Raw genomic sequence first — 72,089 nt, 5'->3', positions numbered from 1 at the left:
GTGAGCCACTTTGGACTGACGATTGGATCAACAACGAGCGGGTACCTTCCCAGGTGTGGGATGGCATCCGGATGGTCGGTCTAGTCGAAGGTTATGGCGGATTCCAACCACCGGAGAAAAGCTGGCGTGGCCGATCCGACGGTATAGACCTCACGACGTGCGACCTTCTGGCGGCGCCTAGAGTCCTAGGCTGTTGATCCTCCAAAGATCATGAGAGTGCCGGTTGGCATTGGAAAGGTGTCGTCCTTCTCCTCTATGTCGTCAGTGGTGGGGATAGGCTCCTTCCCCTGCTCCCCCTTGTTAAGTCCCCCGGCCAAGTATTTGCGCATAAGGCCGCAATCTTTGTATAGATGCTTGGCTGGGAAGGCGTGGTTCGGACATGGCCCCTCGAGCATTTTCTCGAAGTGGTTCGGAGTGCCCTCCGCGGGCTTTTGGCCACCTTTGCGGTCGGCAGCGGCCGCGAGCGAGTTGTTGCGCCATTGCTTCTTATTTTTCCCTTTGGCGGGACGGTTGGAGGCGCCTTCGCCGATGTCCTCGTTCCGCCTTGTCTTTCTGTCGGAGCGATCAAAGATGGCTCCGATCGCCTCCTCTCCAGAGGTGTGACTGGTGGTGATGTCTAGGAGTTCCTTGGTAGTCCACGGGCCCCTGCATCCTAGCTTGTGGACCAGGGATTCGTAGGTTGTCCTAGACAGAAAGGCTCCTATCACGTCGGCGTCGGCGACGTTCGGGAGCTCATTGCACTATCGAGAGAAACGCCGGATGTACCCGCGGAGGGTTTCATCGGCCTTCTGGTGGCAGTTCTTGAGGTCCCATGGGTTTCCAGGGCATTTGTACGTGCCCTGGAAGTTACCCACGAAGATCTCCATCAGATCCGCCCAACTTTGAATAGCATTGGACGGCAGGTGCTCCAGCCATGCTCGCGCTGAATCGGCTAAGAACAGCGGGAGATTGCGAATAATGAAGTTGTCATCACTCACATCACTGGCCTGACATGCAAGCTGATAATCTTCGAGCCAAAGCCTAGGATTTGTTTCACCAGAATATTTAGGAATGTTGGTAGGCGGTCGATACCTTAGGGGGAACACAGCGTTGAGGATGTGTCGACTGAAGGCCTGAGGGCCTGGTAGGCTGGGGCTCGGGCTTTGGTCCTCATTGCTGTCATAGCGTCCGCCACGTCGGGGATGGTAGCCGCGGCATGCTGCTTCTCCATTGTCGCCATGGGCGTGTCTCCGAGCATTGATGATGCTGTGTACGTCACGGTCACGGCCGAGGCGTTGATGCACTGGGACGGTAGAGGGCTGCCTGCCACCTAGCGGTGTTTGGTGGACGGATGCATCTTTGGTGGGACGTACTAAGGGCGCGCGCTGGCTGGTGTCAAGTTCACGTCGTCGGGACAACAAACTTTCCGCCTGCTGCGCCGCCGCCCGTTCGAGCAACGTGCGAATTTCTCGGCGGGCGCGGCGATCCTCAGACATCGTGGCCTCTGGAAGGCCATGCAGCAAGGTGGTTGCTGCGGCGATGTTCTGACTGTCTCGGGCGAAGTGAGGAAGGGCCCCATCATCGGTGAGGATCCTTTGGTGTATGGTGCGGGCCGTGGCGCGTGCGCGCCCCCTGTCTCTGCGGTGTTCAATCTCGTGATTGATGTCCGTGTACTCCCGGACGAGCCCTTGCCCGGCCTCATCGATCTCTTGCTAACGGGCCCTCAGCTGCTCCATCCTTAGGTGAGATGGGGCTGCCGTCTCATCCCTGGATCCACCGTCAGGGTTGTTTGTGGGGGTGACCTCTTCCCCGGAGACACTTTCGACGTGACCCTCGGGGGTCTATGTCATGAAGCATTCCCGAGAAGGGTGGTGGCTCCCCCTACTGGAATCCAAGCTAGATAATGATCCTGGTTCCTCGTTGAGGAGCCCATAGAGGGTTTCCGTATCCTGCTCAATCGCCCCCACAAACTCGATATCCGTGGGTGCTTGAACCATACGTAGCGCCAGAAGGCAGCCAGCAGTTGCCGTAGCATTGCAGAGACCGAATGGAAATGCTGTCGAGGTGCTCTGTACGGACCCTTCCGAACACAGGGTGGCATTGTGAGAGGCCTCCCTTGGTGACGGCTGTAACAGAACCTATCAATTTATAAGAGCACAAGTACAAAAGCAATCACCGGAGTGATCAAACCGTCATACTTGAACCCATATAAACCCGATAGTCAACTGAAACCACGAAGGATTTCAAACCAACTTGTATACAACCAAGATCACAGTAATTCAACATAACAAGCCACATGTTACATCCATTTCACAAGTAGTTCATAAGTACCACATACATCAGAGTACACATAGTTATTACAAAACGAGTTCACAAATAGCGGAAGCAAAGTAGTTTAACACCATCACACACACTTAGTTCAAATACAAGCCAGTACCATAGTTATATCCAGCAAAAGCAGTAAGATAAGATAACATAGATGATCATGCCCATGATCTAGTCTTCATCCCCCGTAGGGTGGAGACAATACTTGCAGAAGCCGTTATAGAGCACGTCATCTGCAACAAGGAGGAAATAAACCCTGAGTATGAGAAGGTACTCAGCTAGACTTACCCATCGAAAACCAAAAATAAATGACACCAAGGATTATGCAAGGTTTTATCGGTGGATCTAGCTTGACAACCATTTTGCATAAAAGCTTTAGTGATACGAGAACATAATTTGATTTATGAGTAAGCAGCAATTTAACAATATTAACCTATCAACTAGATTAGCACCTGTACTAGAGCAAGCAATTGATTAACTCCAAACATTAGTAACCATATTCGGTATAATGTTGTATCATCATCATCATCGATTTAACCATCAAGTTCAATTAAGTACATCTACGTTGCCGCTGCTCAGTCAAGTTCTCACTATCCGGGAGAGACGATGATTCAAATCGATTCCTATCCAGCTGGAGGGGTATTCCTAACACAAACCCAGGCATACCTCGCGAAGGCAGCCTTAGGTCACCTTTGGTACATCTTAGGAATCGCGGCTCTGAGCAGCACCGCACCCTCAGGGAGTCCACTCTGCTAGGTGGTCAATCTCACCTCGGACTTACGCCAATAGCTCCCCGCACATCCTTACTACCGCGAGGGTGCGCACTTTCACTTCTCGGTCTTCCGGCCTAAGTTGAGCTACTCGGCTTTGTGGTCAGAACGAGTTATCCGGCCAACTAAGTGATAGGCATGCGTTCAACATGACATGAGGACGTACAGCGAATCGGTCCTTAACCGACACAGATGGGGATAGATCCACAACCAAGACCTCCTTGCCTTGTTGCTTCTCTATCGACCTCCCGCCCGGTCACAATTCATTATTAACACATGGTTATTCTCCACGATAGAAATTATAGCCAACCATGACTAGACATTTTTCTAATATGCAGGTGACAGGAAATCACCTGACTTTTATTGGTCTAAGCATGGCTAAGCTTTGATTTGCTCCTGGACCTAAATAGGATTTAGGGTACGTATACTGGCCAAGGAAGAGATATATATGCAACAAGTGTTCGCATCCAATTCCTATCACTTAATGCATCAATAAATAAAGATACTTAAAGTAACCATTTTGAAAACATAGGAGTCTTAGAATGCTCCGAGGCTTGCCTTTCAGAAAAGATGAAGGTTGGTGATCGGGGCACTCAAGAACTTCTTCGTTGACTCCTTCGGGGGCCTGCACCTCCTGCTCCTGAGCTTGCTGCTGCTCCTCCAGAAGCACTGACTCGAATTCCAGCAGCATAACTCCCTCCGGAACACCTATTGCATGCTGATGCACAAGATAAATATCATGGATGCATAAGGAATGACATAATGCTCATGATGAATGAATCACAGTAAGTGTTTAACGAAACATCACTGGACACTCATTTACCGATTAATAATAGCTCTATTCAAATCACTTTAAAACATGTATCTAATCTTAACTTGAAGAACAAGATCAACTTACCTAACTTGCATAACCTAAGGTAAAGCTGCTCATCTTCAGTTAAAGGCCTAACACCTAAGAACATTACCATAAACTTAGAAATAGTAACGGTATACATAATTTAACATTTAAAGCTTCGTATGCATACAAGTAGTCCCTTAATTCAATCACAACCAGAGTTCTACAATTTCGAATGACTTGTATGAGGACATTCTGGAAAGCTATGAAATTCTCTACAAAACAATTGTAAACATCACAGCATGATACTTACGTTAACTAACTCGAAATTCCGTAAACCTAGAATTTGTCCAGAATGGCAGGGTTACTAACTTATTTATTTAACGATGATGCAAAAGCCTAATTTGACCAAACCAAGCTTACTAACTTGTTGCGCATACCAGAGGAACACTAGAAAGTATAGTGCTAACTTCTAAATAAATTATTTAATATCCTTTTCCAATTTATTTAGTTAATTAGGTGATTAAAGCAATATATAGTAAAACTATTCATAAAAATCTACAAAAATTACACTAGCTATCTCATGCTTCACATAGACTACCATACAAATTTCAAAGCCATTGAGCAAGCAGAACTTGCTGTATCCAAAATAACAAGTGGTATGTCCATTTTTAGCATAATTAGGAAACCCTAATGAAAAGTGTCAAGCAACAGATTTCTCATTTTTCCTAGCATCATTCTAGCATAAGAACCTTACTCACCAAATTTTACCTACACTGGATCTATAGAAAAATTATGAAAATTCACACAAGATCCATCCATTGATAAAAAGAAATTCTATAACTCAAAAACTATATATGAACTAGCTCTGAAATTTTAACCAGAGCTTCTACTAAGCAAGCATAGATTATCCACAAAATTTCATAATTTTTGAACCACAAAAACTTAAGATAAAATTCAAACAAGTTTGCATGTATCCAAAAACACATTTCAAAGTCCTATTTAATTTATCCAGAATTTCTAAAACATGTGCTCATATAATATTTTTATTAAATACTAGACAATACTAGGAACTCAACAAAATTAGAACCAGAACATTTGGATCTATATACTAGGAAATACCTATTTTTGAATATCACACAAATCTGTGAAATAATAAAAACAAAACAAATAAGAAAACAATCTACAGCTGTTGGGCCGGCCTGAAGGACACGGTGTCCCGTGAAGCGCGTGCTAGCGCAGCCCAGCCAACGACGCGGCCCACGCTGGGCTCCCGCCTCAGCCACAGCGGCTGACAAGGAGGCCCGCGCGTCAGAGAGAAGCAGGGGAAGGAGGAAGACGATGGCAGGACTCGCCGTCGGTGGCTTCTCCAGCGAGACCAATGGTGCCTACGTGTTTGCCTCACCCTAGCGGACCTAGAGGAACCAACCATTGCAGCAATGACGCAGCAAAGGGGGGGATGGTGACTAGCACGGTGGCGCGCGACCACGGCAGGACCGGCTCCGGCGAGCTTACGGCGTCATGGCCCTAGTGGCTCACTCGACGAGCTTCGGCAGTGTTCCTATGGCCTAGCGCGAGATAGAGGAAGGAATGGGAGGATGCGAGGAGAGCTGGCCACATGGAGTGCTAACTCCGGCGAGGTCCAACAAGGCGGTGGTGGGGAAAAATCGGCGATTGGCCCTTACCGATGCACGATTGACTCGTAAGCATGGTGGAAAAGGGAGAGGGGATCACGGCGGGGCTCTGGGTGAGCTGGGCAATGCGTTTTTGCCAAGACGTGGGAGCTAGGCGAGGGCGAAGTTCCGGCGGCAATGGCAGGCGGCTTTGGTGGCTTGGCGCTGCGCTGTGGGAGGTGGAGAAATGCGAACAGGGGCGGGCGAGTGCGTCGGGCAGGCGCAGGGTGGCTTCAAGACGCAGCTGGCCGTGCCAGGGCGCCCATAGCGCATGGCCTCCACGCTCAGGCGAGCGGCGACAAGTGGCGCCACGTGGCATCAGCTTTTTGAACCGGTCGGCCATGACGGTCACTGAACATTTTCAGAAAACGGCGATTCTGGGTTCATCGATGATGACTGACAACACAGGTTTAACGGTGGTTATCTCCTAATCCGTGATGATCTAGACTATGCCATAGTTAACAAAGTTGATCATCCATATGTGAACTACAACTCTTGTTATAGGAGCTCAAGCTGGTTTGGCTCTGTTAGGGAGATACAAGGTGAAACAGTTGGGTACACGAAACTGCAAAACACAAAAAGACTTAGGAAAAATTCTAAGTACGAAATCAGCAAGAAATTCTGACTTGTGGGCCATGTTTGACCATGTTCCACACATTTTCATGAGTTGGCCATAAAACAACTTTTGTTTCTTAATAAATTAGATACAACTTTTAAGTCATGCAAGGTTTCTAAGTTGGTCTTTTGAATCAGTCAAACAGTGACACCCCAAGGGTCAATTCTGGTCAAACCTTCACTTGAGGGCATTTTGGTCATTTTGCTCTACATGAACAATGTTCCAACAAGTAACCTAAGTGTAGTTAAGGTGTAATAGACCATGATCAACCACTTTACCAAATTGGTATACCACTTCTAACGATCACATGTGATAAAGCAACTAAAACAAGCAATTCACTCATATGTTGCAATGCAATGTTTCATATGTTGCATGACTTTTGTTGCAAGCTTAACTTGCCACATTCCTACCATGGTGCCATGTTTCTAGGTATGAGAAATTAATGTTGCATTCATATGTTGCACTACTACCATTCATAAGTAAGAAAGTATGAACAAACAGAATATGCGAATGTTGCATATGCATGTTTCAGTGACAAATGGCATGATGACATAGATGATGCATATGTTTATGAAATGACATGCAATTATGTGGAAGCCAAACACCTAGGGTGTTACAATGGGACTCCCCGCGAGTTGCCCGGTGGGCCCTCAAGCCTAAGACGGCCGAGGTTGATGGAAGGGGGAGATGGGGCGGCTGAGTGAGTCAACGCCAGCTCTCCTCCTAGTGTGATGATGAAATCTAGGTCGCCGAAATGGACATGTGTGCTCGGGGCCCAGGTGATTGTGTGGGTGGACATCCGAGGCCTAATTTGGAACACGCAAGTCCCCTACCTGGCGTGCCAACTGTCGGTGTTTCGTACAAGCACCAGCAAGTAAATTTATAGTAATGCGCGTTAGGCTCAGATGGTGCGCTAAAGGACACAAGATTTATACTGGTTCGGGCCGAATGTCCCTACGTCCAGTTTGCTGCTGCTTGTGTTATTAGCACCATGAACGGTCTGTAGTAAGGGGTACGAACGATCGAGAGCGGGACTGGTCCCAAGTCTCTGATGGAAGGGTTGAAAGGAGGTCAAGAGGTTCGTAGCCGCTTGACTATGTGTATGAGTGCGTGGTCTCGTTTTGGTCTTAAGAGTCTGTCCCCTTGATGGAGGAAGCGCATCCCCTTTTATAGAGGAAGGGGGTGGCTTTTACAAGGGCCAGGGTTTAGGATGTATATTCTACTTAGTCTTGTGGCTCACGTCTACCCAATCCTCCTCCTTCATACTGGTGAGTGCGAAGGAAGATAGGCGCCTACAATACTGTTGATGTCTCTGTAGAATGTCAGGTTGATTACAGAATGCTGCCCAGCGTAGGGCGTGGGCTGTAGTACTGTGGTTTTGACTTATTGGCCTCTCCCAGCCTTGCTTCGCACGCCTTCTGGTTCCTGTGAGTCTTCATCGGAGGGATGAGGGGTCAGGGTCCGGAGCGACGACGTGGTCAAGGCCTTCTGACTTGGTAGACCTGAGGGGTTGGGAAGTGGGTGCTGCTCCCTTGGGTCCATAGTATGATGATGGAATGTCCGTCGTGCGTGGAGATATTAAGTCCTTTTCTGGAGCGTAGCGGTTGTCATATGTCTTCGTTGGGTTGCGTGTCCCAGGGCTGAAGGTGGCGCCTACAACTCTATAGGGCGAGGAGCACGCACCTATACAACCTTTCAGGCTCTGCGGCGCCCGAAAGGGTCTAAAGCACCTGTCCTGTCATCCCCTGGTAGTACTTTTCCTGCCAAGGCACAGGGTATGGTCCTTGGAACCACGGTTGACCCAAACGTCTTGTCTTGCCCTATACTTATTATCTCGAGGGAATGGGGAGAAGTTGTCAGGGAGGATGAATCCAATCTTTAGATATGGAGCAGGGTGAGACTCGTTCCTTGCCGTCGGGCGAAACGGAGACCAATTCCTATCTCTCGGGTGAGACCAACCTCACCCCTCTGGGGTCGGGCGAGGCGGAACCTATCCCTCAGCCCTCGGGTGAGACCAAGCCCGCCTTCAAGGCGTCGGGCGAGACGGAGTTTATCCCTTGGCCCTTGGGCGAGACCGAGCCTGTCTTCAAGGCGTTGGGTGAGACGGAGTTTATCCCTTGGCCCTCGGGTGAGACCGAGCCTATCCCAATGGCGTCGGGCGAGATGGAGATTAACCTTGAGCCCTCGAGCGAGACCGAGCCTGTCCCAATGGCGTTGAGCGAGATGGAGATTAACCTTGAGCCCTTGGGCGAGGCAGAGTTATCTCCCAAAGGCATTGGCCGAGGCGGAACCAAACTCCTGTTTACCCGAACGAGGGATGAAACGGCGCCCTTATGTGTCCAGAAGTTTTTCATGTTCGACGGTTATTGGTTCCACCTTTTGGGGCACCCCGGTATTAGGTCCCCGACACTACTTGCAGTAGAACGGGCGACTACTGCCGAGTGGGGACTCGATGCTGCGAAGGTTCACCTAGTGGAGACCGAGACAGCGCTCCAAAAGTCCTTGGAGGCTCTAGAGATATAGCGCAAGTCCTGGTCAGAGGCTAATCAAGAAGTGCTTACGCTCTAGGGGCAGGTGCTTGGGGCGGAGGAGTCAAATGCTCGACTGCTCGAGAAGGTGACCTAGCAAGAGGAAGGACTCTCCATCCTCAAAAGCACTCGCCTTGGTATGTATCTGTTCTACCTTTGGTTGATGCCTTGGTTTTTTCTTTCCTTTGCTTCTGAACTTGTTGTCCTTTTTCTAGAACTGGGTGGAAAAGATGATTCTCTAGAGCGAGAGCTGGAGATAGCCAAGATGGCGATCGGTCGAAGCATGGAGGTGCTAGCAATGTCCCTTGAAGAGCGATGTGCTGTCGAGGAGGAGCCAGACTAGATTCGCAACGTCGCCCAGGTGGTCATTTCCAAGGTGTTTGGGTTAGCGCCGAGCACCAGTATGCCCGCCGTCCAGCTAGCAAAGGTCCCAAATGAAGTTTGGGCGCTCATCTCTGGCAAGATATTCTATAGGACGTCAAGGGTGCTAACCTTAGTAGCGATGCACCACCTAGACCTAGACTTCACCGCCATCTACAGAGGGTACACAGAGGCCTAGAGTGTGGATGCAATCCATGTGCTTGGGGAGAGCTTGGTACCATACGCACAGATGGTTGCCATCAAGTCTCCACATAGTGGGTGATGGAGGCTCGCCATTCGAGCATGGATAAGGCATGTGCTAGGAAGACGTCGTCCAACCTGCGGATGGAGTGGAGACTAGGTTGAAAATGAGCGTTGTCCCACCTCTGACCGAGCTAAACGTCATCCCATCAGAAAGCGAGCAACCCTTATCCTCGTCGACCATGCCGTCAGCCGATGCCAATGGGCGGCCATAATAGAATTTAGAGTAGAAGCAGTCGGTATATGTAAAAGATAAATTCATGGGGGAGCCCCCGTATGAACAATTTTTTGTATTCATGAATACTTCAATTTTGTTTTGTGATGGAATCACTTCGTAAGGGGAACCTTGTCCCATCCGTTCCTTATTTTTACCCTAGCATAGCTTTGTTTTTTATCCTTTCTTTTTCGCACCTGCCCTTTTGACCCATAGACTGCAACCTTAATGTGGGGTTCATAAACCCGAGGTCCCTCACAAACCAGCTTCCTAACAAAGGCTCGGCCCAAGCAGACAAACACGCAACTCGTGGGCTGGCCCAAGTATCTGAACGATAGGCCAGAAGGGCAATCCAATCACCAACTAGAAGGTTTGGCCGAGGGGGAATGACACCCACCTTCCGACTTTGGCCCACCTCTCCGACCGGAGCACCTGTTTTAGTCTCAAGCCTACCTCCGTATGGTCTCTCCGACCAGAAGGTCTGGTAAAGCACTACCTCTGACTCCGACCTCATGTCTCTGACTGAGGTATGTAAAGACCCTGCTCACTGCCCTTCTCCGACTGGCACAACCAGAGTCGACTCGGATCAACCGACCATGGACGCCCACTCGGAAAAGACCAGGGAATGGGTGGAGAAAGCAAGGCAAGGCGCACAAGTCAAACCACAATACTAGGGACTATACCCTATACACCTACAGAAACAGTATTCTGCAACCTCCCTGACATAAATAGTGTTATAGGCACCAACATTTTTTCCTCTACGGTATTGTGGGCGCCATTAACTCCCATATGGTAAGGCCCCCCACATGCCTTTGGACATCGACAGTGTTGTAGGCGTCGGCATTTACCGTACCGAGTGAATATGGTGAAACTCCTCACATGCCTCTAGGCATCAATAGTATAGCAGGTACTGACATCTACCATACCCAAACAAAACGATGTAGCCTCCCACGTGCATCCAGTATCCAACAGTGTTACGGGCACCTATCATCATCCTGTACCCACCAGCGTGGGCAATAAGACTTAGAAGCATACGTACTCCCTCTCTCACTTGTAAGGCCATCCCCTTCTTCTATAAAAGGGGATGGGCTCTCTCCCAACAATCAAGTTCATCTAGATTCATTAGATCGACCAAGTTCACTAGTTCACAACCACAGAATCGCCCGGTTCAAACCTCAAGCACATGCTTAAACACTTAGCTCATAGTAGAACTGTGGGGGGTATGACCCTGGATACCCATGGTAGACCACATGGGCTGTGCCCCTAGGGGCATCCCAGCCCACAAGACAAAGCCTTACGGGGAACGACTCTGCTCAGCGCCTCTCGCAAGACATCTAGAAGATACCCTAAAGATACTACAAGATCTATTAGGATATGTATGATTCCGAGATTCCTGTAATCAGTTATTACTTTTTGGTTATCTTTTAGATCTAACCAACTTGTAACCCTACTCCTCGGACTATATATGGCGGGCAGGGACCCCTCCAAACTCACGCAATATTATACGATAGCTAATACAAACTAATAGACCACAGAAGTAGGGTATTACATCATACTGATGACCTAAAACTGTCTAACTCATTTGTGTCTATTGCCCTCTTGTTCTTGATCTCACGCCCCCTACCGATCAATCTACCTTCGTGGGATACCCCTCGAAGGACTGCCGATGATATTCTGTTGATAGTTAGCACGCTAGGTAGGGGCTTGCATGTTGTTTCCCTATCGAACAAGATGACTTTTTCTGTAGGCTCTTCATCCCTCCCATAGCTCGGCTAGATCTTCATGGTCGGATCGATCTCGTGGATCATCAACACCGATGGAGTCGGAGAGCTCCATGAGCCGTCACAGATTGATTCTACACCGATCAGCCTCGCACCTGTGATAGCAGATTCGATCTTAGAACCGCCTCTGAGGTCGCCTTCATCGATGACTCACCGCTCACTTCCTTGCTACCAGAGGAGGCAAATTAATAATGATGATCTGATCGCATCTATCGATCGGGTTGGTCTGAAGCTCGCCGATTGCCTCTCCATCGCTGAATCGGCTCTGGACACTCTGGTCCAGCACCAAACACCCACCGATCTAGATCTACCAAAGGCTGCTCGGAAGACTCTAGAAGTTGCGGCTCTATCCTTCGAGCTCGCCAATGCCGCCGCCACCTTCCAAGATGCCCTAAGGGGCAAATTTGCCGACTAGGTGGGAGACATCCATCCTTAAGCTGACCAGATCACTGACTAGCCTCTGCCTGCCGTCAACATGCTCCACATCAGCCGACGCTCTAGAGCGTCCCTCTAGACCATCCCAAAGGAGAATCCAGACTCTAAGTCCCAAGGCTCTATGGAGACCCTCGCCGAAACCTTCACTGAGCAACTTCCTCTCCCTCTTTTCTAGGGTGGTGCGATCTTCAACATCAGCATCGATAGCCCCCCTCAGAACGGTGAGACCAAGGAGGAACACGCCGCTCATGAGAACTAGAACATCAACCATGCATAATGCCGAGCAAACAAGAATGTCCTTGTGAGGGCTGGGCAGCAGCTTGACTCATAAGGAGTACCAATCCAACACAACCTCGACGTAGAGTTCCTCCACATTGACAGCCACGACGTCTTCAAGACTCTAAGCACCAATCTGGCAGTGGCCACCAACAAGCTCGCTCGCCTCCCATAGACGCTCGAGCTCACCAAGGTTGCCACCATGCTTAAAGCAGTGCACTGCCAGGTCAATGAGATCCACCAGGATCAGAGACCTTCATACTCCACCACTTTGATTCATCGATCAGTCGCCATAAGAACCGATCACCGCCAAAGTCGCTTCACTAACCAGCACCATGATGATAGACAACCCCTCCTGGGTAGAGCTAGGGGCAACTGCACCAAACATCATCGCCAACATGACCAGGAGGTTGACCAGGATGTTTAGGTGCACCTCAACTATCTTCAAGATGCACGACGACGTATCGATGAACGCCGCTTCGGTCACCATGAAGACAAAGTACGCTGCCACCAGGACTACGAGCAAGAGTTCGGTAACCTAGACTCAGCCCTCGAGCCACTCGCCGGTGGCAACACTGCAGATGACGGCGCTGACAACCCCGAGGGGCCCCCGGCATTCACAAGGGCGCTCCAAACACTTCAGTGGCCCCGTGGTTTCAAAATCACTAGGGTCAAGCCCTATAAGGGGAGGATGAATCCAACACAGTGGTTATAGGCTTATGCCACTGCTGTTCGCGCCACTGAAGGCAATGTTTTTGTAAACGGTAAACGGTCTTTATACGGTCGCCCTTCGTTTAGCGTTTAGGTTGTTTACACGGTGTTTAAACGAAGTTAAACGGTTTTGTACTTTAAAAAAATACATATAATTATATATGTGCATGTAAAAAATCAAGTATTCTAGCATTTATACATATTTATCCACGTAAAAATCAATTATTTTTGTATGTATATATATTTATGCATGTGAAAAGAACGAAATATAGATATTTATGCATGTAACATATCAAGTGTACACATTTATAAATGTAATAAACTTAAGTATACAAATTTATCCATATAAAACTGAACTAGATTTACCTCATGTTCGCCTAAACAGCCATTTAAATAGCTGTTTAGCCCGTTTAATGCTGTTTATCTCCGTTCCGTTTAGGCCATTTTCTCGTTTTTTGACCGTTTAAACGGTCAACCGTTTAATTTCTGTTTACCCCCTAAATAAAACAGTTTACCACCGTTTATCGTTTACTAGCTGTTTAGACGGCTGTTTAATCTATTTAGGCAAACACTGATTGAAGGAGACACCTATGTCATGGCGAACTATCTTCCCATCATGCTCACGCCAACCATCATGAACTATTTTACTAGCCTTGCCCCGGACTCCATCGGATCCTGGGAAGAGCTAAAAAAAGTCTTCACCGACAATTATATAGCTACGTCTATGCGACCGAGAACCAAGCATGATCTCAACCGCATCAACCAGAAGCCATCCGAGCTCCTTCGTAGCTACATCTGACGCTTTTCTGAGATGAGGAATTCTATTCCAAATATCACGGAAGCCGAGGTCATCACCGCCTTCATCCGAGGACTTCATCACCACGAGCTTCGCTCCAAGTTCAACCATAAGCAACCCACGGGGATCGGCGAGATGATCACAACTGCCAACCAGTACGCTGACGTCGAGGAAGCCGAGGTGCACTTCAATGAGGATGCGAACACTCATCGCCCAACATGCCGCTACGACAACCACCTCAATGACCACCGCCACAACGACCGTTGCCACAACGACTGTAGTTATCATCGTGACAGCGGTCGTGATCAGCCAGACAGACCCAAGACTGGTCAAAATCACCACCATCGCCCAGACCACATCATCGTTATCGTTAATGAACCTCGCGCCAAGCGCAACTACAATGAACAATACAAGAAGATGAAGAACTGCATCGGTTTGGCTAAGGAGTTCTAGGATAAAAAGCTAGGCGACGACGCCAACGATAGAGCCGGAGGTCACCGACCACCTAGGGGTAATGACAATGCCTTCCAAGACCATGTCAAGGTGGTTGCCACCATCTTCGAGGGCATCACCTCCACCGAGAGCAGAAGAGAATGGAAGCTCACTGCACGGCAGATGCTCGCCATCACTACAGAGGACGCCGTCACCAACCCCAGCTATCGCCCATGGTCCAAGGTCCCCATCACCTTCAGTAGGGCTGACCAGTGGGCGAACATTCCCTACATAGGGCATTTCCCTCTCGTCCTCGACGTAACCATCCAGAAGGTGCTTTTTAGAAAAGTGCTCATTGACGGTGGGGGCGCTCTAAATCTCCTCTTCATCGGAGCCCTAAAGGAGCTAGGCCTCGAATTAGCAGATCTCACACCCTTTGACTCCTCCTTTTGGGGTGTGGTACCTAGATGGGCCTCGAAACCGCTTTGAGAGATCACCCTACCAGTACAGTTCGGCACGGTATGCAACTTCCACGTCGAGCACATCAACTTCTATGTCACCGATTTCAACACCGCCTACCACGCCATACTTGGTCGACCAGCTCTGGCCAAGTTCATGGCTATACCGCACTACGCGTATCTAGTGCTAAAGATGCCTTCACCTGTAGGAGTTCTGGCCCTACGGGCCAACCTCTCCATCACCTACTCCTACAAGACAAAGAGTCTCACCCTCGCCAAAGCCACTGACCTCTCCATCTAGATGGCTAGCGTGGTCACCGAAGCCAAGACGTTGCCCGCCGATGACATGGAGATCCTAGAGTTGGAGCCTCCCCGTGCCTCCGCCAAGTCCTAGGAAATAAAGGAGGTTGGCCTCGGCCTCAACGACCTCTCCAAGACCATGAAGATTGGGGCTCACCTTGACCCCAAATAGGAAAGCATGCTCATCTCCTTCCTACGTGCTAATGCCAACGTGTTTGCTTGGAAACCTACAGACATGTCGAGGGTACCATGGGAGAAGATCGAGCACTCCTTGAATGTCTCGCTGACCGCCAAACTGATCAAGCCAAAACTCCGCCTATTCATGCCAGACAAGAAGGAGGCTATTAGGGTAGAAATAAAATGACTCTTAGCTACCAGATTTATAAAAAAAGTGTATCATCCTAAGTGGTTAGCAAACCCTATTCTCATTCGAAAAAAGAATAAAGAATGAAGAATGTGTGTTGATTACACTGATCTTAACATACACTACCCTAAAGGCCCCTTTGGTTTACCTCGGATAGACGAGGTTGTAGACTCCACCGCCGGCTATGAACTGCTCTCCTTCCTTGATTGTTACTCCCGCTATCACCAGATCTCCCTCAAGGAAGAAGACCAGATCAAGACATCGTTCGTCACGCCCTTCGGTGCGTATTGCTACACCACCATGTCCTTTGAACTCAATAACATCGAGGCGACTTATTGATGATCAATAGATTGGCCACAACATCGAAGCTTACATCGATGATGTGGTTGTCAAGTCCAAGACCATCGATGATCTTATCGCTGACCTCGAAGAAATGTTTGCCAACCTAAAAAGGTACCGATGGAAGCTGAACCCTTCAAAGTGCATCTTTGGAGTTCCATCTAGTATACTCCTAGGCTACATTGTCAGCGCACGAGGCATCAAGCCCAATCCTAACAAGGTCTCTGCCATCACCAACATGAAACGGCCAACATGCATCAAGGATATATAGAAGCTTACAGGCTGCATGGCTGCCTTAAGCCGCTTCATATCATGCCTTAGTGAAAAAGGGCTACCTTTCTTCAAACTCCTCAAGGCCTCTGAGCGCTTTTCCTGGTCGGAGGAGGCAGACACAACTTTCGAGCAACTCAAGTTGTTCTTAACAAAGACCTCGATTATGACAGTGCCATGGCCAGACAAAATCCTCCTAATCTACATCGCCGCTACTTCTCATGTCATTAGCATAGCCATTGTGGTCGAACACGAGGTGGCCGGGCACGCCTATAAGGTGCAACGTCCATTATATTTCATCAGTGAGGTTCTTAATGAGCCCAAGACTCATTATCCTCAGGTCCAGAAGCTGTTGTACACCAACCTGATCACGTCGCGCAAGGTCCGTCATTACTTCGAGTATTACAAGATCGCCGTGGTCACCGAGTTTCCTCTAGGGGAGATCCTCTGCAACAAAGAGGCCAATGGCTGGATCATCAAGTGGGCTATCGAGTTCGACACTTACTCTATTGAATTCAGAAGCAAGCCTACCATCAAGTCTCAGGCCTATCATCAAGTCTCAAGAGCCCATTGCCGCCACCTACCTTGAGCACCTGATGATGTACTTCGATGGCACCCTTAACATCAACGGTGCTGGTGCGGGCATCCTACCCATTACACCGACCAAGGATAAACTCCGATATGTTCTCTAGATACACTTTCTGGCCTCCAACAACGCCGTCGAATACGAAGCATGTCTCCACGGACTCTGTATAGCCATTGAGCTCAGTGTCAAACGCCTCATGGTATATAGGGACTTCACACTGGTCATCAACCAGCTCAACAAAGACTGGTCCTAGTCCAGTGAGAAGATGGATGCATATTGTGTCAAAATCAGGAAGCTTGAAGGGAAGTTGTATGATATCGAGTACCACCAAGTGGTACGCGATCAAAATCAACTCGCCGATCACTTGTCCAAGTTAGGCTCCTCTCGCACCACGATTCCACCGGGGGTCTTCGTTTAGGATCTTTTGGCGCCATCCATTAAGGAAGAAAAGGAAATTGAAGAAGTTCCCCTCGCCGAGCAGCTGGTATTTATGGTACCTTTGCCGGCCACCGATTGGAGGGAACAGTTCATTGAGTACCTCTCCAACGCCGAAGTACCCGCCGATAAGACTAAAACTGAATGCCAAATTTGTCGAAGCAAGCATTACATGCTGGTGGATGGCAACTTGATGAGGAAGAGTGCCAAGGAAGGGATACTACAAAAATGCATCACCCAAGAAAATGGAGTGAAGCTACTTCTCAAAATTCACTCTGGTTCCTGCGGCAACCACGCGGCCTCGAGAACATTGGTCGATAAAGCTTTCCGAGCTGGTTTCTACTGGCCCACGGCCATCTCTGATGCAGAAGACCTCGTTTGATGTTGTGAAGGATGCCAATTTTTCGCCAAGCAAATACACGTGCCAGCACAAGAGCTACAGACCATCCCAGTTTTCTAGCCCTTTGCATGCTGGGGATTGGATATGATTGGGCCTTTCAAGCTAGCGCCAGGTGGTTTTCGGTACGTATACATCGCCATTAACAAGTTCTCCATCAGGATCAAGTATAAACCGCTCGTCTTGGCTACTGCAAAGAAAGTAGTCGAGCTCTTTGAAGATATCATCCACAAATTTGGTCTCCCAAACAGCATCATCACTGACTTTGGAACTATGTTTACTGGCCATCACTTTTGGGACTTCTGTGAAGACCGATGCATCTCCGTTAAGTATGTCTCTGTTGCCCATCCTAGAGCCAACGGCCAGGTCGAACGAGCAAATGACATGATCCTTGATGCTCTCAAAAAGAGGCTATATCAGAAAGAAGAAAAGCATTTGAGCAGATGGCCCAAGGAGCTACTAGCTGTAGTCTAGGGACTGCGCACTCAAGCTAGTCGTAGCACCGGTCCGTCTCCATATTTCTTGGTCTACGGCTCAGAAGCCATACTACCAGCAGATATTGCCTTCCAAGCACCTAGGGTGGAAAATTATGATGAAGAGCGAGCCGCAGCTGTTTGGACAGAGGACATCGATAGGGCCGAGGAAGAACGCCTAATCACTTGTGTCCGCACAGCCAAATATCTAGAAGGCTTGTGGAGGTACTATAGCCGCAATATCAAAGGTCGTTCATTTGCTATTGACGACCTCGTTCTCCGTAGAAAACAAAAAACCAAAGGGGTGCACAAGCTCTCCTCCCCCTAGGAAGGGCCTTATGTCGTCAAAGAGGTTACCTGACTAGGGTCTTATCGCCTATGTGACATAGACAGAATCGATGTGCCCAACTCATGGCACATCGAACACCTCATACATTTCTATCCTTGAAACGCCCTAGATATGTACTCTCCACTTTATGATGAATAAAGTTTTGGTCTCCTTAACTTGTCTCCACTTTTTGTCCATTGTGGTTTAATCTCCGCTTACGGTTGTCGAGCTCTATACTACTCCATAACGAACTCCAATACGAAATAGCCATAATAGCGCCGAACACGTTTTCTCCAAGTTGCCGAACATGTTTTCTCCATGTCGCCGAACACAATTGCTCCAAGTTGTCGAACATGTTTTCTCTAAGTCGCCGAACACGTTTTCTCTAAGTTGTCAGACACGTTTTCTCCAAATCGCCGAACATGTTTTCTCCAAATCGCCGAACATGTTTTCTCCAAATCTTTGAACATGTTTTCTCCAAATCGCCAAACATGTTTTCTCCAAGTTGCCAAACATGTTTCTCCAAATCGCTGAACATTTTGCTCCAAATCTCTAAGATATTTTGTCGATCAGCGAGCAGCATATGTTCTTTTCTGTTCTCTTCGGAGAAGACCTAGTCTCCGATCTCTCCCTACACGTGCCACGGGCTCCGCGCTCTGTGTTATGGGTGGTTGACTATGGTTCCTTGGTTATGCCTATTCCTCCTACATGTCCACGGGTTCCAAGCTCGACGTTATAGACTATGGGCTAGCCAAGGCCAAGGGCTCAGCACAGAACTAATTGCTCGGAAGCCACTTGTATTACGTATATCTCCAAGTTATTTCAACAACCGCTGAGTAGCATATGTTCTTTTCTATTCTCTTCGGAGAAGACCTAGTCTCAAATCTCTCCCTACACGTGACATGGGCTCTGCGCTCTGCGTTATGGGTGGTGGGCTATGATTCCTTGGTCATGCGTGTCCCTCCTACACATGCACGGGCTCTGCGCTCGATGTTATAGACTATGGGCTAGCCGAGGCCATGGGGTCAGTAGCGAACCAACTGCTTGGATGCTACTTATACTATGTATAATCATGTTATGGTTAAAACAACAAAGATTTTTTCACCAAAATACAAGCAAACTACATACATATGCACCTTATAACATTTATCATATACATAAGTGTTTTTTGCGCTTTCACGCATTCTAACTACACTATCCATATATTATAGATGATAATCTCCAAGCAGATCACCGAGCTTTGCCATCGCCGCTTGTCTCACCAAACAGGTCGATGTCGCCGGCTAGCTTTTTCGTCGCGTCCTCCACCTCATCCTCTAGCTGCTGGGTCTCTGCCTCACTCAGCCCTTTGGTGAATCCGCCCCCTATCGCCTAAAGGTCAATGGATTGATAGTGGGACTGAACCATCGCGAGGGAATGAGTAATGCCGGTAACAACGACATCACGGTTGAAGCTCTTGAAGCTCTCCCATGCCATCTTGCAACTTTCTATGATGATGTTCGGGCATGGCAGCTTACAGTCGGGTTGAGGAGCCACCTCTAGGTCGACGCAGTCGAGCACTGGTTTGACTTCGACAACTATGGCATCAAACTTGTCCCTCTGGGTTTGGGCGTCCTGCTCCAGCACATCGAACTATGCTTTGACCCTTCGACGGTAGTCTGCAAGCATTACAAAGTTCCATCAAGCAAGGAAACTACTTCAGCATTAACTCCGACCAGGGAGTACTCACCGTTCAACTCCTCAGCCTGTTTATTTGCTCACCCTATCTCCTTCACCTTCTCCTCTCAGAGTTGTTCGAGGGCCTAGCGTAGCTGGCCGAGCTCCGTGTTTTGCTCTACAAGCACAACAGTCATCGCCAAAAATATGGTTGTTTAGCAATACAAAGCACATTCGCTGATATACCGTACCTACTTTCTGCTCGGATACACTTCTGAGCTGCTCAAATTTCTATTCTAGATGCATAGAGGCACTCGCTAGCTCTTCGGTATTGCACCATAGTTGCTCACATGCAGCCACCAGCTGCTTGGATAGGACCCCCTTCTGGTGTTCCAGGTCCCGCATGTTGGACTCAGCAAGGTCTCGCTCGCACTAGGCCCTCTAGATGTTTCGCTTCATCAGGTTCATCGCCTCTCCGAGTTTTTCATTCTCTTCGGTGAGGGTTCCATCCTCTTTATCAGCTGGTGCCACTGCTCGATAGTCTGAGTTATCCCCTGCAAATGCACAATTATAATGATGAACTCCGATCTCCAACGTCAAAGATGAGCACTCTAGATGTAGTACTAAGCTCGATTTGTTTCATCACTCAAGCAACGGCGGTCTTCAATCTCCTCATCTCACTGGTGGTGTCTTCCTCCTCAATAAACACCACCTCGTCGACACGCTTGCAGAGGATTCAGACAGATTAGGGTCGAGGTTCAGCGCACTCAATCTCTTCCACCTCGTCCTCTTTCGCCATAGCTCAAGGTACCACCAGGAGGCTCTATGGCCGGATAGTAGGTCCGACCATGCCCTGTGACACCTCAGGTAGCGCCATTTGCCCCTCGGGCGCCACCAACTTCACCGCCCTAGACTCCGGCGCATCGCCGACAACTCCAGCCTCTGCTCCCGAAGACCCGATGGTTCCCGCCATTGCCTCAAGCACTGCCGCTAATTCATCTGTTCTCAACGCCGCTCATTCGTCATCGCCAAGTTCGCCAGCAGTGGTGGTTGACTCCTCCTCCGGCTGCCGAGCTCTCGGGGACTCTAGGAAAGGAGCCGCTAGCGTTGCCTCCACCATGGGATCAGCCCTCGGTGGTTCGGCAGTTTGGACTGGTGGGGTCAGACCCTCCGCACACTTCGCACTACATCAGATCAGTTCATCAAGCGCCAAAAAAAGCTAAGAAATGACAACAAAATAACTCCAAGGCAAGGATACTTACGGTTTGGTCTGTCGGTACAATTTCTTGAACCGGTGACGCCTACTCGAGAACCCAGGCACGGCCATAGGGTCGACTTCTATGCTCTGGGGTGGAGGTCCTGTCTCCTCCATCGTCAGCCTCTGTTCCGCCTGCCGCTCTAGGACTTCCTCCGACTGCTGCTTGGGGACTCTGGCTTCCATCGCCTACCACACAAGGACTCCCCTAGCCGCTGCTGAAGGAATTTTTTGCCTTTCTTTGCTTGTTCCTCCACACGCATGCTGCGTGGAGGCAATTCAGTGTTCGATGGAGGAGCTACCAAAGTTTTGTTGTCATCTGACCACTTGAGCACCACGATCCTTTGCGTTTGAGTGGTCTGGTCGCCACCAAGCAAGATGCTGCCCGATTTGAGGGGACCAAGGGCCGTCGTCTTCCTCTTCTTCTAGGCTAGCTCGTCTATCGTTGCCCTCTTCCCCTAGATTTTCTTTGGCACCGAGGATGGACTCTCCAATGAGGTGCTGACTGCTCCCTCCTCAGGCCATGGTGGTGGCCAAGAATCTACGCCCTTTGGCCAATCGCTCCTCGAGACGCCCAAGAAGTACACCACTCTTTTCTATGAATGGATCTTTGTATAAGTGAATCAGTTCACTGCTCAGCAATAATCATGGACACAAAGCAGCATGAGAAAAACAATCGAGATGGTTACCTAAGGAGGTGGATTTGTACAATTGAAGGCTCTCGTTTGCCTTGGCTAGCTAAACGAGGTGTTGGGAGCGAATAGCTCTATGGCCCGCTCTAGCACATCTTTCCTCGATAGTCACTCCGTCCTCTCTCGAGTCCTGTCGTCATCACCTTTGAAATCAAAGCTTGGGTGGGCCCTTTCCTTGTAGGGCTAGACGTGATGCACTATGAAGCTTGCCACCACTAGTTTGCCGCTAATCTCCATGCCTTTAATCAAGTCACGGAGCTCCCTCATCGGCTCTTTGTCAGCGCTGTTTGGTTTCTCCGACCAGTTCTTCTGGCTCTCCGAGAAGTGGTGGACGTCATAGCAGATTGTAGGGTGACTCTACTTCATGTAGAACCACTTGGAGTTCCACCCTTTTAGAGAAGTGTTTAGTGGTACATTAATGTACTCGCTGGCCATCCCATCCCAGAGCTACAGATATACGCTATCAACCACCATGGAACCACTGCTGCCTTTCTTCTTTAACCAAAACATGTGTCTGAAGAGGTTGAAGTGTGGCAGAATCCATAGATACATCTCACAAAAATGAATAAAGATCGAGATGTGTAATATGGTGTTGGGGTGGAGATTGCCCAGACTAATCATCCAGAACACCAGCAGATCCCACAGGAAAGGATGAATAGGGAACCCCAACCAACGCTAGAAATAATCCTCAAAGACTACAGCTTCATCAGTGTTAGGCATTGGGAAGGGCTCACCGTTGGTTGGTCGCCATACGGCGGTGATGCGGTCTAGAAGGATGCCTGCCGCCACCATCCTATTGAGCTCCACCAACCCAATCTTCGACGCACCCATTCCTCATCGTGGCTGGCTCCGGCGGCCGCCTTCTTCGGTTTCATAGCTCCCTTCTTCGGCGCCATTTCTCAGATCTAGTTTGAGATTGGTGGTGGATGCGAGCGTGGATGTGAATCTAGAAATTCGACGGTGGAGGAAGACGAAATGGCAAAGGGGCAAAGGTACGAGCGTGGGGTGCGGTGGCACATTTATAAAGCACTTTCCCCACCTTTTCACATTCAAGGGTTTTTGGGAAACTGTTCCCACGATTTGTGCCTCTACAAAATCTCTAACACGGCTTAATGGGCCGTAACCTAGGCTTTCACGCAACCGCAGCCCATGTCGCTCTTTTATCGTCGCCTGTGGTTATCACTCGCCGAATAATCGCTGACTTCTCCACCGTTTATTGAGACTCAGTAACAGTTACTGTACAGCCGTTATTCCGCTTTTTTCTCCACGGTTGGATTTTTCAGATATCTCCGCATATGGCTCGGGGACTGGCTACCTGCTCGGCTGGTCTTTTACTGTTTTTCTACTTCGAACCCTGGCACCATGTGACCACGTCACCTACTATCAGGCTCAGGGACTAAGTGGGCACACTTCACCTTGTGGCGAATGTGCTCTTTCTCATTTTGGGGCTTATCCTAGGGACTGGCTACCTGCTCTGTTGGTCTTTTACTATTTTTCTACTTTGGACCCTGGCACCACATGACTACATCATCTACTGTCAGGCTCGGGGACTAAGTGGGCACACTTCAAGGAGTGACTTTATTTCCTCAAGGAGCTCCTGCCGCTCTCGGCCCTTCCAACTAGAGCCCGATCGGACCTCTTGTACCCCCCATCTTTCTCCTTTTCGTTTGTAACCCCACTGCAAACTTCGAGCACCTGGGCTCAGGAATAAAGTCATCAACCGACTCAAACTGGACATAGGGCACGTTGCCTAAACCAGTATAAACCCTATGTCATTGAGTGCTAGGCCACCTCCGATCACAACATACGATAAAACTACAAATATTTACTTGTTGGTCACTTTCTGCATCAACAGTTGGCGCCATTCGTGGGGAAGACGCCATACGTTCAACACTTTTTGGTCATTGGATGGCCCACTTTTCTGCCACCTTCACCATGGCAGGCTCAGGCGATACGATTCGCTTCGGCTCACTAGAGTTTCCTACACTCCCACCTGTTGGGATGTGTGTTCCACCCATCTTCGAACCATCCTAGGCCTTCCACTTTGGAAGCCTAGACTTCTTCACCGACTGGCTCGGCGTATTACACCTCCGTGAGGAGGCACCCGTTCTGGCGCTCGTCGGAGGGGCACCCTCCACCGGCTCTAGGACACACGATGACTTCAACAACATGGCATCTGTGCTTCGTTTCGAGCAAACTCTCTACTCAAACCCCGCTGTAAGTAATATGCATACTATTATTCACTCTTTATTTACTATCTCCCACCGATCATCCGAAGGGACCGTATTGCCCGCACCACAAACACCGTATGATTCGTTCCCCTAGGACCTCATGTTCCCCATGGATGCATATGCTTGGGGGCTCCAAAGGATGCTAGTGTCATCCCCCCTCACATCTGAATTCGTGGGAATGGCGAGCTACGCTCCTGCCACTTTCCACGAACTCTAGGATGACGAGGGTGAGAGCAATGGCTCCAGCATCAACGACATGGCACCTCGCAACTATCTGTCCCAGGAGTGTGCTATGGCGGATGCTCCGGGATAGCCATCAATGGTTGTGGAATCTACATAGACTCACACCCCTCCAGACCCATGGGTGGGGGCCCTTGCGTCTGCACAAGCGCACACCAAGGAATTACAACAACAGCACCAGAACCAGCTGCCGCCTACGTCGGCATGCTTGGTACAACACGTTGCACCCCATGCGCATGGCCTGGTGGGTGGCGCTCGGGGTCACGCCTGCCATGTCCAACACGACATCATGAATGAGGGGAATGATCTCCCACAGTTCACTCGGACTAGCTAGAACGTCACTGCTGTAGCAATGCTTCTGCGTGGCATTCCCAAGCCAGTGACCCCTAGGAGCATGTAGTCTACCGGAACCTCTGGGTTCTAGTAGAAACCGTCGCTGTTCAACTGGCAGAAAGCTCCAAATCATGACTTTGACATGTGCCCTCTCTCCCCACCATGGGAATGGGGACACACCAAACGGATTGCTCCATCTGCTCATCGCAACAGCTGCCAGGTGCAACTCGAGAGGCAACAGCTGCACCTTGGTCTGACCTAGCACCTACTTCACACCAACCGCCCATACACAAGCAGCTAGGTCCACACTAGGACGCTCATAGCGTCGTTAGCAACTAGCATCGGGCCTGACACGATGATGATGTCCATCGAGCGGTGACGAGAGCAGGTGACACAGATCCTAGCTGAACCATCAACAGGAGCGGTGAAACACGCCCTAGGCATGGTCGCCGGTCGGACAACCGAAGTCCTAGCCCTGAGGGCCCAGGGCCGTGGGCCTTTGATTGGCATATCCGGAGAGCGCCATTCCCACCGTGCTTCCGATCACCCACCAACATTACCAAGTACACCGGGGAGACAAACCCTGGTATTTGGCTCAAAGATTTCTAGCTCACCTATCGAGCCAGAGTGGTGGATGATGACTATTTCATCATTCAGTATCTCCCCATCTGCATGGGGGAGCATGTTTAGGCATGGCTTGAATTCCTCCCACACGACAGCATCCGTGACTAGGCGGACCTCAAGAGGGTCTTCGTCGGGAATTTCCAGGGGATGTATGTCCACCCTAGGAACTCCTGGGAGCTCAAGAGTTGCCAGCAAGAGCCCAACGAGTCCCTACGAGACTACATCTATAGGTTCTCCCAATGAAGCAACTCCCTCCCTGATGTCATTAACATAGACATCATCAGCGCATTCCTCTCTAGGATGACTTGTGAGTCCTTGATCCACAAGCTTGGATGCCTAAAGCCCCATACCACCCGCGACCTACTCGACAACACCACTAACCACGCCTTTAGCAAGGAAGCGGTCGAAGCGGTCTTCAATGGGGGTCAGGACAAAGGCAAGGCCAAGTGCACGGACCAAGATGGGGGCCCCTCCACACAGAGGGGCAAGAAGAACAAAAAGGACTAGCATCGATCGGACAACACCACGTTGATCGCCGTAACTGACCGCACGGGCAAGCAGCCCCAACAGGGCCTGCCTGACCACTTCCACAAACTCATGGATAGCCCGTGCACCAACCACGCCAACCCTGTCAAACACCTCTACAAGGACTACAAGCTCCTCAAATGTTTCCTATGATAGGCCAGCGGGCCAAAAGAAGGGGATGGCAAAGAGGCGACAGCCAAGAAAGGAGGCATGGCGGGCAAGGACAGAGAAAGTTTCCCCAACACTAAAGGATGCATCATGATCTTCGGTGGATCCGACGTCATCTGGTCCAAGCGCCAGCATAAGGTATGCTATAGGGAGGCATGCGCCGTTGTGATGGCCGTCCCCTCCTTCCTTAGTTGGTTAGAATCTCTGATCACCTTCAATCAGAGGGACCATCCCTCCCATGTCACGAGACCGGGACGCTACCCGCTCGTCGATGATCCCATCGTTCACAAGAAGCTCCTCACCAAGGTGTTGATGGATAGAGGAGTGGGCTCAACATCCTCTACGTCGACACCCTCGACGCCATGTGCATCCCCTAATTAGAGCTTCGCCTGGCGGGCTCTCCCTTCCACGGAGTGATCTCGGGAGCGTAGGCATACCCGCTTGGGTAGATCGACCTGCCCATCATGTTCGGTAGCCAAGCCAATTCTGCTCGGAGGTCCTCACCTTTGAAATGGTGGACTTTCTAGGGTCCTACCATGCCATCTTGGGGCGGCCATGCTACGCCAAATTCATGCTAAACCCTAACTACACCTACCTCAAGTTGAAGATGCTAGGACCGAACGGTGTCATCACCATGAGCAGCGCCTTCTCACATGCCTTCATGTGCGACTGGGAGCACTATGAGCTCGCCACTACGGTCATCAACTCGTCCAAGCTCCTGTGGCTCGTGGAATCATCGATGTTGGTAGTCCTAGACTGCAACAAACCAACCTCCTCGACAGCCTTTCGACCGCTCAAGGAAACCAAGGTGGTGGGAATCGACCCCACCGACCCAACCAAGATGGTTCAGATCAAGACCCAGCTCCTAGCCAAATAGGAACATGAGCTCATCGACTTCCTACGTGACAACCATGATGTCTTCACATGGTAGCCTTCTAACATGTCGGGCATACCATGGGAGGTCACCGAGCACGCACTACGCCTCATCCTAGGCTCAAAGCCCACCAAGTAGTGCCTGCGTTGCTTCGATGATGAGAGGCGTAGGGCCATAGGCTAAGAGATTGCCAAACTCCTGGTAGCCGAATTCATCAGAGAGGTATTCCATGCCGACTGGCTTGCCAATCCCGTTCTTGTTAAAAAGAAGACTGGGAAGTGGAGAATGTGCATTGACTATACTGGCCTCAACAAAGCATGTCCAAAGGATCAATTTCCTTTGCCACGCATAGACCAGATAGTTGACTCCACCTCAGGTTGCGAGATCCTCTACTTTCTAGATGCCTACTTAGGCTATCACTAGATCACAATGAAAGAGTCTAATCAGCTCACAACCTCGTTCATCACCCCGTATGGTTCGTACTACTACGTAACCATGCCATTCGGCTTGAAGAACACTGGCGCCACCTACCAAAGGTGCATGCAGCAATGCTTCGCTGACCAAATCAACCCGCTTGATCAGCCTGACCAAACCGAGCGGCCAAGACCAATGACCATCGTCCATGTTGATGACATAGTGGTCAAAACAACTCAAGCCTATGACCTGATCACAAACTTGGCTGCAACGTTCACAAACCTCTAAAGATTCAACATCTAGCTAAATCCCAAAAAATGTGTTTTCGGGGTTCCAAAGGGGAAGCTGCTAGGATACATTGTGTCCAAGCACGGCATCGAGGCCAACCCCAAAAAAGTCATGGCCATCTACAACATGGGTCCCATACGTAATGTCAAGGACGTGCAAAGGCTCACCGACTGCCTAGCTACCCTAAGTTGATTCATCTCCTGGCTCGGTGAATGGGGGATGCCACTCTACAAGCTCCTAAAAAAGATAGACACTTTCGTCTAGACTAAGGAAGCCTAGTAGGCCCTAGAGAGCCTCAAAGCATCCCTGACATCAGCCCTAATCCTCATCGCTCCCGAACGGGGAGAACCCCTTCTCCTCTACATCACGGCCAGCAACCATGTGGTAAGCGTCGCGCTGGTCGTTGAAAGGGAGGAGCCGGGACACCAACTTAAGGTCTAGCGGCCTATATACTTCGTTGGGGTAGTACTCACCAACCCTAAGGTCTGGTACCCCCAGGTGCAGAAACTCCTATATGTCGTGCTGATGGCAACCTAAAAGCTCCTACACTACTTCACCGACCATGAAGTCACAGTCGTCACTTCATACCCGCTCAGGGACATCATCCGCAATCGTGACGCTGTGGGATGGATCTCTAAGTGGGCACTCGAACTCATGGGCCATGACATGAGGTACATCCCCCATACCGCCATTAAATCTTAGGCTCTCATGGATTTTGTCACCGAATGGACAGAGGTACAGCTACCGACCCTGGACGTCACCCACGTGTATAGGACAATGTACTTTGACGGGTCCATAATGGTGCTCGGCTCAGGGGCTAGAGTGGTTCTGATCTTCCTAGAGGGGAGTAAGCTCCGCTATGCCATCCGCCTCCACTTTTTAGCCTCAAACAACACCATAGAGTATGAGGCCCTCATCAATGGACTACACATCACCATCGAGCTCGGTGCTACGTGACTCTATGTTCGCGGTGACTCAGAGCTAGTCGTTGATCAGGTCATGAAGGAGTCCTCCTGTAAAAGCCCCTTCACGGCAGCATACTGCCAAGAGGTGTGCAAGCTCGAGGACAAATTCTAGGGGATTGAGCTACATGACGTCCCTCGAAGGGACAACAATGTCACCGATTTTCTTGCGAAATTGGCCACCATGCAAGATCCATCCCCAAGCGGGGTCTTCATCAATGATGTCCACGAGCCATCCACCCATTGTAACTACCCAGAAATCTACACACCAAAAATCACAACTACAAAATTTTTCTTAAAACTCCCATGTGATGATGAGTGACATTGTAGGAGCCAACCCTAAGAGTTGCATTAGAAGTAACCCAACCTAAGTCAACACATAAGCATGGCATATCATTTGTTAATTATGATTATTAAATTTCCAACAAATAACATGTTGCATACAATGTTAACTTAAATTGTGATTTGGGTTTTCATTTGCTTTATGCTATGTTTAACAATTCCATTAAAGTAATAACCCATAAAGTTATTATTAAACGAAATTCCCTAAATTCCAACAAATAAGTTACCTCAGTTTTGAATTCAAATTCTAAACCAAATTTGAATTCAAATAATGGATAAGAAAAGAAAAATGGAAAAAAGGAAAAGGAGAAGGCCTCGCAGCCTAGGTCTGCTCGGCTTCTCGGCCCACCAGCGCGCAGCAGCCCAACCACACCCGCATTCGCCCGGCGCGCGCGCGGCCTAGCTTGTGGCCCAGCTTGTGGCCCAGCATCGCTCGCGCGCCCTCAGCTCGCCAGCAGTCGCTGCCACCTTGGCCCCGCGCATCAGCCGCATGCTGCTCACCCGCGCGCCTCTCTTTCCTTCGCTCACAGCCACTGCCACGCGGGCCCCGCACATCAGCCACCCTGTCCATAGTGTCATCTTCTCCATGCCAATGCCTCAACCACCCACCGACCGAATGCCGACAGCGGTGACAGGGGTGGGACATGGGGGGTCATGCCCGAGGCATGACCTTGTCCCCTTGCGCCGTGCCCATGCAACCACTAGCAACCGTCAGATGCAAGCTCACACTCCGATCACCCTTAATCCCCATCCACCGCTCGTCCATGCCGTGGTCGAAGCTCTAGCTACAAAAGCCTCTGCCAGGAGCCTTAGCGCTCATCCCGTTGCCCGCTGCCACCTCGGTGGCCATCCACTGTGCACCCGAACCAAGAGAGGAGGGAGAAGGGAAAGAAGAAGGGGAAACACCGAAGCCGCTGTAGGAGGGGAGATCGCTGGAGCCGAGAGCGACACCGTCGTCTACATCACCAACGTAGTTCGGCATGGCATGGCATAGCTTTCGGAACTACATGACCTCAAATTGACATGGCATCACCACCCACTCTTCCACGCCACCCACGGTGAGTTTTCCCCCCCTTCTGATCTCTCTCTACCGCCGAACCTCACTGTCAGCCATGGCGCCCCACACCTGGAGCGCGTAGGCAAGTGCCTTGTCCCTAGCCACTAGGAACACACGCACCCACACACACCCCACAACCATGCCGTGACCACCCCTGGGATCCCCCTTGATCGCCCGTGCGCATCACCATTGACATCGTGTCGCCATGGCCGCTGGAGCCCCTAACAGCCACCTGGGAGTCCGAAGCCCTGCTTGAGCCCTGGACACCTTCGTCGTGCACCCACAAAACCACTAGAGCCATCGTTTGCCTAGCCTAGTGATGGGAGAGCTAGCGCACGCGACTTTGCCACTGGCAGGCACTGTCGAGCCACCAGCCGCCGTGGTCAACGACTTGGAAGACCCCGGCCACCACTAGGGTCCTAGGATCATGATCACCATGGCCTAGGGTAGCTTTTCCCCTCACCAGTTGGGCACCAGCCTCACCATGGAGGCTCACCAGCGAAGCTCACCGCCGGTAGGAGCGCCGCCACGGGAGAAAGACAGGGGAAACATTTCCCCCCTCGCTGACACCCTATGTGAACTCGGTGCATATGAGCCGAGTCGAGAGGAATAGACAATGGACTCGGTCCACCATAGACCAGTCTGCAGTCCATGGACCATGAACTTGGGTCCACCGTGAGCCGAGCCCACGCCTATAGCCTGAACACGAGGCCCAGTAAGAGCCCATGGCCGTGACGTGGCAGCGTCATAGTGTGCCACGTGTCCGGCCTGGCCCGACCCAGACCGGCCCAACCCGAAGCCCGTTTGAGACCTGACCGTGTTGACCATTGACTGGTCAATGTTGACCGTTGACCAGGCCCCACATGTCAGTGACACGGACACTTTGGACCCACACGACAGGCGCTGACGTCACACGGGACCCACATGTCAGCAGCCCACGCAGCCAGGGTGACGTCATGCTAACATCATGTTGACATCAGCTGCTGATGTCAGCAGCCAGGCCCCACATGTTAGTGACCCTGACTGTTGACTGTTGACCATTGACCATTGACTCGATGTTGACTGCTGTTGACATTGACCGAACCCACCTGTCAGTGACCCAATAGCCTTGGCCCCACCTGTCGGTATGGACGACATTGATAACGTCACGCTAACGTCATGCTGATGTCAGCTGGGCCCCACCTGTCAGCTCGGAACCATGATGCTGATGTCAGCAAACCACGTGGACCAACCACAGCATGACACGTGTCAGCCTAGGATTAATTCAGCCTTTTTTCATTTTTAGAAATAGATTTAAACTTCATAAATTCATAACTAATTCATATAACCTCAGAAAAATATGAAACTAGGACCAAAATTCATGTAAAATCAAGCTCTACGCAATGAACCCATGTTTGAATGCATTTGGCTCTTTTGAATTTTCATTGTTCCTTTGTGCTATTCTATAGACGTCGCTAACATAACTATAATGCGATCGTTTGCAGACTCGGAGGAGAAACAGACAGACGAGGATTGTGAGTACCATGAGGAGTACAGAGATGACTACACTGAAGGTGCCACATCCCACCCAATCTCGTAGCTCCTATTACGCATGGCTAATGTAGAACTGCTATTGCTTTACTTTACGGCTATAATCATACCATGATAGGACTTGCATGGTAGTATGCTTTCTTGATGGCCTTTACCTTGATGCAACCTTACCCTTGCATACCCTACTATTAGGTTAGACACACGCTTACTGCTATATTTAATTTGCTTGTACTTCTACTATGCTTATACTACATTAATGCGTGGTGTATTCTAGACTACGGGGAGAGTGCTGCGTGTGTGACTTGGGTGTGTGGAGGGTGAGGGTTGTGTCGACCAAGTTGGAGTATACGACGAGCCTGAGGCAAGTCTTGCCATGTGGAGCTACCTGGGCACCCCTAGAATGGATACTTGTGGTGGGTAAATGGTATATGAGGTGGTCCTGGGTGTGAACCTGTGATGGGAGGAGTCCGGGATGGAGATGCTATGGTGGCACGATAAATGGAAACCCTGATGAAGACATTCTGGCTTGGTCACCCCTAAGGACTTACTAGTACTCAAATTCACCGAGAAGCCTTATGTACCACTCGCCCTATATGGTACGGGACGACCGGACTACTTGGTAGGATATTGCCACTACTGCTAGGTTGATAGCGGACAGTGCGAGGGAGGTATGGGGTGCAGAGGACCCCCCACACCCTTTCAAGACTTCATGGATACCTTGTGGACCCGGCTCATGACTCACAGTTTCAGCCACCCCAGACTAGACTTGGGGTGTACCAGGGCTGAATGGTAGAGTGGCATTATCCTAGGCTAGCAAGCGGCCGAAATCAGCCCAATTGACGACAGTCAGCGAGGAAGGCGGATCTTGTGGTTATGTAAAACCTCTGCAGAGTGTTTGGTTGAACGATCGATACATATGCCGATTTGTCGGCTATGGACCTTTCCTGGGTTTCGCTTAAACTAGATAATGAGATGAGTCCTTCCCTTCTTCCCCTAGGAGTGAGTGATCAGTCATAGCCAGGGGCTATGGGCCTTGAGATAGTGCTGAGAGGGAGTTGGCCTATTGACTGAGTGATGGTATGGTTATGGTATGGTGATGGTGTGGAGATGGTGGTATGTCGATCCCAGGATCGAAACCTGGACATGGATTGGGAATGGGTGGAATAGGTGAGGAAATGGTGCTAAAACTTGACTATACTGTTATATACTTAATATGCTAAAATACATAGGAAACCCCAGCCTTATAGGTTCCTTTTGACTATATCCAACTTGCATCCAATCTCCACAAAGCAATGCTCATAGGGTTGGGAGTGGCCAGTACAAATCGTACTGATAAATTTTGGCATACAGGTTCTGCTGAGGAGTATAGCTCTGAGGAGTTTGATAGTTGAGGGGTTCGTGCCTACGCTCGAGTTTGGCGATCTTATCATCAAGCTATTCTGAATGAATGCTACTTTTGATTCCGCCAATGCGGCGATGTAATAATTTATATAATTTTGCACTATTTGTACTATGATATTATCGTTGTATGGATGTGATATTCGACTGGGATTTGGGTAATATGATCTACCACGGCCTTATTACACTTCAACTCTGTGGATTTCCCTTCACAGAAATTGGGGTTGTTTCAGTTGGTATCAGAGCCATACTTGACCATAGGACGAAACCCCTAGAAATGGACGATAGAATAGGACGTGAACAACCCTTCTTTTGGTTATATACCGACCCTGCATTTACTTTTATGCAAGGCTTATCTACTTATTGACCTGCTAACACCTATCCCCTTGAAACATGCAGATGACGACAAACGTCGACTGGCTGCCTCTAGGATCGCTACCCCTAGACCACGCTAAGCTTACCTTCGACCTACATGAGCTTGGGGGTTTTGCATAGACCCTCTATCGAGTTCTCATCACGTTAGGTGTCCCCGACGAGCTTGTCAAGGTCACCTGCACCGCGAAGCCAGCTAAGGAGGGAGGAATCGAAGGACCGATTGTCACCTCAGTGGAGTTCCCAGCTAGCACTACCTTACCTTCTGTCCTAGCTTTCACCGAGTTAACTATAGAGGACACAGTCGAGGAGGGACTGTAGGCTATCTCACACAAGGCACTTCGCAGAGTGATGAGGGACCACTATGAGCACCTAAAGACGACAGAGTTCTGTCTACTTCCCCAGGCCCTCGACCTCAGCCTTACCCCTAGTGAGCAGAGTTTCGTAGCCGGTAGAGTTATCCTTGCTGAGGAGGATAGATGCCTTTGTGTCTCCGCTATCCACCTACTGGAGCAGGACAGGTACGTGACCTAGCTAGAGCAGAGGAGACATCAGGACCAGGCCCTCCGGTGGGAGTACCAGGAGCAAGACTCGCAGGGAGCACAGGAGCGAGCTAGTCTACTGGTGACAGTTGCCAAGCTACAGGATGAGCTCAACTGTCGTGAGGAGGACCACAGAGCCAAGGTCGCTAACTTATAGGACAAGGCAGCCGACCTAGGCAATAGGAACTGCTACCTTGACAGCAAGGTCTTGGAGTTGCAGAGAGAGTTGGATGACAAGAAGGCCAAATTCAACCGCAGAGGAGACAAAGAGAGATCCAAGGGGATTGACATGCTAAAGATCCAATCTCAGAACAAGACCCTGACTCAGGAGCTAGAGGAGTTTAGGAAGAAGGCCATTCGCAACCAGGGTCACCTGATCGAGGCACTCAGGCAGACCGAGTACCTATAGGACAAGTGTGAGAGGACATGACAAGCTTGGCAGAAGTCTGACAGGAAGCGCCTCAGGGAGATGAAGGGTATGTGGGATCAGCTACCCAAGGAAATCCATAGCAAGATGAAGCCTAGGATAGAGAAGTTTGAGTTAGCCTTGACTCACCTCAACCTAGATGCCTGCCCTACCCTACCTAGAGCCAAGCCTACTGAGGAGCTCGCCAAGGCCTTGAAGTACGTGTCCCAACTTCATAAGTCTGACAAGGTGATTGAGATCGAGAACAGTCATATCCTAGCTATGGTGTGCGAGTTAGAGTAGATGACCCTACATGGTCATGAGTCAAGTCAGTAGCTTCCGTAAGTTGTACCCCATGATGTACCCCTTATTAGATGTATTATGAGACACTATGCATAGAACGATTCTCGAACGTCTTCAAGTGTAGCTACTGGAGATGATGCTATGTAATAAAACCCATGTAATGAATGTTTTGGATCTTATTGCATCTTATGGATCTTATTGCTTCTTTGTAATGAGTGTTGGATAGTGTAAATGTTTTTCTTTAAATCATCAAAAATCATGTAATCATATTGAATTATAAGCACTTTTGGCACAAGCACTAAATTCTCTATGATCTGTGTTGCAGATGCCGAACCGCCGATCTAATCGCCTAATGAACCGTGGACGTGCGCTCACCCCTGAACCAGTTGAACCAAATGGGGGATGTGGTGGCAACAACCATGGCCATGGCCATGGATGTGGAGGGATACCCTTCCACCTGGAGAACACCCCACCGCTTGAGGAGAACATTCCTCCACCACCACCACCAAACCTGGCAGAAGTGATGGCACAGTAGACCCAGCTTCTTGCAGCTCTTGTTGAAGGGGCAAACCGTCGCTAGGGAGGTCAGCAGAATGACTTCCAAAGGAAGCTAAAGGGATTCCTGAAGCTAAGGCCACCTACCTATGATAGCACCGACCCTGACCCGCTTGTAGCTGATGACTGGCTCAAGGAAATGGAGAAGAAGCTTGACCTCACTACTTTCACCGATGGTGAGTGTGTTGGAGCTGCCGCACACCAGCTCACAGGTGCAGCACATGCCTGGTGGGATAGTTTCAGTGATTCCCATGAGGACCCTACCAATATCTCGTGGGATGAGTTTGCCGAAGCATTCACTGAGTATCACATTCCCAAGGGTATCATGGAGGCCAAAGCAGAGGAGTTTCACAACATCAAGATGGGGAAGGAAAGGGTGACTGAGTACACTACTCATTTCACCAATCTTCTTCGCTATGCCCCTTCCTATGTTGTGAACTCTGAGAAGGAGAAGCTATACTATTACCGCAAGGGACTCAACCCGCATATCAAGCTGAAGTTTGGTGGTATTGAGAGCAACACATTGCATGCTCTGGTGGATCGCTGCATCCAGATCGAGAAAGATCGTGCTGAAGCTGGAGAAGAGTATAGGGAGAGGAAGCATAAGCCTGAGGAGTCCTTCCGTGGCTGGGATCGCAAGAGGTTCCGCAGAGATGCACCATCTAGGGAACGCTCTCATCACAATAGGGATGACAACCCTGGATTGAGTAGGGGTAGTGGAGGCTACACCACCAAATACTCCTACCCTGCTCAGGAGCGATACACTTAGAACCGTTATGCTCGGGACCACAACACTCAGGACCATTTCAATCGTCCCCGCCTAGCAAGTGAACGCCTAGTACAGAACCGCTCCGCACTAAGCACAGGAAACTGGAAGGCACCCGCGCCAAACCCTATAGGCGGTACGCCTTTCACCTGCTTTGCTTGTGGCCAACCAGGTCACAAAGCTGCTGAGTGCCCTTAGAACTCAACTGCTCAGAAGTCTTAGCTCAAGGGATCTGCTACTCGTGGACATCTCAACCATCTAGACGCCGAGGAAGCACAAGCTGCCCCTGACGTGGTGTACGGTATATTTTTAGTTAATGGCAATACTGCATCAGTTCTATTCAACTCTAGAGCAACTTGTTCTTACATATCATCCAAGTTTGCATGGGAGCATGACCTACCTGTAACCCCACGTGAAAAGTCTATCATCACCAGTTCACCTTTAGGAGATCTAAAATGCACCCACATCTGTAAGGGAGTGAGTCTCACCATTGAGGGTCTTGTTTTTAAAGTCGACCTAACCCTTTTACCTTCCACTAGCCTAGATATCATCCTAGGTATGGATAGGTTAACCATTCACCAAGGTATCATATCATGTTCACCTAGATACGTCCAAGTGACCCACCCATCAGGCCAAGTCATTAGATGTGAACCCTAGTCTAGAAAGTCCACCTCTATCCTATGTGCCCTTAAAGCAAGTTTAGAATCACAAAAAGAGGAGAAGACAGTTCATGATGTGCCAGTAGTCAGAGACTATCCCGATGTATTCCCTGAAGAATTACCAGGTATGCCACCAGACCATGATGTAGAGTTCATCATTGATCTGTTGCTAGGAACAGGACCCATTGCCAAGAGACCCTATCGCATGTCAGTTGATGAACTAGCCGAGTCAAGAAACAGCTTGATGAGCTCATCTTGAATGGATATATCAGACCTAGTGCTTCACCCTAGGGATCCCCTATTCTGTTTGTTAAGAAGAAGGATGGTTCAATGAGAATGTGCATTGATTACCAGAACTTGAACGCAGTCACCATCAAGAACAAGTACCCCCTGCCAAGAATTGATGATCTGCTTGATTAGCTTCGAGGTGCCAAGTATTTCTCCAAGATTGATCTTAGATCCGGCTATCACTAGATGAAGATTCGAGAGAGTGACATCCCAAAAACAGCCTTCGTGACTAGGTATGGACAGTTTGAGTTCACTGTGGTATCCTTTGGACTCACGAATGCTCCCGCATACTTCATGAATATGATGAACAAGGTTTTCATGGATGAACTGGATAAGTTCATGGTAGTATTCATTGATGACATTCTTGTCTATTCACTCAACGCTAAAGAACATGAACATCATATGAGAACTGTGCTCGAGAAATTAGCCCAACATTAGCTCTACGCAAAGTTCAACAAATGTGAGTTTTGGCTATAGGAAGTTGCCTTCCTAGGCCATGTACTATCAGCTGAAGGTGTCGCAGTTGACCCAGCCAAGATTGAAGCTGTAAAAGAGTGGGATCAACCCCGTAATATGACAGAAGTCAGAAGTTTCTTGGGATTGGCTGGATATTATCGCTGATTCATCGAAAACTTCTCCAAGATAGCCCGTCCAATGACCAATCTTCTGAAGAAGACCAAGGAGTTTGAATGGACGCCCAAGTGCGAACAAAGCTTCTAGGAATTGAAACAGAAGCTTACCACAACTCCTGTGCTAGCTTGCCTGATATCAGTAAAGATTTTGTGGTCTATTGTGATGCATCCCATCAAGGACTTGGCTGTGTATTGATGCAAGATGGAAAAGTAATAGCTTATGCTTCTCGATAGTTGAAAGAACACGAGAACCGATACCCTATTCATGATCTTAAGTTAGCAGCAGTTGTGCATGCCTTGAAGATCTAGAGGCACTACTTGATAGGCAACAAGGGTGATATCTACACCGACCTCAAGAGCTTGAAGTACTTTTTCACTCAAGAAGATTTGAATATGAGGCAACGCCGTTGGCTAGAGTTGATCAAGGACTATGACCTAGAAATTCACTATCATCTGGGAAAAGCTAATGTAGTCGCAGATGCTCTCAGTCGCAAGAGTTACTGTCACACTTTGATCACAGAATCTGTACCACCTGAACTCAAGGAGGAGATTGATGATTCCAACTAGAGATACTACCGCATGGCTTGTTGAATGAGCTCCGCATACAGTATGATCTCACAGATCGCATCCGTTAAGCTCAGAAAAATTGTGAAGAGATCGAATATCTCCATGGTCTGATGAAACTAGGCTACAAGACCAACCACCATGAAGATGAACAAGGAATCATTTGGTTCAAGGATAGAATCTGTGTACCTTCTGATCCAGCCCTACGAGAGGAAATTCTGTTAGAAGCCCATGATTCTAAGTACTGTATTCACCCTAGAAATTCAAAGATGTATCAAGACTTGAAGAAACACTTTTGGTGGAAAGGCATGAAGACGGACATTGTAGGACATGTGGCACGATGTGACACTTGTAATAGGGTCAAAGCTGAACATCAAAGGCCTATAGGGTTGCTAAAGCCTCTTGACGTTCCCGAGTGGAAATGGGAGAGCATATCTATGGATTTCATAGTTGGATTGCCCCGTTCACAGAAAGGCAATGATTCCATCTAGGTGATTGTTGATCGCTTGACCAAAGTTGCTCACTTTGTACCAGTTAAGACCAAGACCAATGCTTAAAAACTAGCAGATCTATACATTGAACATATTCTCAGATTGCATGGAGCTCCCTCTAGTATTGTATCCGATCGTGGCCCTCAGTTTGTGTCTCAATTTTGGGAAGCCCTACACAGGTCCATTAGAACCAAACTTGACTTCAGTACCGCTTATCATCCATAGATAGATGGATAGACTAAACAAGTAAATTAGATCTTAGAAGACATGCTTCGCGCTAGTGTACTGAATTATGGCCTAGATTGGGAGAAATGCCTACCCTATGTAGAGTTCTCTTACAACAACAGCTATCAAGCCAGTATCAAGATGTCGCCATTTGAAGCTCTGTATGGCAGACCTTGTAAGACACCTTTGATGTGGTCCCAACCAGGAGAAAGATTGTTCTTTGACTCTGCTAAGATTCAAGATGCAGATGAAGGAGTTGCTCAAGTAAAGGAGAATTTGAGAATTGCTCAAAGTCGATACAAGAGCTATGCTGACAAAAGGAGAAGAGAACTTGAGTTCAATGTGGGAGACTTTGTCTATCTCAAGGTATCTCCACTACGTGGGACTGTCAGATTCCATGTGAAAGGCAAGCTTGCCCCTAGACTTGTTGGCCCATACAAGATTTGCAAGAGAATTGGAAAGCTCGCCTACAAACTAGAGTTACCAGACGAATTGATGGGTGTACATCCTATATTTCATGTATCCCAGCTACACAAATGTTTGAGAGTGCCCGATGAAGTGATCCCGACTGATACACTTGACATTCAAGATACACTTGAGTATAGAGAACATCCTATCAGAATTCTGGGCAGAGATACCAAAGAAACCCGAAGCAAGACTATTCCTATGTGCAAGATCCAATGGAGTAATCACACTGAGAGAGAAGCAACATGGGAGAAAGAGTTGGACCTCCGGCTACAATATCCTTACCTCTTTAAAGGGTATGTTACACTTTAATCTTGGGGACGAGATTCTGTTAAGGGGGTAGGACTGTAACAACCCAGAAATCTACACACCAAAAATCACAACTACAATTTTTTTTCTTAAAACTCCCATGTGATGATGAGTGACATTGTAGGAGCCAACCCTAAGAGTTGCATTAGAAGTAACCCAACCTAAGTCAACACATAAGCACGGCATATCATTTGTTAATTATGATTATTAAATTTCCAACAAATAACATGTTGCATACAATGTTAACTTAAATTGTGATTTGGGTTTTCATTTGCTTTATGCTATGTTTAACAATTCCATTAAAGTAATAACCCATAAAGTTATTATTAAACGAAATTCCCCAAATTCTAACAAATAAGTTACCTCAGTTTTGAATTCAAATTCTAAACCAAATTTGAATTCAAATAATGGATAAGAAAAGAAAAATGGGAAAAGGAAAAGGAGAAGGCCTCGCAACCCAGGCCTGCTCAGCTTCTCGGCCCGCCAGCGCGCAGCAGCCCAGCCAGCCCAACCACACCCGCATTCGCCCGGCACGCGTGTGGCCCCGCTTGCGGCCCAGCATCGCCCACGTGCCCTCAGCTCACCAGCAGTCGCTGCCACCTTGGCCCCGCACGTCAGTCGCGCGCTGCTCACTCACGCGCCTCTCTTTCCTTCGCTCGCAGCCACTACCACGCGGGCCCCGCACGTCAGCCACCCTGTCCACAGTGTCATCTTCTCCATGCCAACGCCTTAACCGCTCGCCAACCGAACGCCGACAGGGGCGGGCCAGGGGGGTCACGCCCGAGGCATGACCTTGTCCCCTTGCGCCGCACCCACGCAACCACTAGCAACCGTCAGATGCAAGCTCGTGCTCCGATCACCCTTAATCCCCATCCGCCGCTCATCCATGTCGTGGTCGAAGCTCCGGCTACAAAAGCCTCGGTCGGGAGCCTTAGCGCTCGTCCCGTTACCCGCCACCACCTCGGTGGCCATCCACTGTGCACCCGAACCAAGAGAGAGGAGGGAGAAGGGAAAGAAGAAGGGGAAACGCCGAAGCCGCTGTAGGAGGGGAGATCGCCGGAGCCGAGAGCGATGCCATCGTCTACATCACCAACGCGGTTCGGCACGGCATGGCACAGCTTTCGGAGCTACATGGCCTTGAATTGACACGGCATCACCACCCACTCTTCCACGCCACCCACGGTGCGTTTCCCCCCCCCCCCCCTTCCAATCTCTCTCTACCGCTAAACCTCACCGTTGGCCATGGTGCCCCACACCTGGAGCGCGTAGGCCAGTGCCTTGTCCCTGGCCACTAGGAACACACGCACCCACACACACCCCACAACCACGCTGTGACCACCCCCGGGAGCCCCCTTGATCACCTGTGCGCATCACCATCGACATCGTGTCGCCATGGCCGCTGGAGCCCCTAACGACCACCTGGGAGTCCAAAGCCCTGCTTAAGCCCTACACGCCTTTGTCGTGCACCCATGAAACCACCAGAGCCATCGTCTGCCCAGCCTAGTGCTGGGAGAGCCGGCGCGCATGACTTTGCCACCGGCGGGCACCGCCGAGCCGCCAGCCGTCGTGGCCAACGACTTGGAAGACCCCGGCCACCACTAGGGTCCCAGGATCATGATCACCGTGGCCTAGGGTAGCTTTTCCCCTCACCAGTTGGGCACTAGCCTCGCCACAGAGGCTCACCAGTGAAGCTCGCCACCGGTAGGAGTGCCGCCGTGGGAGAAAGATAGGGGAAACATTTCCCCCCTCACTGACACCCTGCGTGAACTCGGTGCATATGAGCCGAGCCGAGAGGAACAGACAATGGACTCGGTCCACCGTAGACTAGTCTATGGTCCATGGACCGTCAACTTGGGTCCACCATGAGCTGACCCCACGCCTACAGCCTAAACACGAGGCCCAGTAAGAGCCCACGGCCGTGACGTGGTAGCGTCACAGCGTGCCACGTGTCCGGCCTGACCTGACCCAGACTGGCCCAACCCAAAGCCTGTTTGAGACCTGATCGTGTTGACCATTGACTGGTCAATGTTGACCATTGACCAGGCCCCACATGTCAGTGACATGGACACTTTGGACCCACACGACAGGTGCTGACATCATGCTGACGTCACACAGGATCCACATGTCAGCAGCCCACGCAGCTAGGGTGACATCATGCTGACGTCACGTTGACATTAGCTGCTGACGTCAGCAGCCAGGCCCCACATGTCAGTGACCCTGACTGTTGACCATTGACCATTGACTCGACGTTGATATTGACCGGACCCACCTGTCAGTGACCCATAGCCTTGGCCCCACCTGTCGGTATGGACGACGTTGATGACATCACGCTGACGTCATGCTGATGTCAGCTAGGCCCCACTTGTTAGCTCGGAACCGTGATGCTGACATCAGCAAGCCACGTGGACCAACCACAGCATGACACGTGTCAGCCCAGGATTAATTCAGCCTTTTTCCATTTTTAGAAATAGATTTAAACTTCGGAAATTCATAACTAATTCATATGACCTCAGAAAAATACGAAACCAGGACCAAAATTCATCTAAAATCAAGCTCTATGCAATGAACCCATGTTTGAGTGCATTTGGCTCTTTTGAATTTTCATTGTTCCTTTGTGCTATTCTGTAGACGTCGCTAACACGACTATAATGCGATCGTTTGCAGACTTAGAGGAGAAATAGACAGACGAGGATCGTGAGTACCATGAGGAGTACGGAGGCGACTACACTAAAGGTGCCACATCCCACCCAATCTCGTAGCACCTATTACGCATGGCTAATGTAGAACTGCTATTGCTTTACTTTACGGCTATAATCATACTATGATAGGACTTGCATGGTAGTATGCTTTCTTGATGGCCTTTACCTTGATGCAACCTTACCCCTACATACCCTGCTATTAGGTTAGACACACGCTTACTGCTATATTTAATTTGCTTATACTTCTACTACGCTTATACTACATTAATGCGTGGTGTATTCTGGACTACGGGGAGAGTGCTGCATGTGTGACTTGGGTGTGTGGAGGGTGAGGGTTGTGTTGACCAAGTTGGAGTATACGATGAGCCTGAGGCAAGTCTTGCTGTGTGGTGCTACCTAGGCACCCTGGAATGGATACCTGTGGTGGGTAAATGGTATATGAGGTGGTCCCGGGTGTGAACCTATGATGGGAGGAGTCCAGGATGGAGGTGTTGTGGTGGCATGATAAATGGAAACCCTGATGAAGACATTCTGGCTTGGTCACCCCTAAGGACTTACTAGTACTCAGATTCACCGGGAAGCCTTATGTACCACTCGCCCTATATGGTACGGGACGGCCGAACTACTTGGTAGGATATTACCACTACTGCTAGGTTGATAGCGGACAGTGCGATGGAGGTATGGGGTGCAGAGGATCCCCCACACCCTTCCGAGACTTCATGGAGACCTTGTGGACTCGGCTCATGACTCACAGTTTCAGCCACCCTAGACTAGACTTGGGGTGTACCAGGGCTGAATGGTAGAGTGGCATTATCCTAGGCTAGCAAGCGGCCGGAATCAACCCAGTTGACGACGGTCAGTGAGGAAGGTGGATCTTGTGGTTATGTAAAACCTCTGTAGAGTGTTTGGTTGATCGATCGATACATATGCCGATTTGTCGTCTATGGACCTTTCCTAGGTTTTGCTTAAACTAGATAATGAGATGAGTCCTTCCCTTCTTCCCCTAGGAGTGAGTGATCGGTCATAGCCAGGGGCTACGGGCCTTGAGACAGTGCTGAGAGGGAGTTGGCTTGTCGACTGAGTGATGGTATGGTTATGGTGTGGAGATGGTAGTATGTTGATCCCAGGATCGAAACCTGGCCCTAGATTGGGAATGGGTGGAATAGGTGAGGAAATGATGCTAAAACTTGACTATACTGTTATATACTTGATATGCTAAAATACATAGGAAACCCCAGCCTTATAGGTTCCTTTTGACTATATCCAACTTGCATCCAATCTCCACAAAGCAATGCTCATAGGGTTGGGAGTGGCCAGTACAAATCGTACTAATAAATTTTGGCATACAGGTTCTGCTGAGGAGTATAGCTCTGAGGAGTTTGACAGTTGAGGGGTTCGTGCCTACGCTCGAGTTTGGTGATCTTATCATCAAGCTGTTCTGAATGAATGCTACTTTTGATTCTGCCAATGTGGCGATGTAATAATTTATATAATTCCGCACTATTTGTACTCTGATATTATCGTTGTATGGATGTGATATTTGACTGGGATTTGGGTAATATGATCTACCATGGTCTTATTACACTTCAACTCTGTGGATTTCCCTTCATGGAAATTGGGGTTGTTTCACCCATATCCAAGAAGGTCCGATCTAGACACACCTCGATGCCCAGCTAGTGCTAGGGGGCTCTGACCCCGATGCCAAGCCAGCACCTAGGGGCTCTGACCCCAACGCCAAGTCGGCGCTCGGGGGCTCCGATCCTAGTACCCCCATAATAGTGTCACTTGCAAACGTCGCCGTATTGGCACTCGGTCAAACTGACTGGTGAGCGCCGCTACTTGCCTACCTCTTCGAGGGGTTCTCCCGCCCAAAAGGACTGAAGCCCAATGGATCGCTCGATGCGCCAAGACCTTCGTCATGCTCGGTGATGAGCTCTACAAACAGAGTCCATCAGGGGTGCTCATGAAGTGCATCTCCACCAACTAGGGGAAGCAGCTCCTCCTTAAGGTCCATGATGGGATTTGCGAACATCATGTGGCCTCTAGGTTGCTAGTCAGAAAAGCCTTTCGCTAAGGTTTTTACTGGCCCACCGCGCTACGAGATGCAGAGGAGGTCACCCGCGGGTGTGAAGGATGCTAGTTCTATGTTCGGCAAACCTATTTGCCAGCACAGGAGCTCTGAACCATCCCCATCACCTAGCCATTTGTGGTCTAGGGCCTCGGCATGGTGGGACCCCTCAAAAAGGGCCAGGCGGCTTCACTCACCAACTCATAGCAGTCGATAAGTTCACCAAGTGGATAGAGGCCAAGCCCATCACAAACATCCATTCGAAAGAGGCAGTCAAATTCTTCCTTAACATCATCTATTAGTTCAGTGTTCCTAACTATATCATCACCGACCACAAGACTAACTTCACTGGAAAGAAGTTCCTAGACTTCAATGATGAATATAGCATCAGGATCGATTAGGCCTCAGTCGAACATCCATGAACTAACGGTCAGGTCGAGCGTGCCAATGGCATGGTCCTTCAAGGACTTAAGTCACGCATCTTTGACCGACACAATAAATACGTCGGGTGATGGGTTACAGAGGTCCCAGCGATCCTCTAGAGCCTAAGAATGACCCAAACCGATCCATAGGGTTCACACCCTTCTTTCTAGCCTATGGAGCTGAGGCAGTGCTGCCCTCCGACCTCAACCACGACGCCCCAAGAGTGAAGGCTTTCGACCGTGATCAAGCCACGAAGGCTCAGCAAGACACAGTCAACCTGCTTGAAGAGGCCCACGAGATGACCGTCATCCATTCCACTCGCTACCAACAAACCCTGTGCAGGTACCACAAAAGGAAGATTAGGGGGAGGATACTCGAAGTCGGTGATCTCATTCTCTGGAGGACCCAATCAACGAAGGAAAAACACAAACTCTCTCCACCATGGGAAGGGCCCTATACGGTGACCGAAGTAATCCGACCGGGCACCTATCGACTGGAGGACAACAATAGCAATGTTCTCACCAACACTTGGAACATTGAACAACAACATCATTTTTCCCCTAAAATTTAGTTTTACCGCTTTTTAGTCAAACTTACCCCTATAAAGCACCCTAGCCCGAACACTTTCAGCCCAGGTCGCTCAAGGGCTCCATGAGGGTACAATACTAAATACTACCTCTCTTTTTTACTCTCTTTTTTACTGTCACATGGTAAACAACTTCATCCCCAAATGGAAGCGCATTCCTTTTCCTTTGATTGTCCTACGTAACTTTGTTCTTACTCCTAACCGAACGCACCCCACCACGACCTACGGTTATGAGCAGCCGAGCCCCACGGGCCATGCCTAGGTTCTTAAAAAGCTACAGCCTATGAAACTAACAGGCAGGTGCGAAAAAGAAAGGACAAAAACAATAGCTATGTTAGGATAAAAACAAGAAATAGATAGTGATTCTATCACAAAAGCAGCACTGATGTATTTCTTGATATAAAAAATTGTTCACATGGGGACTCACCCATGAACTTAACTATTACATTTTCTACTACTACTCCAAATACTACCACGGCACATGCCACCAGACGTAGCAACCACTACAGGGGCCCCACCCGGTTCTGTTCCCTCAACTTCAGCGAGCGCAACGGGTACCTCAAGGGACCTGCCCGGTTCTGTTCCCTCGACTTCCGCTAGTGTAATGGGTACCTCAAGGGACACACCCGGTTCCATCCCCTTAGCAGAAGAGCATGGAGCTCCTGACCTTCTCATGCAGTCGAGGCAGCTCCTAGGCAGGGATGCCGCTACCAAGGTACGGCCGCCATGGCTGGAAGAGATCTCATCAAACTTTATGAACTTGCCAACCTGAGCAGCTACAGGCATGGAACCCTCCACCGCCATGATTCTGAGCAACTTCCCCTCTAACAAGGCTCACCCGATGAAGATCCACCAAAGAAAGTCCACACACGGCACCATCCTAAAGAACGCCTCATAGACGAATCCAGCATGCCACCGCCTTCGGCGAAAGCCACCCCTTCTCAGGCAGAGATGGCCGACACTGCCTCGGGATGCCTCTAGCCTAACATCATGCTTCGGATTCATGAAAGGATCTATAAGTCCTCCCCGTCGCTCATCCCCTCTCTCACTTAGGAACTGCTATGGCATACAGACACTCTCCATGAGGAGGAAGAAGGAAGAGAGACAACAGTTGGAGAACAAGCAAAGGACTACGATGGAGACCCCTCTCCCACCCACTATTTAAGGAACAAATGCGACAGCCGAAGAGGGGCAAAAGATCAAAGTGAAAAACTCTCTCCCTTCCCCCATTCAATGCGGATGGGAAACGATGGGACACACCCTGAACGATGGGACACACACTGATCGATGGAACGATGCCTGGTCAGACGGAATGTCGCCTGGTAAGACAAAACATGGCCTGGGTATGGCCCACCACTATCGCATGACCGGGCGCAAAAACTGAAGCGCCACCACACGTAGGCAGCTCTCCGCATCCCGAGGCAGGACTTGGAAAAATCCAAAATGGGATCTCCACCGGGAGAGACCATCGGGCTTCCTAAGTCGATCAAACGGCTCAGAAAAACACACTGAGAGACAGGTAGGGAGCGAAGGGACGCCCCATGTTGGCCATGCTGACTCTATCACGAACGACGAGCATGGGTCCCGATCGGACATTTTTGACTGAAGCTATCCAAACCACGTCACTCGAGTCATCAAGGTAACACTACCGACCCCCTCTATTTTTTTTATAAATCATTTCATACATCCATACGCGCATTCATTCCATACGCCCATGCTCCCCAGATGATTCGGACCCTGAACCACCCGGGGGCTCAGGAACTAAGCATTGCACAGGTTGCGAAATGCATCACAACGCTCCATGTTGCGTCATGAAGCGGTAGTTGCCTCATTCAACATGTGCAACGACCGACCAGGTTCAAAGTCTGGCCTGCAAAGGGCTCGAGGCCACCCCACATCAAATAGAGCTAAGGGAGAAAAACGCAGATGAGCCCCATGTGGCCCTCGCCCAATCTGGCAGACAGGGTCATCTCAACCTTCTCGTTCAATCCTAAGCCTCTACCAAGCCCACAGAATCTCCATCGAGGGGAGACCATTAGGCCACCTGGGTCGGTCTCTAGAATGACCCAGGCATCTGCCGGGTTGTAGGTAAAGGAGCAGTGGAATGTCGCAGGTGACCGGTGATCACCCGACTTATACCGTTCTAAGCATGGCTAAGCATAAATAAGTATTCTCAAATTGAAATAGGTATCAAGGTTGATATTGAAAAACAAGGTTGGTAATGCACCAATTAGGTTTTCACTTAATGCAGTATTGAAAAGAAAAAGTGATATAAATTTGTAAAACACAAGGTATGTTTAAATGCATCCGGGGCTTGCCTTGGTGATCGAAAAAGTCAGGTTCCGGGGATGTTCCACAGTTATCAAACCCGACCTCAACAGACGGATTAACCTCCTCCTCAACTTGATTGACTACCACGTGCTCACTTTCGTTCACTACACATAGTAACAATGTCATGTTTAATATAATGCGAGATATAAAACATGATGCTTGATGATGGATACAAAAATTAATAACTAGAATACAACTTTCCTTTGCGGTATAGTTGCAAGCCAACAATTACATAAATTCAAACACTTACTTTAAATATCAAGAATTATTCTATACTAATGACCCAAGGTCATCACTCAATCCAAAATTCAAACAAAACCTAAATTATTAAGGTTTACTGTTTGCTTTTATGAATTAATTATTTAATTAAAAGATATGAAATAAATTAACTTTCTCCAAATGAGCTCAAAATTTTTATGAAGGCTTATCACATAATAACTAAGTGGCAAAACAATTTTCATAATTTTTGAATAAATAACAAAGCCTAGAAAAATCATGAATGCTCATTTATTAATTAATTAGAGCAATTTTTATCACATTCAAATTGTACTGAAAATCAACATTTAATATTTTTCCTAAATATTTGACATCACATAGAGGTCACAAAAAAATTTTCAAAATTTTTGGAGCTCTAAATAATTCTATACCAAAATAACAAATCATAGTACTATTCACTCAATTCTGCAAAATAGAAAATTCCATTTTCAATCACAGAGTCGCTGACAACGGGGTCCCACATGTCAGCGTCTACCTCCTGCGTTCAACAGTGATGACCGTGGTTTGACCACCGGTAACTCACCGCCGGTGAGGTCTCCAGCCATGGCTAATGCACTAACACGTTCCCCACATCACAGCGCATCGATTGGTGGCACTAACTAGACTAATCACGGCGAGGTTCGAGCTTGACGCCGACCATGGCGGCCACGATGGCGTAGCTGCACTACCCCGGTGAAACAAGGTCGGTAGCAATTAAATAAAAGGTCCAGGAAGCACCAGGAGCTCACCCCAAACACGTTGGAGTCGATGGCCGAGCCGGAGGAGCAACAGAAAGGCGGGTTGGCGAGCAGAGCAGACACGACGGAGTAGGCTGTCATCGACGGTGATGTTCCGATGGTTGCGGTGGACGAAATGATCAAGCAACAAGGCACAAAGCACCACGGCAACATGGAGAAAATGGAACGGCACTTCGCAAGGATAGAGGCTCACCACAGAGCTCCGGCCACGGTGAAGCGGGATCACCGGTGACGCTGCCGGCCGCGAGGAAGAAAGGCACCGAGCGACGTTTCCTAGTGAACTCAAGCTACAAGGGTGGGTTAGCTGGGTGCGCAAGGAGCAAGCGGAGCTATGATGGGCTTTGCTACAATTGGAATGGCGCTACGGCGACTGTGCGAGCTCGACGGAGCAGCGGTGGTGGCGACGGGAAAAACAGAGGAAATGAAAAGGAGGAGAACGGCGACTTCGTCGGCTTAAAACGTGACTAGGAAGGACAAAGAAGCCACGTAGGAGCCTTCTCCTTGTCAGCGTGAAGCCGAACATGGCCACGATGGCGACTGGAATGCGATAGAAGCTCGCCGTCGGTGAGGTGGCGTCCATGGTCACTGTTCACCATATTTATAGAATCGCCCTTCGCCAAATTTCTCAAATTACTCCCAAAATTGCATGGTAACTCAAAAATCTCCAAAATAAAAGTTGTTCCAAATTCAAAGTTCTACAACTTTGCTTTAATAACCATACCCAAATTATGTCTACATTTTGAAATGCAAGTTTAAAATCAAAAGGGGACACTTTAAGTACATTTCGCCTTTTCAAATTACTTCAAAATTTATATAACAATTTTGAAAACTCCAAAAACAAACTTTGTACAACTTGACTAACTCTACACTTTTGCTTTTAGGCTCAACCCCAAAATGTGCTTAGATTTTGAATTGGCTTTTTAGGGTAGAATTTAAATACTGAAAATCAGGGTTTTCAAAAATTCCAAAGCAATCCAAAGATTTTGAACTTGATTCAAACCATACAAGTCAACACATATACATAAAGGTAAACTTGTTTTAGTGTATGCATATAAAAGTTTTCACTAACACCAAAATGATGTGCAATGCATATGATGACATGGCAGGTTTTAGTATTTAAATACCCGAGGTGTTACACTCGCCCCATCCGGCTACGCTTTGACTGCACTCCAAAACTATCTAGGTCTACGACCCCGAACTCGCCCCATCCAGCTATGCTTCGACTGCACTCCAAAACTACCTAGGTCTACAACCCCAAACTCACCCCATCTGGCTATGCTTTGACTGCACTCCAAAGCTACATGGGTTTGCGACCCCCAACTCGCCCCATCTGGCTACGCTTCGACTGCACACCAAAAACACCTAGGTTTGTGACCCTAAACTCGCCCCATCAGGATCCATGACTCTGACTCGCCTAATCCCATGGCATGCACCGATGCTAGGATCAGCGAGCTCCATCTTGTCTGATCCCTAGACTAACTGCCTCGCCTGATCCCACGGCACGCATCGGCGCTAGGATCCACGAGCTCCGTCTCACCCGATCCCTAAAAAACTAATCGCCATGGCTGCGCAATGATGCCTTGGTTGACAATTCTATCTCAACTAAAAACACGCACACATGACCGCTAACAAACACCCCTAGATGATTCTACCCAAATCACCCGGGGGCTCGGGGGGCTACACCCGTGGGTGCGCTCGTGCGCACCCACTGACAAAACAAAAACATCCCCCGCTGGCAACACGAAAAACCCCCTAGATGGTTCTACCTAAATTGCCCGAGGGCTTGGGGGCTACACCCGTGGGTGCGCTCGCACGCACCCGCCGTCGAGGCAAAAATCCCCTAGACGATTCAGCCTGAATCACCAAAGGGCTCAGGGGCTCCTGTCGGGTTCATAAACTTGGGGTCCCTTACGGACCGGCTTCCTAACAAAGGCTCAGCCCAAGCAGACAAACATGCAACTCATGGGCTAGCCCAAGTATCTGAATGATAGGCCAGAAGGGCAATCCAATCACTAACTGGAAGGACTGGCCTTGGAGGAACGACACCCGCCTTCTGACTTCGTCCCACCTCTCTGACTGGAGCACCCATTTTGGTCTCCAGCCCACCTCCGGATGGTCTCTCTGATCAAAAGGCCTAGCAAAGCAGTACCTCTGACTTCGACCCCGCGTCTCTGACTAGGGTATGTAAAGACCCTGCTCATAGCCCTTCTCCGACTGGCGCAACCAGAGCCGACTGGGACCAACCGATCAGGGATGCCCGCTCAAAAAAGACCATGGAACAGACAGAGAAAGCAAGGCAAGGCACACAAGTCAAACCACAATACTAGGGACTATACCCTATACCCTGTACACCTACAGAAACAGTATTCTGCAACCTCCCAAACACAAACAGTGTTGTAGGCACCGACATTTTCCTCTACAGTATTGTGGGCGCCATTAACTCCCATACGGTAAGGCCCCTATATGCCTCTAGGCATCGATAGTGTTGTGGGCACTGACATTTACCATACCGAGTGAACATGGTGAAACTCCTCACATGCCTCTGGGAATCAACAGTATAGCAGGTACCGACATCTGCCATACCCAAACAAAATGATGTAGCCTCCCACGTGCATCCGACATCCAATAGTGTTATGGGCACCTACCATCATCCTATACCCACCGGCATGGACAACAAGACTTAGAAGCATACGTACTCTCTCCCTCTCACTTGTAAGGCCATCCCCTTCATCTATAAAAGGGGATGTGCTCTCTCCAACATTCAAGTTAATCTAGATTCATTAGATCGACTAAGTTCACTAGTTCACAACCATAGAACTACTAGGTTTGAACCTCAAGCACATGCTCGAACACTTAGCTCATAGCGGAGCTCCTGCCGCTCTCAGCCCTTCCGACCGGAGCCCGACCGGACCTCTTGTACCCCCATCTTTCTCCTTTTTGTTTGTAACCCCACTGCAAACTTCGAGCACCTGGACTCAGGAATAAAGTCACCGACTGACTCAAACTAGACGTAGGCACGTTGCTAGAACCAGTATAAACCCCGTATCATTGAGTGCTAGGCCACCTCCGATCACAATATATGGTAAAACTACAAATATTTACTTATTGGTCACTTTCTGCACCGACACTTAATAACCTAGGCATGGCCCGTGAGGCTTAGCTGCTCATAATTGTAGGTCGTGGTGGGGTGTGATCGGTCGAGAGTTTAAAACATAAGTTACATGGGGTAATTAATGGAACGGACTACCCTTTCATTTGGGTGAAAAGTATTTACTATATGATAGTAAAAAAGAGAGGTGGTATTGCACCCTCATGGAGCCCTCGAGCGACCTAGGCTAAGAGTGCTCGGGCTAGGGTGCTTGTAGGAGCAAATGTTGAATGAAAGAAAATGGTAAGACCGAGCTTTAGGGGAAGAAATGACATAACTGTTCGATGTTCCCTGTGTTGGTGAGAACATTGCTGTTGTCATCCTTTAGTTGGTAGGTGCCTGGTCAGATCACCTTAGTCACCATATAGGGTCATTCCCATGGCAGAGAGAGTTTATGTTTCTCCTTGGTTGATAGGGTTCTTCGGAGCACGAGATCCATGACCTCGAGGATCCTCCCTCTGATTTTTCTATCATGGTACCTGCAGAGAGTTTGTTGGTAGCGAGTGGAGTGGATGATGGTTATCTCATGAGCCTCCTCGAGCAGGTCGACCATGTCCTACTGAGCCTCCACCGCTTGATCTCAGTCGAAGGCCTTCACTCTTGGGGCACCATGGTCGAGGTCGGAGGGTAGCACCACTTCAGCTCCGTAGGCTAGGAACAAAGGTGTGAATCCTATGGATCGGTTCGTGGTCGTTCTCAGGCTCTAGAGGATTGCTAAGACCTCTACAACCCATCGCCTAACATACTTATTGAGTCGGTTGAAGATGCATGGCTTGAGTTCTTGGAGGACCATGCCATTGGCCCGCTTGACATGACCGTTAGTACATGGATGTACGACCGAGGCCCAGTCGATCCTAATGCCGTATCCATCACCAAAGTCCAGGAACTTCTTCCCATTAAAGTTAGTTCCATGGTCAATGATGATACAGTTAGGAACACCAAAATGGTAGATGTCTAGGAAGAACTTGACCTCCTCTTCCGAGCGAATGTAGGTGACAGGCTTCGCCTCTATCCATTTGGTGAATTTGTCCACCTCTATGAGTAGGTGAGTGAAGCCGCTCGAGCCCTTTTTGAGGGGTTCGATCATGTCGATGCCCTAGACCGCAAATGGCTAGGTGATGGGGATGGTTTGAAGCTCTTGTGCCGACAAATGAGTTTACCGAGTGTAGAACTAGTATCCCTCACACCTACGGATGACCTCCTCTACATCTCGTAGTGCGGTGGGCCAGTAAAAACCTTGGCAAAAGGCTTTTCTAACCAACGACCTCGGGGCCACGTGATGTCCATATATTCTAGCATGGACCTCAAGGAGGAGCTATTTTCCTTGGTCAGTAGGGATGCATTTCATGAGTACTCCTGATGGACTTCGTTTTAAAGTTTGTTACCGAATGTAACGAATGTTTTGGTGCATTAAGCGATTTGTCGTGCTTCAGTCCTTTCTGGTGGGAGAATCTCCTCAAGGAGATAGACGACTAGCGATGCTCTCCAGTCAGCTTGATCAAGTGCTACCACGGCGACGTCATCATGGAGGCACCAAGGTTAGAGCCCTAGAGTGTTGGATTGATGTTGGAGTGTGTCTGGATCAAACCTTCCAGGATGTGGGCAGATGGCTCATGAAGGATGTTGATGAAGACCCCATCCGAAGATGGAACCCGCCTGACAGCCAATTTTGCTAGAAAATCGGTGGCATCATTGTCCTTTTAGGGGACATGATATAGCTTGATCCCCTAGAATTTGTCCTCGAGCTTGCACATCTCCTGGCAGTATGCTGTCATGAGGGGGCTTTTACAAGAGGACTCCTTCATGACTTGGTCGATGACCAACTCTAAGTCACCGTGGATGTACAGCCACGTAGCGCCGAGCACGATGGCGATGCGCAGTCCATTGATGAGGGCCTCATATTCCACAGCATTGTTTGAGGCCAAAAAGTGGAGGCAGATCATGTAGCATAGCCTGCTCTGTAACACCCTAGGTGTTTGCCACCAGTTAAGCAATGGGTTTGAGCTCAAACATGGCATGATTAAGTGATGATGAAGATGTTAAGGTCAAACCTATGGAAATGAGCCCCAACCTAAACTTGGATATTGCACCCTTGCTTTACATATAGGCCCTTTTATAGATATATGCTTGGGTGGTGTTATTGGAATATCTTCGTGAGTCTCACATCAATACCCATCTATATTGGTCCATGGAAAAGTTTCGCGAAGTTTGGAATCAAGAAGTCACATGAAATGACGAGTTATGTCCTTGCTTGAATTATTTTATAAAGTGAATGGAATTCTCGATCATCAACCAAATCTTGCAACCATGCCCAAATGACTCTAGATGAACTCTACAACAAAAGTCATGAAAGGTTCATGTTGGGCAAATGCCGAGAAAATGCTCCAATGGATCAAAAAGGATAATTTAAGCTTCATCATGATCCTACTTTGGTCAAAGTAGAACAGCAGGATCTATACTAGTTTTGAGGTTGGACATTAAATGAAAGTTGTAGTCCATATCATGTAGAACAAACTTTGTTTTTGGACAAAGAGCTAGATCATCTTGGAAGTAAGTCAAATCGAGGTCACAAGATCGAATTTGCTGTTGATTTCAGGACTTAGAAATATTCTAAGTCTAGAAATTCATCGACATCGGCATTGACGTCTCGCGTTCTCCAAATTACATTAAGCAACTTAACTTGACCCCAAAATGGAAGTTGGAGCTAAGTTCATGGAGAAGAGCATGTAAAAAGATGGCACCAGTTTGACCTCGTTTTCACCATCAATTTGAACGTTTGCTTGTTGCTGTCAATACGCTGACACTAGCAGTTTGTTGCTTAATTACCCGCTGTTGAAGAGCTCTAATGACCATGGTCTCTAAATGAAAAATGAAGAGCAGTTCGCAGGCTTCAAAGTTTGTTTTAGGCCCAGTAACTAATTCGGCCTGTAGCTAGCCCAAACTGACGCCCGCTCTGCCCACTTCTACGCGCACCACGTGTTCGACGATATGCCGATGTGGCCTTCTTGCATGGACGCCACGCGCCCTCTCCATCGCCACGCGTAGCCCGGCCCCTTGCACCCCAAATGCGGATGCCTGAGCCTCCTCTGCTCACTCACCACTCTCCATTCGCCTCCTGCTTGCCTTCTTTCGCTCTCGCCGCGCAGTGTGCAGGCGCCGCTGCCATGGCCGGTCATGCCAGCTCCATGGCCGCTATTGTTCCTTCATCTCCAGCCTCCCTCCACCCAAATAGACCGCAGCACCACCTCCCTCGCCTCACGCCGCCCCTCCCGTGCTCATGTTCCAGTCACCACGGTCGCCGTATCGTCGTCGCCACCAGAGCAGCCGGCGGCGTTCCGCCTGTGCGCGCGGCTAGGCCAACCTGGCCCGCCTCCGGCTGACTTGGGCAGCCCCTCACGTCTGCGCTGGCCCTTGGATGCTCCCCCACAGCTTCTCCGACGCCGACGTCGACCACCACCGCCGAAATCGTGAGCTCCGGCGAGGTGTCCTGCTTCCGACCGGATGAAGAGAGGCCAAGGACCACGCGCATGAATTTGAAGTTCTCCAGGGGGTTAAGTGAATAGACAGTGACTCAGATGAATAGTGCCAGAAAGGATCCATTTGTTCGTATTTAATATATGTTTTCTGCAGGGACCCCAGTGCAAGATTTAGATTCCTTTTCTTTTGATTTTGGCAGATTTGAATGCTCCACTTTGAAAATTCGTAGTAATTTGTAGAAAAATCATAAAATAGTAAATGAGGACTTTTTCGAATCCTTGTGAAATTCTCTATGCACTAGATCTATAATAGGGCATGTTTTAGTTTAAATATTTTGCTGTAAAAATAGATCTATGCAGCTAGGTTCCTGTTACTTGCCATGTCTTGTCTTTTTTATAACTGCAGTTTTTATGCTCAAATAAATGTGAAATTTTTGTGGAGTGCTACTAAGGTGATTGTTGTTGTCTGGTAAAAATTTCAGGAGTTTAGGATTTATAGTTTAAGAGTTATAAAAATAACAAATGCCATGTATTGCTTTGCTTTTACTCTGAACAGTTCTGCATGTTTGAATTAATTGGCTCAGTTAAGTTGTGAATCATGACTTGGTGAAAATACATGAGTTGTGGTACTTTTCTTAAGCTTTCCAAAAAGTTAAATATCATGATTTTTGGCTAAGTAGATCTTGAGTTATACTTGCTTAAATCTCTGTGGCTGCTTCTACCCAAAACCAGAGAGGGTTTCCTTGTTCTTATTGTGGGGCCTTCTTAATAGTATAATTAGTTTTAGGTGTTTACAACAAAGTTGTTTAGAATTTGCTAAGCTTTCTAAAAAGTCTAGAATCACATTTATAGGACATGTATAACTCCATTTATAGCTGTTTAAAATGGCATGTCAGTTTCTGTCTATGTTTTGGACAGAGATGCAATTATTGGATTAGTTGACCCTTCTAACTGTAAAATCATCTTAATATGAGAATAACAAAGTTGTAGATAATTCATGTATCTAGATTCTGTTAAAAGTTAGTGGTATTTGGCCTTGTGGTTTGTGAGTTATGCCTGTTTAAAGTTGGGTTTTAGAAATGACTGCTTTCTATCAATTGTGGACCAGTTTCTGTAAATGGGTATAATTGACTTAGTTAACTTGAGAATCATGCTAAGAGGATTAAAGATGAATTGTAGAAAATTCCATAAGCTTTCCAGATTGTCTTGTTGCATGTCTTTTGGATTAGTACAACTCCTATTATGAGTAAAATTAGCTGCTGTTGTTTGCAGCCTTGACTCTATGATTCCATGAATAACTGGTTTGTCTTGAATGCTTATGTGATGCATCTTGTGTTACCATTCATCACATTCATACACATGCATCTTGCATCTCATCTAGGTGCGCTAGATGAACCACTTGAAGAACATGATGTTGGAGCCGAACCCGAAGACGATGTATGGAGGATCTATCCCGAAGATGGACTGACTAAGCAAGTGCTAGGACCGGAGATGTCACCATGACGGTGCAAGCTAACGGAACTGACTTGTGTCGGATCCCAGGCAAGCCCCGGAGCATTCTAAGTCTCCTACTTTATGAAAGCAATTCTTTCTATATATGAGTTTATATATTGTTGCATTAAGTTGTAGGAGTTGATTGAAACCGTTGATGCATTTATTACTATCCTTGCCCACCTTATTACCTTTTACCCGGTTAGGTCAGGATCGAATAACTGCTTAGCCTTGCTTAGACCGGTAGCGATTGGTGATATCCGGTCACCTACATTTATAGGTGGTTACTGGAAGAATTTAGCTATGGAAAGAATGATATCCTGGAATTAACCATGTGTGATGGATAATTGGAGATCGGACGGAAAAGTTGGAGGCAACCAGACAGGGTTCTGGGGTGCTATTAGTTTCCATCTGTGTCAATTAAGGACCGATCATTGTTGGGCCTCGAGTCATGTTGAACGCATGCCTTACATTTAGCTGGCTGAATAAAGTACCTTTTGACCGCGAAGCTGGGAGATTATTCGGGCCAAGTAGATTGCCCACAGCGCACTGTGCCAGAGCAGGTGTGGTAGGACACGGGGGCGAGATGATAAGACCAAAGTGCAGTCGGTCAACCCCCGAGTACATGTGGTTCCTAGCAAACTCGAGATTCTTGGATAGTTGACTCGGTGACCAATACCACACTTTAGCGGGTGAGTGAGGTTTGTGTAAGGAATAAATCACCAGCTGGTTAGGAATCGATTCAAATCGCCATCGCTCTTGGATAGTGAGCACTTGACTCGAGTTACGGCATCGTAGTAATTATTATGGAACAAGGATGGTTATTTGGATGATATGGGATATGTTAAATCTAAATTGGTAACTGGATGTTATTGGTTAATCAAGTGATTACTATAGTATAGGTGCTTACCTAGATGGATAGGTCATAATAAAGATGATGCAAAGTACTTAAAATGGTTTCTTCATGATAGCTTATGCTTTTCGCAAACAAGTTAGCTAGCCCACTAAAGAAAGCCTTGCATAATCCTTGGTGTTGCTTTATTTTGGTTTAAGACGGGTAAGTCTGGCTGAGTACATTCGAGTACTCAGGGTTTATCCCACCTTGTTGCAGGTGATGTTCTCGACCTGTCGATGATGGTGGCTAACCGCCGGTGGGCTCGGTGATTCTATACTTACTTCTCATCTATATGCTTTTGTCGGATGATGTCACTTATGCTAGCAATATATTTGGAACTTATATTAATGTAATCATTTGAAAGCTATGTTGTTTTCACTAAGCGGTTTTGAAACCCAAACCGGTACTTTTATTTGTGAACCCATTTGTAATATTATTTCCGCTGCAACCCTGTGTATGTGATGTGTATTTGCTTAATCACGTGATCTTGGTTGTGATGTTGATTTACCGAGGTCTTTCGGGACACTCGACGGACTACCAGGTTTATATGAGTGAAAATATGGGTGTGTCAATGTGTTAGCGGGGACAACCGTACTTGATCTTGTATAAATTGGGCGGTTTTGTCACATGCTCCCATCCTAGGAGATCAAAACCACTCCAGCCCTCCAAGCCAGGTGCCATCACCGATTGATCGAAGTACATCGTCCAGTACTTGTAGGTGACATCTAGGGTCAGGAGCTAGACCTCCGTCCATTCGGCGACAAAGTCCGTGAGAGCCTGAGACTTAACAGCGGTGCAGGGGATATACCTGATGTCATGGCCCATTAGCTCGAGTGCCCACTTAGAGATCCATCCTGCGGCGTCACGGTTGTGGACGATGTCTCCTAGTGGGAATGAAGTGACGACAATGACTTCGTGGTCGTTGAAGTAGTGTAGGAGCTTTTGGGTCACCATCCGCACAACGTATAGAAGTTTCTGCACCTAGGGGTACTAAACCTTGGCATTGGTGAGTACCTCCTCGATGAAGTATATGGGTCGTCGGACCTTTAGGTGGTGTCCCAGCCCCTCCCTTTTGATGACTAGGACGGCGCTCATGACGTGGTTGCTTGCCGCTATATAGAGGAGGGGTTCTCCTTGTTCAGGAGCGATGAGGATTGGGGCCAATGTCAGTGATGTTTTGAGGCTTTATAGAGGCTCCTATGCCTCCTCTAATGGAGACAGGGATCCCGATCTTCCATCAGGTTTAAGATAAACAACGATTTGTTCGGAGAGCGACACACCGATCCGGTTTCAGATCACAAAGACCCAAACCCTGCAACCTTAGCACCACGTCTTCTCTGGTTATCAACCGTGTCACAATCTGGTTGACCTCACCAAGAAGGCTAATCCCTGCTGCGAATCAAAGAACACAAGCAAGAACAAGATAAAAAGCAACTCAATTAAAGTGACAATTGCAGATGAATGATTAAGCACTCAAAGTTGGGGTCTTGCAAACCGATAACGGTGATTGTTCAATGATAGATTGATCTAAAACAAAACCCAAAACCTAATGTAGGTGGTGGCTACTGATTATATAGCCTAAGGGACGTCCAAGGATCCCTCTTCACGTCCTAAAGGTGTCCCAACACGTTACAAGGCCCAACGGCCCAAAAGACGATGACGCAGCGCCGTGACAGATTCTGGACATCAACTTGTTTTGATGATTCCCATTGATTCTGATGGAATTTTGATGTGTAACCACTTTCATTGGTTTCCTTATGAAATTATTTTTCCATCCATATGTGGATCATCAAAAACGGAGTTTGTATGCGACCTGGATGTCCGTTTTACTACACGCTGGTCCTAGAGCCCGAGATGGACTCGAACTCAAGTTGGACTGGGCCTCTGGCTTGGATTGGACGTCCTTGCTAGCCTCCTAAGGTGGTGGCCAAGGAGGAGGACGTCCAAGGGCTTTCTTGGTGGGTTCTCCAAGTCCTTGGGGTGTGCTCCCACTTGGGCCAAGGTCTCAAGGATGAATAACAAGCCCATAACGACAGTGTAGCTCCTAGCAGAAACAGCGACAAAATATCTTGATGGTTTGGAGGCCTTGCTGATGTGATATTGAGATGAGACCAGATCTATTTGAAATCTTATCAAACAAGCTTTCCATCAAGTGCTCATTGACCTCGATCGCACTCTAGATGGCTGAGTTATGGCCTTCCCAATAAAGCACTGTCGAGCTACCGATGAACCAAAAATTCAACTTTGATGAACTTGCACGTTGAGACATATTTGTACCTACATTCAAATAACGACATGTGCATGTGGAACCAAGTGAATTGTACCAAAAATCACTATGCAAATGTAGGAACGAGCTCACCTTATAAACAATGGTCGTATCCGATGGTGTCATGTCCTCATCATCCTCAGTCCAGATGAATGCGTCTGTCTTTTTGAGAAGTTTGTAGAGAGGCATCCCCCACTCGCCTAGCCAAGAGATGAATTAGCTCAGGGTGGCCAAACAGCCAGTGAGCCTTTGTATGCCCTTGACATTGCGTATAGGGCCCATGTTGGAGATGGCCGTGATTTTTTTGAGGTTGGCCTCGATACCGTGTTCGGACATGATGTATCCAAGCAGCTTCCCCATTGGAACCCCGAAAACACATTTTTTGGGATTCAATTTGATGTTGAACCTTCGGAGGTTCATGAACGTTGCGGCCAAGTTCGTGATCAGGTAGCAAGCTTGAGCCATTTTGACTACTATATCATCAACATAGAAGGCGATTGTTGGTTTTGGCCGCTCGTCTTGGTCAGGTTGGTCGAGCGGGTCAATTTGGTCAATGAAGCATTACTGCATGCATCATTGATAGGTGGTGCCAGCGTTCTTCAGACCAAAAGGCATGGTTACATAGTAGTACAAACCATATGAGGTGATGAATGAAGTTGCGAGCTGGTCGGACTCTTTCATCGTGATCTGGTGGTAGCCTGAGTAGGCATCTAGAAAGGAGAGGATTTCACATCCTGAGGTGGAGTCGACTATCTAGTCTATGCGTGGCAAAAGAAAATGGTCCTCTGGACATGCCTTGTTGAGGCCAGTATAATCAATGCACATTCTCCACTTCCCAATCTTCTTTTTAACAAGAATAGGATTGGCAAGCCAGACAGAGTGGTATACCTCCTTGATGAACCTAGCTGCCAGGAGTTTTGTGATCTCCTCACCTATGGCCCTGTGCCTCTCGTCATCAAAGCGATGCAATTGTTGCTTGGCGGGCTTTGAGTTCAGGACGAGGCGTAATGTGTGCTTGATGACCTCCCGTGGTATGCTCGGCATGTTAGAAGGTTTCCATGTGAAGACATCATGATTGTCGCATAGAAAGTCGGCGAGCTCGCATTCCTATTTGGCCGGGAGCTTGGCCCCGATCCGCACCATCTTGGTTGGGTCAGTGGGGTCGATCCCCACCGCCTTAGTTTCCTCAGTTGGGTGGAAGGCAGTTGAGGAGGTTGGCTTGTTGTAGTCTAGGACTGCCAGGGTCAATGAATTCCCGAGCTAAGGGAGCTCGGCTGAGTTGATGATGGCAGTGGTGAGCTCGTAATGCTCGGGGTCACACATGTAGGCATGCAAAAAGGTGCTACCCATAGTGATGACATCGTTCGGTCCTAGCATCTTCAACTTGAGGTATGTGTAGTTGGGGATCACCATGAACTTGGCGTAGCTTGGCCACCCCAAGATGGCATAGTAGGACCCTGGGAAGTCCACCACCTCGAAGGTGAGGACCTTCGAGTGGAAGGTGGCCCGGTCGCCAAATGTGACGGGCAGGTTGATCTACCCCAGCAGGTATGCTTGTGTCCCTGGGATCACGCCGTGGAAAGGAGAGCTCACTAGGCGGAGCTCCGACTAGGGGATGCGCATGGCGTCAAGGGTGTTGACGTAGAGAATGTTGAGGTCGCTGCCTCTGTCCATCAATACCTTGGTGAGGCACTTCTTGCGGACAATGGGGTCGATGACGAGCGGGTAGCAATCCGGTCTGGCGACATGGGAAGGATGGTCCCTCTGATCAAAAGTGATCAGAGATTCTGACTAGCTAAGGAAAGAGGGGACTGTCGTTTCGACGACGCATACCTCTCTGTAGCGCCCTTTGTGCTGGCGCTTGGAGTAGATGGATCGGATCCCTCAAAGATCATGAGGCATTCCTTGGGATCAGGAAAGTCATCCCCATCCTTGCCCACCATGCCTCCTTTCTTGGTAGTTGCCTCCTTGCCCTTTCCTTCTTTCAGTTCGCCGGCCTATCGCAGAAAGCGGTTGAAGAGTTTGCAATCCTTGTAGAGGTGCTTGATGGGGTAGGCATGGTTGGTGCATGGGCTCTCCATGAGCTTATCGAAGTGATCAGACTAGCCCTGCTAGGGCAGCTTGCTCGCACGATCGACCGCGACGACCAAAGCGGAGTTGGTCGGTCGGCGCCGATCCTTCTTGTTCTTTTTGCCCCTTTGCATGGAGGGTCCCTCGTCTTGGTCCTCATGCTTGGTCTTGCCCTTGTCCTGGGCTCCACTAAAGACCACTCCGACTGCCTCCTCACTAGAGGCGTGGTTCATGGCGATGTCAAGCAGGTCACGGGTGGTACAGGGCTTCAGACAACTGAGCTTGTGGATCAAGGACTCATAGGTTGTCCCAGAGAGGAACACGCTGATGATGTCCATGTCAATTACATCAGGAAGGGAGTTACATCATTTTGAGAACCTATGGATGCAATTACATAAGGACTCATTGGGCTCCTGCTGGCAGCTCTTGAGGTCCCAGGAATTCCTAGGACGGACATATGTCCCCTAGAAATTCCCGATGAAGATCCTCTTGAGTTCCACCCAGTCACGGATGCTGTCAGGCGGGAGAAATTTGAGCCATGCTCGAACATGCTCCCCCACGCGGATGGGGAGGTATTGAATGATGAAGTCGTCATCATCCACCCCTCCGACTCAGCAGGTGAGCCAGAAGTCTTCGAGCCATATACCAGGATTCATTTCCATGGTGTATTTGGCGATGTTGGTAGGTGGTCAGAAGCATTGTGGGAACGACGCTTTCTGGATGCGATGGCCAAAGGCCCATGGTCCTAGGCCATCTAGGCTAGGACTTCGATCGTTTGGTCGGCATCCATGCCTAGGGTGTGTTTCCCCCACTCCCCTCGATGGTCCGACCGGGGCCCATGCTGCCTACTCTCACTGCCCCATGATGGATGTCGTCATCACGCTAGGCTTGACATCGATTGTTGATGATGCTATGAGCATCTTGGTTTGGCCCAAGCCATTCACGCACAGGTGGTCGGTGTGGAGCGGGCATCAGGTCAGGCCATGGTGCAGCCATGGTCTCCTGTTCCATGCCTGACGACTATAGCAGTGAGCGGATGGAGCGGTTTGACTGGTGCGCCCCCATTCCCTCGGTGGGGAGAGAGGCCATGAGTCAGTGTTGCGACGTGGAGCTCTCTGCCTGTTGGACAATAGTAGTTTCCATGAGCGCCCGGAGGTTCCATTGGATCGCCTGCTCCTAGGGGTCATTAGGCTCGAGAAGGCCGCGCAGAAGCATCGCCACAGCGGTGATGTTCTGGCAGCCCGAGCGAACTGTGGGGGATCATTTCCTCCATCCATGATGTTGCGCTGGACTTGGTGGGCATGACCCTAGGGGTTGTTTGCTGGGTTACATGTGCGTTGCGCAGCGTGCTGCGCCGAGTGCACCGATGCAGGCGGTGATTGGCTCTGCCGCCTTTGTCGTAACTCCTCACCGTGATCCTGCACGTGCGCGAGGGCCTCCACACGAGGGTCCAGAGGGGTGTGAGTCTGTATAGACTCCGCTATCACCGATAGCTATCTCGAAACGTCCGCCATAGCACACTCTCAGGATAGAGTGTGGCTAGGTGCCATGACATCACCAATGCTGGAGCCATCGCTTTCAACCACATCATCCACGAGGTCGTGGAAAGAGGCGGGAGCGTAGCACGCCATCCCCATGAATTTAGATGTGAGGGGGCAGCGTCAGCATCTTTTAGAGCCCCAGTGCGTACGTGTCCATGGGGGACGCGAGGCCATAGGGGAACTAGTCGTACGGCGATTATGGTGAGGACAACGGGGTCCCTCCGGAGAGTCGGCGGAAGATATTAAATAGAGAATAAAGAATAATATGTACGTTACTCACAGTGGGGTTTGAGCCCTATGTGGGCTCAGAGCGGAGCACAAGTGTCTCAACATTGAGGTCGTTGGGTGGCCCGAATCCAACGAAGGGTGCTCCTCCTTCGATGGGTGCCGGGACAAGTGCCTCCTAGTGGAGGCAAAGCACGCTGAGCCGGTCAGTGATAAAGTCCAGGCTTCCGAAGAGGAAGGTCTAGGATGGCTCGAAAATGGGAGGAACCCACATCCCAACAGGCGAGAGCGTGGGAAACTCCAGTGACCCAAAGCGAATCGTATCGCTTGAGCCTGTCATGACAAAGATGGCGGAAAGGTGGGCCATCCGATGACCAAAAGCATGAATGTACGACGTCCTCCCCATGGACGGTGCCAACTGTCGGTGCAAAAAGAGACCAACAAGTGAATATTTATAGTTTTGCCGTACGTTGTGATCGGATGTGCCCAGCACTCAATGACATACGGTTTATACTGGTTCAGGCAATATGCCCTACATCTAGTTTCAGTCGGTCGAGGACTTTATTCCTGAGCCCAGGTTCTCAAAGTTTGATGTGGGGTTACAAACAAATAGGAATAAGCAGGGGGTGTTAAAGGTCCAGTCAGGCTCCCAACCAAAGGGCCAAGAGTGATGGGAGCTTCAACGTGCGCTAAGTATTAGAACATATGCTATGTGTAGCTTTAGAGTTCTAAAGCTATGGAGATATTCGAGTGCTCAGAATATCTAAGCTAAGAGGAGAAATAGTCAGAATGACCGTCCTTTAAGGAGAGAGCACATCTCCTTTTATAGGTGAAGGGGACGGCATTACAAGTTAAGAGAGAGAGTGTGTGTTTCCTAGTCTTGTTGCCCATGCCATCAGGTACAAGATAGTTTGTCGGCGCCCACAATACTGTTGACACCTAGATGCATGTGGCAGGCTCCATCGTGTTCTTCTAGTATGCAAATGTCAGCGCCCACCATACTGTAGGACAAATATCGGTGCCCACAACATTGTTCGTGTTCTGATATGTCTGAAAGGTTGCAAAGCACCCTTCTAGCATGGCCTAGCAGTACTATCCTATAGGTGTGGAGGGTATGGTCCTTGGTATTATGGTTGACTTGAGCGCCTTGCCTTATCTGCTCCTCCTAACTCTTGGGTCCTTACCGAACGGGCATCCCTGGTCAATCATTCCTAGTCAGCTCTGACCATGCCGGTCGGAGAAGAGCTGTAAGCAGAGGTTCAGTGTATTCTCGGTCAGAAAAGTAGGTCAGAGTCAGAAGCGAGCATCGTCCCCTCCTTGGCCAGTCCTTCTGGTCGAAAGAAGCGAGTTGAAGTCAAAAGCGAGCGTTGTCCCCACCTTGGCTAGGCCTTCCGGTTGGAGACTGGATCGCTGTTTCGGCGTGCCGTTAGGTATCTAGGCTGGGCTAGGAGTCATGCATCATTGTAATGTCGTCTGCTCGGTCGAGTTTTTGCTAGGAAGCGGGCCCATCGGGGACCCTGGGTTTATGAACTCGACACTTGCACTGCGCCCATGGTAACTGAGTTAAAGTATGCGAGGTGTCAGAACTCCCAACGCTTACTGGGACTTTTGACTGCTGAAACTCCCGACCAACTCAAGTCAGAACTCCCGACCTCGGCTCGTTTGAAAACTAGCCGTTGGGCTCTGGCCTACTATACCGGACATGTCCGGTATCATACCGAACACGTCCGTGTGACCAGGCAGTCAACTCTCAAAGTCAGTTAAGCGCGAGACATCGAAACTCCCAACAATTGCTGAAACTCCCGACCATCGAAACTCCCAACTCACATCAGAACTCCCAACGAACCAATCCAAGAACACCAAGAATTTTACCATGGCTGGGCAAATACCGAACACGTCCAGTTGCTAGACTAGCAAAAAACAAGTTAGCTTTTTTGTCTCTCAAACACTCAAAACTCACATGGGTTGGCATGAGCACTTATGAATAATCATCTATCAACATGATGCATCCCTCTTAATAGTACAGCATAACTATTAAACTCAAGATCAAAGGAAAAATGAATTTATACCACTTGAGTTGATCTCTTTCGAATTGATGTCGTCTCTTTCAATCTTCATCAAGTGAGGGTGCCAACATGTGATATTGATCTTTTCACTTGAGCATAGCCATCTTGAGCACGTGACTTGATTCCATTCATCAAATATGAATAACTCCAAATGCATCAAGTCACTTCCAACACTTTGTCCAATATAGATTTGATCATCCACATCAATATGACCATCATAGCTTGATTAGTATCTCAACTAAATGCAAGTACTTCCTTCTTCACCCTAGCTAGGTTATTCGCCCGTCAAGCTGTCACTTGCCCTTCACCCTTGCTTAGTACCTCGAAGCCTTTCCCTGCTATCTTCACCATCTCAAGCCATCAAGTCACACCTTGTGTTGAATCATACAATAAATTCCATACAACATCATCAATCATTGATATCCCACCATAATTAAGCCTTTGCATGAATTCCATTTGCATTATTGTCTTGTGCTTGAACTAAATTGCTTATACATCAACACATCATTTTGGCTTCATTAAGCATCTGTGAGATAACCAATTTCCTCTTTCACACTTAGAGAAAATGTTAGATCTTTAATCATGTTGTCATTCAATCATCCAAACCCCATTAAGGGGCTAGATGCACTTTCATCTAACCAAGCCCAAATCCAAATCCAAAGCACAGTCCCGTCCGATCTCCAATTATCATCTATATATATTCCATGTGATAGTTATAGGATAATAAGAACAATAATATCTTTCCTATCTCTTGCGAGTGACAGGTAATCACTCGACTTCTACCGAAATCCTTTAGCATAGCAATCTACACGATCCTAACATACTAGTAGGACTCATAGGATAAGGATATATATATGCAAGTGGTTTTCATTCAACTCCTTAAAACTTAATGCACAAGCATAAAATAAAGTGTAGAATAATAGGGGTTATGCACCGGGGCTTGCCTAGGCAAGATATAACCAAGGATTAGCATTCCATCGGGGCGACACGATCACCAAGGCTCCATCTTTTCTGCTTTTCTGGTCGACTCCACGATCCATCGTTGTACCTATTATGATATACGTAAACGCAACGCAGAAAACGTAATTAACCAACGACAACCGCAACTCTAAGAATACGATTACGTCTCGCAAGCTAATGAGCTAGCTCTAATGACTAACGTACTAGACTACTAGTCTACATATCCATGCCATCAAGTAAGGCTTTATTTCTAAAAAATGTTTTGGTTCTAAAATCCCAAGGAGTTTCGGCTTCTTATTGATTAAATTTATATATTCGAACTAGGGCTCATTTAGCTACCTTAGCAAATTAATTATTATGGAGCTACAAAAATTACAGTGAGCATCTAATAATGTTAGGAATTTTCTATAAAAATTCCAAAGCCAACACTACTACCAATTCCTCATAATAATTCCTACAAGTTGATGTTTTAACAATATTAAGTGCTTCCAATTAATTAGATTACTCTTGGAAATGCTATGAAACCATGCGAACAAAATATACTAGCAGATAAATCATGATTTTAGGAACTGAACAAAATTGATTTCACATTTTTTGGTCAACTACACAAATTTATTTTGAATTTACAAGTTTGCCTTAGAAACTAATTTAGAAAATGCTTAGAAAAGGAAAAAGGGCGGCAGCTATCAATTCAGCCTGGCAACCCAGTGGCCCAGTGCGGGGCGTGGCCCACGCGCAAGACAGCCCACGACGGGGAGCCCGCGTGCTGGCACTTTAGCAAACGTGCCCTCAAACTTTTTCCAAACTACGCCTAAGCCCTAATACTATTTATTCATCTCTCTGGCGAATTAACTTAACCCCCTAGACTTTTACAAATTTCCCGCACGCACCCCCGACCACCCCATGCACGGCGGCGCTGCGAACGGCGGCACTAGGCGTCCACGCCGCCTCCAGGGGCCTGCGCAGACCCATTTAGCGGGTCGGTCACCATCAATGGCTAAATGCGCCAAGATGGGTGGCGGTCAGGGGCTCGGAGGCACGCTAGTGCGAGCTACAGTGGCGAGCGGCGATCCACAGTGGCGGTGCGATCGTTCCGACGAGAGAGGAGGACAGAGGGGGAGAAAAAGTGGTGCGTGAACACCAGTGACATACCACGAGTACTGCCAACGCATCCGTGAAGTGGGAGAGACCCTCCCAACCTACCGGTTCGGTGGCGCACCTGACCAGCGGCGAGCAAAAATGCCAATTTACCAATGGGTAGTGACCGGCCAGGCTTGAGGGGCACCGGGCGTCTACCCGACTACCTATGTCACTCACTGGTGCGAGGAATTGGACTGAGAAGTCTTGAGCTAGGCGAATTGAAGGGGCGGAGAGCGTGGTGCCTCGCATGCGACAGCAACTCCGGCCACGTGCTGGCGTGGCACTACCGACATACACAACCCGTCCTCTCCTCCCTATCACGTAGGCGGGGTGGTACGCGCAGTCATGGCAGCAGAGGTAGATGGAATGAGCGGCCAGGATCACGCCACCCGACATAGCAGCGGCGCATCGGTAGGTAAGGTGCATGGACGAGAGCGCGTGCGCATGAGAGGGCGGCTGCGACCAAGACACACGGCTCAGCACGGTAGATGAATTGGAGGGCGGAGCGACTGCCACGTTGTCCTGGTAACGATGGCCGTAGCCTCGCCTCAACTCCTCGCGTGGCTCAGTGTTCAAGGTGGCGCGCGCACGCGGCGATAGCGGGGAACAAGCGACGACGGCATCACGACAACGTCTCGTAGCACGTTCTAAGGAAGTTTGGGAAATTTTTACGAGAATAACGTGCCGCCCAACACCACTACAACCTATATCATGCCCAAGTACTCGCTTAGAGGCAACCAACCGTACCAAAACATGAAACTAGTGTTTAAGAAATTTGTTAGAATTCAAATATCAAAACAGCATTGTCCAACACTCTTTTCTGACTTAGAAAAGACAAGGGTTCAATTTAGACTTAACATCCATGAACACTTGTTGCCACAAATTTTAAGAGGTCTATACCTTAGTAACTTCAACCAAGAAATACTACATGCGATAGCCCATACTTTATACTAAATTATAGGAACAAAATACTTAAGCACTATTTAACTATTTTGCTCAATATAATTCGCCAAAAATAGCATTTTAAACATAAGTTTAAATTCTTGCCAATTCAACGAAAAGGCTGATTTTTAGTTTCAGATTTGATTTTTGAGCTCACAAGAACACTAGTTAACAATATTTGTTTTAAAAAAATAAAGTTGCATTTTCAACTACACCACTTTATCATCATCTTTACTTAAGTACTACACACAAGTTATATTTTTATTTTTGTTTATATAAATTATTTTTCGTGCCAAACAATTAAGACGACTTATCCTATTTTGTCTCGTTAGGATTTTTATTAGCACTTTTACGCACTAAGTAAGTTAACTTGGATATTTATTTGAGTCCACAAAAGTGAGTCACATAGGATTCGCTTATCATTTCATGTGCGTTATAAATTTTTAAAATCCAAAAACTTGTTTGGTTAATCCCTCTTGGGCCTCAATCTCGGTGTTGAGCAAGCTCGTAACACCGGGAGTGTTACAGTCCGGCCCCGCCTGTCTGTGAGGATTAGGTGACGTGTCCAGGACTCAACCCAGAGGACTGCGTGCGGTTTGTGTGGCGGTAATTTGACGCGGGGGATCCTGATTAGGGGAGAGAGGGAGGATGACGGGCGCGCCTGGAAAATAATAAAAAAAATGACTTTGATCAGGTCAATGGAGGCAGGCAGAGGCAGCTGCGTGTGCAACCCGAGTTCGAATTCGTCCGCCTGAAAGTTACTACTGATTCTGGGACTCGCACGTTGCTTGTCTAGTCCTTTTGGCGGTCTAGCCTGTTCATCTCTCGCACGTTAGAAATCCAGGCTCAAAAAAAAAAAAAAAAAAAAAAAACTTCTCCATGCCCGTGTTTTTTTAGCTGGAAGTCTGGAACGTACGGGGAGTTGGCGCGAGGCAGTTTCCTGCTGGTCCAGCCTAATCTTGGATTTGCCTAACAGCAGTCCCCACAGCCACCGCTGTCCTGTCCACCCATCCAAAAGGGCGACAGCAACAGTGTCTGTCCCCCATTTTTCACGGATGACAACAGCACTGTAAAGCGACAAACAGTTAGGCGATGATTTCTTCTTTTTTTTTCATTGATGCGATTCTGTTGTGCCTGGTTGTTCCTCTCTTGGCCATACGTCTCTCCTTGCTTAGCACGATGGCCGCGTGACCGGGATGGAGCAGTTTTTTTTTCGCCATCGGGTATTCAGCCCGTTTTTCTATAAGAAGAAAGGTAACTAAATGTTTTAAGGGCGATACATAGGACTCGCAAGTAATCCCTGGATTACCAACAAAATCCAAGTAATCCCTAGATTAGCAACAAAATCCCTCAGGCACAAGCGAACAGCAAGAAAACACGAGGGGGGAGATCCTCCACCTCAAAACCCAAACCGACTAAGCCTAATACAGGAAGAGAGACACATCGGTAGCCAATAGTGTAATGAAGACCGCAGAGGCGACGAGGCAAGCTTCAACCTCGGCGGCAAAGCATCCGCCAAGGGCGCCAGCACGATAACAGCGGCAAAGCATCCGCTAGAGAAGAGACCACGGCGGCAAAACATCCTCCAGAACTGCAGCTTAGCGGCAAAGCATCTGCCTGAGACGACGACCATCAACGCGGCAAAGCATCCACGGATGGGGGCCATCACGCTCACGGTAGCAAAGCATATGCCTGAGAGGGGAGACCGAAGCGACACCAGCGGCAAGGCAACCGCCCGAGCAACATGACGGCAAAGCATCCGTCCAAGAATAGCAATAGCGGCAAAGCATCCGTTACAGAGAAGAAAATGACGGCGGCAACACCAACCAACTACTGGACAAACCGAAGTGAAGGGTAGCATGAAGCACAGACTTAGCACAGCAAGGAGCAACTCCAGGGAAGCAGGAGCAGAAGCACGGCAGCAGGAGCACTCCAACGACGCCTTTAAGAAGGGTACTTACATCCGCTGACGCCATCACCGTTGACAGAAGCAAACGAGGATTTTTCATCCAGAAACCTGCCCCGGTGACCCGAACCGTGAGGACAAGCTTCGACGATGCCTTCAGGAAGGAAAATAACATAGACTGCGCCACCGCCGCCAGCCCAGAGCAAGAAGCCGGGCAGAGTAGATACCCAAGCATAACAGTTAACAATGTGGGTCGGGGATGGGGGCGCCGTCGTGCCAAGTGACTCCAGGCCGGTGAGCAGCGATCAGCGACTCCGACCGTCGCCCGGTGAGCCGAGGTCGTTTCGCCTGATCTCCACCACGCCGACGCATGTTGACGCAGGCTCCCAAATCGACCACCCACCGCCGGCCGCCAGCCGGCGTGCACAAAGGCCACAGTGCCCCAACCAGAGATGGCTGGGGCGCCGGCCGCCCGCCCTGCAGCAGGCCCGCTACGGGAGGCAGCCACGGCACCGGTCTCCGCAAGTCAGACGTCCACCAGCAGGCCAACGCCGCCCAGCAACAGGGTGGCCAGAACCACACGCGCGCCTCCGCCGCACAGGGCAAATCCGGTGAGTGTGGTAGAACCTCCTAAATTATAGGGCTCACATGAACCTGTCACTGTCCAATGACCTCTAACAACTATGCATATGTTTCCGGTAACTTAAGAAGACTGTCGGGTATCCACGGGGGATCCCGAATCATCCACGATTTCCGAGCAGGGTCTCATTACAGAGTCATTGCAGTATTACAACATTTATTCAAATATCTACATCAGAGTAAAATAGCGGAAGTCTTACGATAACTTAGTTTACAAACCAGTTGTTTCAAACCTTACAAACTAAGTTCGATAATTATTACAAACCATAGTAGTGGAGTGGCATTAGTAACATAATACAAACACACAATATAAGTACCCTGCCCAAGGGTCACACATTCACTTATCATCATGAATCGGAACAACAGTCATGCAGCACGATCCAAAACAGACCTGCTCATGAGGCTCACCTACAACAAGGGTTAACGAACCTTGAGTACAAAAATACTCAACAAGACTTAACCGAAACAAAAACGGATAAGACTTAGATATGCAGGCTCAGGGATTCAAGGTATGGCTTTAACAATAAACAAGGTTCTTTTGCGTAAAAGCTTTCTAACAAGATTCTTTCTTTCAACATTTGTATCTCCATATCAATTATATATAAGGCTGACATGACCCGTACTGAGATCATGAAACCTCATATTAAAATCTTTCTCAAAACTTCCTCAAGTTTCAGTTATTAACTACGATGATGAACAGTGAGTTGAGTCTCCATAACCGAGGAGCAACGACGATTCAAACCGATTATAACCTAGCTGGGGATTCCCAACCACATGACATATGCAGGTCCCTGACCTACATATACCAACCTGTCCTTAGATCCTCTAAAACAAGAACGGGTCCGTGCCACCCGAAAATACAGTACTCCACCAATCCAGCCCATTGCCACGTGGGTACATGTTATTCTCGCCATCTCTCCATTCCTAGTGCACGAGTAGCCATTCTCGTAATAGAATAGCCAAGTTAAGGCTTACCGGAGTATGTGATCGGTACTACAAAGTCTCACCTCATACAATTCAACAACGAACGTGTCTTAATCGACACAGGCGGAAAGAACCCGCTCGCAAGAGCTCCATGTCTTGTGGCTCCCATACA

The sequence above is a fragment of the Miscanthus floridulus genome, chromosome 1 (genome assembly GCF_019320115.1).
Source record: "Miscanthus floridulus cultivar M001 chromosome 1, ASM1932011v1, whole genome shotgun sequence".
NCBI lineage: Eukaryota > Viridiplantae > Streptophyta > Magnoliopsida > Poales > Poaceae > Miscanthus > Miscanthus floridulus.
Note: the sequence above shows the minus strand (reverse complement) of the source record.